Source organism: Physcomitrium patens, chromosome 25 (assembly GCF_059467195.1).
Source record: "Physcomitrium patens ecotype Gransden chromosome 25, ASM5946719v1, whole genome shotgun sequence".
Classification (NCBI taxonomy): Eukaryota; Viridiplantae; Streptophyta; class Bryopsida; order Funariales; family Funariaceae; genus Physcomitrium; species Physcomitrium patens.
Genome location: NC_143434.1, coordinates 8,609,038 through 8,680,976, shown reverse-complemented (window position 1 = coordinate 8,680,976; position 71,939 = coordinate 8,609,038). Strand labels below are relative to the sequence as shown.

The following is a 71,939-nucleotide window of genomic DNA, read 5'->3' as shown; positions in this document are numbered from 1 at the left end:
AGTGCAGCATTTTCAAGAAAGGAGCTCGGCATCTGCCTGCGACAGGTTGTTACTCGGGTGTGGTCCGAGCGGGAAAGATAGCCATGGTTTGCGATTTTCTCTTAGATCACAAAAGCATTTTGCTCTTCGTTTAGTTTTCCAGGCGTGGCACATGAGTGCCCGACCCACTTGCAGTAGTAGTTTGTTCCAACTAGACTCTGTTCGCCCGAATATCAGAAATTTTGTCAGGTCTTACAGCTCAACTTCCCTCATTGATTACAAGATTGCCTCCACAGTGTTGGTCATATCTGGTTCCACAGTCCTAGACCGGTTTCTTTGTCGCAGTTCTCTGGTCCGTCGTTTGTAGTTGAGCTCTCTATGTAGAGTTGGCAAGGTGCTGCTCTTTGCAGACCGTCTCATGGTCGCATGAAAATGAATTTGGGGTGTAAAGAATGACGATACTTGTTACGATGGACTGGGAATAGTCTGAGCGAAGTTTGTAGTTCGAATCTATCGTATGGTCCGCCCGGTGATGGGACATGGCATGCGTAGCAGGTCGAACATGTGTCTCATGTTCAGCATGCACCGTTTCGAGTCTTACTCTTTTCGCTTCTGCAACGGGACCTTCGTTCGTGACCTACATCGAAGTCCCGCTCACACTGGCCGGGTCTGGAGTTCTCGTTTGAATTTCAATCCGTGGGTTGCTTCGTGCTGAAAAGTGGTTCTCAACAAGTCGACTCTCGATTTCTTTGCATGCAGTCCGCAACGGTTCCTTGGAGTCGCAGAATTCGGTTTGCTGACCTCCGCGTGACATGTTTGTGTTTACAGTCGGTTCAATTATTTGGCGGAGTGGTGGTGTTTTGTATGCTGGAGCTATGAGTGGGTGAGGTAGTGCCTGTGAAGAAACCGATCTCGATTCCCTCTTTAATGCCAAGTAGATAGTCCGCTGCAATGGAGATTTTGGCGAACAATGGCCACGAGGTGGCTGATAGAGTGGGGGACGTTGGTCTGTCGGGTGCTTGCGAAGTTGAGAATGGGCTAATGACAGCAACTACCAGCGCTCTCGCTGGTGATAGGATCGGGGATCCCAACAGCTTGCACCTGGAGGATGAAAGCGAGATAGTAAGCACGAAAAAGAGGGCGTTTGATGAAGGATTGAAGGAGTTGCGTAGCCCGGCGAAAAAGCTTGCCGTTAGAGGATCTTCAGACGTGGAAGTGAATTCTGTACTATTGAATTCTTCTGTTGGAGATGCAATGCTGATCGACACGGCTTGGGGAGAACCGGGAGGGGGGTGAGTTGCTCACATACCCTTGGTAGTAGCTTCGTTCGGAGTAGCTTGCGCGTTGCGTCGTGTCTTGGCTGTGCTGCGTAGGTGGATGTGTTCTGTTAGGAATTAGTCGGTCGGTGACGCCGTGGCGAGTAGGGGTCACCTGTGGACGTTGGGAATCGGGAGCTTGCCACTTACTTCTGTGTGACTTTAGTGGGACTGAATTGTCGTCCTGTGTGTTTAAGAGGAGCGAGATGGTGTGAAATTGATGTCAACGTATCTTTGAATTTGGGAGTGGTATAGTTTGTTGGTACTGTGTAGTACGAGCACGAGGCTTGCGAGTGTCTGAAAGTGAATCGGTGGTTTTCAAGGTGCAAAGTGTCGGACGGCCAGGCAGTACCGGGTTCACCCAGGACAATTTCTGGTTCCATCAGTGCTTGCACTAGCGTTCCCGCTCTGTCTGCGGAAACGGGTATAATCGTGGATGGCGATGCGTCGAGGGTTTGCGAAGCTGCTGAAGGGAATTCGGATTTGCAGAATGTGGGGGTTATCTCGGCTTCTGCGGACTCCAGTGTGGATACGGTCAACTGTGACGGAGAGCTGGCTACGTCGAATTCTGCGGAGTTGGAGTTGAAAGGCATGGATGCAATGAACGGAATCCTTGATTCTCACTTGCCGACGCAAGTCGAAGACGACGTTGTGAAGGAGGAATGCATGGTGATTTTGCAGAATGGGCATGTGGACATGGGGATAGAGGAACATGTGATTTCAAACGTGGCCGCAGAAGAAGGAATAGATGTTGTAATGGATGCGGAGGAGTTTGTGCCAGATACGGCTGGGGATGGTGGTGTGCTGCAGTCGAGTCCGAGCGGGGATGGATCCGGAAAGACCAAGGGTGGAGGTCATGTTGTAGGTTGCTCATCGACTGTGGCGGATGAAGTGTGTGTATCGGAGGCACGAACGACACCCGTGTCAGTGGGTTCGCAGATTGCTCAAACGTGCAATGGCCTAGGGGAGTCGGTCGTTGCCGATGGTGCAGATCAACGCGAGACTGCGGATGATGAAGGTGCGAACAACAACAGTGGGATTAGTGAGGTGGATGAGTTGCAGATGGAGAAAGCAGACGCATCGAAAGCTCTAGAAATGAAGATGGTTGAGGTTATTATGGAAGGCCTTGCATTCGAAGTGGCAGGGAGTCGCAATGACGCGACATCGAACCCTTTGTCGGACGATGGCTTGGATGGGCGCGAACAGGACGGTAATGGGGGGAAGGGCCTAACGAATGGAACCGTTGAAGAGGATAAGTGCACGGAGCTGTTTGAGCCCGTGGTTCTGCTGCCGGAACACAGTGGAGGAACCAACGGCTTTGTTGAGAGTGCGGTGGACAGTGAGGATTTGAGCAGCGACCCAGCGAGAGAAGACAGTTTGGGTAACCAGGAACTTGGTGGCTCTGCTGGGGCGGCGGTGGCTTCCAGCAAGGATCTGGAGTTTCCTCAGCATTCAGGTAGTGAGAAACGGGGTGATAGCATGGATAGGCAAGATTCGGATGTCGCGACGCCATCGGCTGCGACATCGGCACAGTCGCGGTCACCTGGGTTGAAGGTTGGTGTGGTACCATTGAAGATATGGCTTTGGGCGGTTGGGTGGTTGGGTGGTTGGGCTTGGTTAGTGAGTTATGGTGCGGATGGAAATGTGAGATGTCGTTTGGAGAGCTGACATGCTGTTGTGGCATTGTGTGGGGTGTGTGCAGTCGCGATTGAAATTGAAAGGGCAAGGGGATGTGAGCATGAGACAATCTCCAACATTGAATGGCGCGAGGGGCTTCGTGGTGAAGGAGGTTTTGTTGAAAGAGGCTCCGGCGTCTGCGAAACTTCTGCTCCAGTCTGGGTTGCTGGATGGGCATCACGTGCGATATATGGGGCGTGGTGGGCATGTACGTTGTTTGCAGCAGCCCTAATGTGCCGACAGCTGGTATCATTGCATAATTGCGTATGTAAAGATATGGAGGTGGCGGTTGGATCCGGTTTGTGTGATGCTTTGTGTTCTGTACAATCATGGTTCACTGCATCGTTGCGAGGAAGGGGCTTAGTGTAGCTTGAGATGGTGGAGCTGTAGGGCATCGTAGGGTTGATGGTGCAGTCAACCTACAGGACGGTGTGTTAGTATGATGGGGTTGCGAATTTGTCCGGGAGCAACTTTGGTGTTGTGGTTTTGCTGATCCGCTGATATATGGCTGGATGCAGATCATGCTGACGGGTATCATACAAGAAGGGGGAGTACTTTGCGACTGCAGCAGCTGCAAAGGCGTGCAGGTAACACTCGACTGTCTTCCTGGCGTAGGCATGTGGGGTCTATTTGAAGGGTTTGTGCCAGGCGGAGCACTAGGGAGTGGATGGTAATGTGGTACGTGTAGCTTTCCTTTTAGTCACACGAGGGCTGACGCCGGTTGGGTTGGGTTGAGTTGAAGGTCGTGAACGTGTCTGCATTCGAGAAGCATGCTGGCAGTTCAGCACGGCACCCCAGCGACTTCATCTTTCTTGAGAACGGAAAATGTTTGAAGGACATACTGGAGATCGGGTGGAATGCAAACAAGCAGAAGATGAACATAATGGATGTGCTGAAGTCTGCCATTGGTGAAGTTGGAGGTGTGAAAGTGCAAATCAGTAGTCTGGAGCACCCTTTAATAGCGATCCAACCTGCGTTGAAGAAGCTCCCTCAGCCGAAGTCGTTACTCGACACGAAACCTAGGGTGCCGGTGGACGTGAAACCGAGGACGCCCCAAGGAGATACGAAACCAAAAATGCCGTCGGATACGAAAGCAAGGTTCACTCCTGAGGTGAAGGCAAGGGGAAGCGATGCCAGAGCTAGTATGCCGAGGTTTGTCCGCAAGAGCTGAGTGGATTCTGTGAGCCGGGGCGGGCGATACAACCTGATGCAGGATGTGGTTAGAGTAGACTTTAAGATGCCAGTTATAGATCGTTTGGATTCTACTTTATGTCAGGCAGCTAGTGTGTTCGATGTAGAAGTGGGCATGATGGTGGTGGTGGTTCTGAGGTATTGCATGATATGCATTGGATATTACAAGCGTGTATACGTCCAGGGCTGTTCGTTCTGTGGAAGGAATTCGGTGAGTTTAGTTATCGTCTTGAACTGGATGCCGTTATTGCAGATTGGACCGTACCCCGAGGGAAAAGGAAACGGCGAGTCCTCCAGTTCTGAGTAGAGAATCAAGTGGAGCAAATTTACACAAAGCTCTGTTTCTTCCAGGAGGTCTAGAAGATGATACGGAAGTCGGGTACTATGTGAAGGGCCAGGTTTGACACTTGTCCTTTTGGTTAGAAATAAGAATGTCTCAGAGGCATTGCCACTTGGAGTTTGTTCTGTGTGTATTGGGTGTTGAATTGAGTTTATTTTTTAATTAATTTATTTATTTTCTTCTTCGGCGGAGGTTCATGTCCACCGAGCGAGTTTATGTGTGGAGTGATTCATGGGCAGTCGTGATCGTCGCTCATGTTGATGCGGTGTTTTGCAGAAATCTTTAGCTGGAGTGAAGAAAGGTGCAGGAATATTGTGCAGCTGTTGTCAACAAGTGGTACGGTTTCTCCCTCTATGGCGGGTTTTTTTACGGCCTGGCTTGTAGGGATGGTACAGAAAATCGCTCATATTGATGGATAACATGGTGTGTGGAAGTATGTACGAGTGAGTTGGAGTCGGATGTATTGAGAAAATACTGTATCCCGGTCGTAGCTTAGTCGCTCATGGGTGGTTTGCTTTTTGGTTTTGTTTTGTTTTGTTTTTTTGACAAAGTTGGGAGTTGCAATGCAGATTAGTTGCTCCTTATTCGAGCAGCATGCCGGATGGGGATCTCGAAGAAACCCGTAAGTATCTGAATGCGAGTGTGTATGGATACGACCTACTCATACTTCTTGCTTGTCGGAGTCAAGTGTTCGACCTAAATATGTGGCTTCTTGCAGTGATGTTCGATGGTTATAAAGGGTGTCTTTCGTTGTCGTTTTCTTTAGGAGCATTGGAAGTTATCCCTGGAGGCTAGAGGCAGTTCAAATGGAACCGTTTTCATTTATTAGCTGTGGAGTTCAAGATTTCTTGATGCTGAACTATTTCGATGTCTATAGTTTGTCACATGATGATGTAGGCCTCCGCCAGCATTCGTGCAATTTATCATGTTTTGGTGCCAACCGCACTCCGTGATGAGGTGCGAAGTGTTGATAATCTTTGGTAGTCGTTCACTAAGCGTTGACTCGTCGTTGGGATTGGTGCGAACAGGTACACTAGCATATATCTGGCAGATGGTCGGTCTCTTCACGATGCTGCCCAGTCTCTGGTAGTGGAACAGAACGTGAAGCAGGAAGGCGTCACTCCTGCCAAGATTGAGCATTTGGATCAGTGTGTCGAGTGCGGGGACAGTGGGGATCTTCAGTTGTGCACGGGGTGTCCAAATGCATACCATCAAGGTACGGTTGTACCCGGCGTGAACCACGTGGCGGAAGTCGTGGTTGTTTTGTTGGGGAACGAGTTTGACGATGTAGGTGGAAGACGGATTTATTTATTGTTTTATTGTTTTTAAGGGATTTCTGGTGGATTTTATGTGACTGGGTTGGGGACGGTTTTTGGCAGATTGTTTGGGTTCAACGGATTCGTCTTCGTTCGGGGAGTTTTTCTGTCCCGACTGTCAAGAGCAACGATTCGGTGGGACAAAGGACCGGCGGCGGTCAATGACGAAACGCCGTTCTAAGGGAGCTGCCAAGACTCTACTTACAAAGGATCGCATGATTGGGCGGTGCTCACGGCTGTTGCAAGTTCCTGAAGCGATTGTTCTGGGTGGTTGTGTGTTTTGCAAGTAAGTATGGCGGTGTTAGTATGATGACTTGATGCAACTCTGTGGTTTAGTTTTGTAGGAACTGGGCGCATGCTCGGTTGTTCTCTTCAGTTTTGCAAAGGAGGCGAGTTTAGGGGTTGCATTTTGTGATTATGTGCGATGGTTTCTCACCTTAGCATTGTGAAGACTGAAATCATCCTTCTGACGCGGTTTGTTTTCAGTCGTGGGAGATAATTTGTTTTTGTCTTCTGTCTTATGGATTTGCTCTCTCTCTCTCTCTCTCTCTCTCTCTCTCTCTCTCTCTCTCTCTCTCTCTCTCTCTCTCTCTCTCTCTCTCTCTCTCTTCCAGAGCCTTTATTCGATGGCTTAGAATACGATGTAGGTCATGTGCAAGTGTGATGGATCATAATCTAATTTAGATGCTGTTTGTGTGGTGGCAGATCGGGGGACTTTGCGAAAACAGGATTTGGACCTAAAACAACTTTACTCTGTGATCAGGTGAGTGCTGGCGACATTAAGGGCGAAGCGTCAGGTTGTGCTGATTATTTCGTGATGATCTGTCTTCATGCTCATTAGAACGGTGTTGTTGGATGTTATTCAGTGCGAGCGGGAGTATCATGTCGGGTGCTTGAAGAAGCATGGTCTTGAAGATCTTAAGGTAAAAGTCTTGCTGAGCAAATGATTGGCGGGGAGACTAGTGGCAGAGTATGTGCGGGAACTTTAGAAATTGGTACGGCGCCTTAGGAAAAGGTGGCGTGGGGTGCATGTATATCGATTGTGTTTGTTCCTGTGGCTGCCTGAATCCATTGTTCACTTGTGTGTGTCAATTGAGGACGGGGCAGGATGCATGTGACAATGGAGTAAGGGTAGTACTTATAGTTAGCTGCACTGGTGCTTGAAGGGCTTGTAGAAGATTGGGGGAATTGGTAATTCATCGCAGCACAGGGACCACATGTTTCTTTGCGATTACAATGATTATGAGAGTCTATGTTGGTTACATTGGGAATGTAGTTTGGCCTGCCGTGGAGGTGCAGTCTTGCTCTGTTACGGGGTTTTTGGGTCTTCTCGGGTGGGGTGAGGTTGTGTTTCGATGCGTGGCTACTGTTCGGCTACGAGACTGTGATAGAGGTTGTGAGTCACAAGGAATAGTGGAGATGAGAACTTATATCCGAATGGTGATACGTGAGATTTTTCAGGAGCTGCCAGAGGGCGAGTGGTTCTGTGGACAAGACTGCAAGCATATTCACAGCATATTAAGCTTACTTGTGTCGAATGGACCCGAGCCGTTGGCTGATAGCATCATCAGCAAAGTGTTGAGAACTAACCAGGCTCGACTAGAGAGATCGGAGGATGCAACAGAGTCTAGCTGCTCAGGTTTCGAATGGCAACTGCTGCATGGTAGGGGTGGAGACCCGTCGAATGGTAAAGCACTGGCAGAAGCAGTACAAATATTTTCGGTACGTAACCTGTCTGACCCAGGCTTTCCTGTACGCACGGTATGGGATAGCCATCCTTGCGGAGAATCGATCTTTCTATTGTTGGTAAGCTTTGGACTGTCCGGCGTTCGTGTCGGCGTTACGGATAGTTACACAAGGACTGGAAGTTTATTGACGTGGAGCAAGAACGAAAGTAGAGCGATACCAGGAATAAGAGTTGATTGTAGTGGATTACATACATCCAGGACTAGCTACGTGTGGGGAAGTAATTTTTGTGGGTGTAGCCAGTAGTGGAGGTAAAGCAACGTGGATGAAGGGATAAAGATGAGTGAACTCTGGTTGCATGTGGTGCGGACAGTGAATGCGTGGTGTTCATGTGATAGGAATGCTTTGATCCCATTGCGGATGGTGTGTCAGGAGGGGATTTGATTCCTCTTATGGTGTACAGGTATGCTTTGTTTTTCATGTTGAGTGGAGTGGACGATTCAATTGGTTTTGGACGAAGCACTGGGATCTGTAGTTGACGGGCAGTTTTTATTGCTATGCACGATGGTGCAAGCAGTGTTCTCACATTTTTTTGGGACTGGTGGTTCAGGCGAAGCTTACGAGATCAGGATTTTGGAGGCATTTACTGCGTCGTCTTGAAGTACGAGTAAGTTGTACCGGTGTCGTCTTTCTAATTTGCAATGTGTTTGATTGTAAGGGAAAGCGTCGCGATGAATCATTTTCCGACATCGCTAATTGGATAACGGTGTTTGACTTGGTCGGGTTTGTTTAACTGTATATAAGTGTGTTGGGGACATGGAAGTCCATGCACGTGTGCTGATTGTTATGTGGGGTTTTAATACTGCAGCAATAGGGTGGTGTCGACGGCTCTCATCCGCGTGTTTGGGAGGCAGCTTGCAGAACTTCCACTGTTGGCAACCAACCCCTCACATCAAGGCCAGGTGGGTAGTTGGTATCGCGCGTTTCGGGGTTTGTGGAGGTGGACTTCGTATTAGTTCAGGACCCACTGATCACATGTGCTCTATCTTTTGGCGGGTCTGTGACGGTGTGAGGTGGAGGGTGGAGAGTTGTGCTGGTTGTGGCATGGCGCAAGTGGCGCAGCCGTCGTGTTGGTTGACCGGTGCTTGGTTTGTGATGGTGCAGGGCCACTGCAAAGCGCTGCTATTGTCGATCGAGAGATTGTTAGGTGTGCTTCGGGTGGAGCGGTTGGCACTTCCTGCAGCAGAGGGTGCGGAGGGTATCTGGCTTAACAAATTTGGGTTCAGGCGCATGGCGGAAGGGCAGGTGTGTATCTAGCTTGTCCCGAGTTTGAGTTGTGGATATGCATGTTGCGGTGACATGGATGATGTGCGATGTAAGCAGGCGGGTTAGGCGTCCGTGATGGCCGAGTTGACGGCTCAGTGAGATCGAGCACGAGGAAAATGTCAACGAGTTCATACCTCGGTGATGGTTTTGGTTCTTGGTTTTTGGGAACGAGTGACGTGGGGTTAAGTTGATGCGAGGTACTATGTGTCTGTGTAGTAAATGTGGGATGCGTGGTGGTTCAGGTGAAGCAGTTTCACTCAGACCTAAACATGATGGTTTTCACGGGGTCGTTCATGCTGGAGAAAGAGATACCCCCATTGGAGATTACAGGTAGTAGGAAGACGTAGGTGGTGGATTATGAAGGTAAGATTGCATTTATTTTTAGGTCAGGTTTGGACCGCAATGCCTTCGGCGGAAATGAATCTCAACGAGGAATTAACAAACTGAGTGCGTATGTTGTCCGTAATCGACGTCATGCCTGACTACTGTGATGGCTGCCATGATACCATTTACTGTACAGATCCTTTAATAGAATGGTACCGGCTCCAGGTTCGAAATGAGCTGGCTGGTCTTGGCGGTGTAAACCGACATTGTTGGTTGGTTACGCTATACGGAAGATGATCACACTGCTTGTCGCATGAGATCAGTGGTCTTGCAGTGTCAGGGTGCGCCGCTGGGCTGCTCTCTTATTCGTTTGGTTAAGACTAAGCGGGTTTCAGGGTGTCCACTCGCATCGAGCTGAAATCCAGTAAATGCACAAGGATCATCTCAAATGAGACCTTTGGAGTCAACACGGGTGCCACTCTGCCACTAAGGATGTCTTCGACTGACAGTCTGGACTCTTTTGTGGTTCCCTACCTTATTCTTGGGTTTCGATGTATTGATCAGCTGTCGCTATCTTGTACCTCTCTGCTGTAGAGAGTAAGTGTCTTGTTTATGCATAATTGATGAACAGACTGAAAAGAGAATGCTGCAAGTGATTAAATACTGGTCTTCTTGACCTTATCAGGTCACACTTAAGGCATACAAGTGTAAAATAGTGCTAAAAGCTCGTATTGAGTAGCCAAAGCTTTGCTTAGTAATGGCCCCATACCAGATGGATGAGCATCAGACTGTTCTGTATGAATGCCACCTCAGGAGACCTACTTAAGCGGGTCATAGGGGTCCGTTTGGAGTCTTGCACTTGGGCTGGGCTCTGAGGACCAATATGCCTATGATTATCAGCTGTTACCTGTTAACTTGTGGGACCTCATCCAAATCGTCTCCCAATGTCTTAAGTATGCTAGCAAAATATGCACACAAATGGTAAGTGCTTGTTAGTCTAAAACGGTTCGAGACAACCTGAAATAACTATTACAAACAGCACTACCCATTTTGGTTTCAGCCAGATATGTATGTTTGGTTGATTGACAAATCTGGTTGAGGTGATGAGTAAAATGGGGAAGAAACTGATAGGATTTGAACAAGAAACAGTCGGAATCGTTAGAATAATGTCAGATTAAACTAATTATATTATATCGCCTTATTTCTTGTACGAAATATGATAGAACCTCGGAGGATTATTTTGACGCTTCCTTAGTACATTAGGTGGTGGGAACATAGTTCGAGGTACAGTAAGGAATACCCTCTTCAGGAAACAAATAAAATGTAATACGAGATGAGACAATTTCCAATCAAGTATCATGCTGTAAAGATGTGTTGTGTGTAAAAAAAAATGATAGCATTAAGTGAATGCCAATTATGTGCTCTAGATGACCTTCAATTGACAAACCAATAACATCATTAGCTTCCTTGGGTGAATGGATTTTGTATGCTTCCAAAGCAAACAATTTTACATAAAAGTTCTGAATAGAAAATGTCATTTTTAAATTTATTTTTTGAAAACCTTTAGTAAAGAAGCTCACTTTGGTTAAATAAAAAATGATGAATGAAAAAAATAAAAATTAAAAAAATATCAATGTTTATTTATCCATTTATGGCTTAATGAATAGATGTTGAAGTTTTAAGTTTGTCTTTAGATTAGATAGGATTACTTAGATTTTGATTAGCATTTGTAGGATATCTTAAGAGTATCATTAAGATTTGTTAGAAACTTTTAAGAATTTTATTAAGATTTACTTAGATTTTCATTAGGATTTAATTAAGATTTACTTAGAATTTGTTATGATTTGTTTAGGATTTGGTTTGGATTGATTTAAGATTTAATTAGGGTATTTCTAGGATTTACATAGGAATTCATTTAGATTTCTTTATAACTTTAGGGAGTTGTTAAAGCCACATCCTCCAAATTATATGATGATTAATTTAAAAAAATATGGAACAAGGCATAGGGAATGGAAGACAAGGACTAGTGACAAAAAAATATGGGATATGGGACATGAAATAAGTGTCAAGGACATGAACTAAAAGATGATGCATAAACCAATGAAATATGTATCAAAGAAAGAGTGACAAAATAAGAATAAAGAAGTACGTATATTTAAAAGAAACTAGAATGGCTTATTGCCAAAAGACAAGGAAACTTGAGACTCTTGAAATTAGACTAAAAGCAAGAAAAGAGTTGACAAGAGTAAAGAGGACTTCACTCTTGTCTCTATATATACTATCTAACTAGTGGCTACGTGGCGGTGTTCTATAGGACCTCTAATATGTGTTGACTTTGTAGGACACATGCCTTGACTTACAAGGCAAGTTTTTCTATGTGTGGGCCACATAGTTAGCTTGGTCCTCAAGCTAACAACATGTGTGGTACATGACCAACTTGTTGACCACGTTTCTAAATCAAAAAGTCAATTAAAGACACATATAAAGTCAAAATAATATCTATAAAGCTTTTATAAAAGATATTATAGAATTAATTTATTTTTACTTACTTCTACTTACTTCTAGCTATTTATACAATTAATTACTAGCTTACATGCATATGTTCGTGACATTACCTCCCTTTTTATGGACGAGTTTCATGAAGAGCGATCATCATATGTTGAAAAAATCTATGATGCGATAAATTGTATTTGTTACATACTCAGATCTTTGTTCCCTTCGAAGATGATTGATAGGGCCTTTCAATCATCGATAGTGTCCTATACCACCGTAAGAAATCCATCCTGTTATCTGATCGTTGTTGAGGCCTTCATAACTTCTTTCAAATAAAATATTTTGAACACCGTCAGGAGTTGTTCTTATCTCTAATAAAATTACCAAACATTGAGAGTCTCTTCGAAGGTCATGATACCAAACGCGTTGTATCTCGCCATCTATTTGAGAAAAAATATGTCGTTCTTGAGGATCTTCATCTTGATTGCATCATCTTGAAGGTTGTGACAATCATAATTTCTCCTCTAATAGGTTAGCAAAGAAAGGCTCTTTAGTTGAATCCACTAGTTGTTGGTTTTCTATCTCCTCAGCTTCACAACTATATAGAAGCTACAAATAAGGATTGAAAGTAGAATGTTATCTTGCTTAGATTTTCTTTCTTTTATAAAGAAGATTTTCATCTTAATTTTGATGGATGTTGTCGATAAAAAGCCTCCACTGCCTTTGTTGGATTTGCAAGATTCTTTACTAGCTCCCATTTGCTTTCACTAATATAATATCCGTGCCAATGGACAAGATATTCTAATTTATTTTGGCATCTCCTTGAATCTAGAACTTCTTCCACTTCGAATTCTTGATTATTGTCCACTTCTATAGGAAGAGGTGGAATTTGTCTTCTTCTTGGTATGTCGACTATCTTATATAATTTAAGAAGAGACAAGTGGAATATTGGATGGATTTTCATTGACTCTAGTAGGTGTAAATGATATGCAACTGGATTAATTTATACAGAAATAAAAAAAAAATAGTCTAAGCCTATGATAGTCCAACTTGTTATAAGGACGAGTGGTCTTGATATTGCGACAAAGTAACCATACCTTGTCATCTATGTGGAATGGTAGTTGTTCCATTTGATAGACATCCATATTGATCTTTTGTTGTTCTTGAGCTTCTTTTAACAACGCCTTCATTATTGCATGTAGCTCTGACAAATGATTTCCCAAATCTTTTGCCATAAGATAATCAACTTTTAAAAAGTCAAAAGTATCAAGTCGTGGATGATAACCATAATTGGCAAAGAAAGCTGTTTGTTTTGTAGAAGAATGTATCGTATTATTATAAGTAAATTTTGCTAGTGGCAAAAGAGTTGTCCAATCATCTTGTTGGTAGTTGATGGTACATCTTAAATATTGCTACAAAACTTAATTAACACACTCCGTTTGTCCATCAGTTTGAAGAAAGAATGCTGAAAATAGTTTTATATCCTCTTTTAGAAACTTGAAAAGAATTTGTCCAAATCTTGATACAAACTGAGTTCTCCTATCTAATATAATATCCTTAGATAATCCATAATAGCAACAGATATTGTCAAAAAAGAACTTAGCTATTTCTTCACCTGTGATAGATTTTATACATGGTATAAAATGTGCCATCTTGGTAAAACGATCTACTATCACAAATATAGAGTCATAAGAACCTGAGATTGGAAGATCCGTGATGAAATCCATAGAAACAGATGACCTTGATTGTTCTGGAATGGATAATGGTTGAAGAAGTTTATAAGGTCGATGACAAGGAGTTTTTGATCTTGAACAAATGTCGCATGACTGAACAAAGTCTTTCATACCCTTCCACATTTGTGGCCACTAAAAATCTTTGGATATAAGCTCCAAAGTTTTGTAACCAAAATGTCCTGCTGCTGGAAAATTGTGACATGCTTGAAGAATACATAATCATGCTTCTCATTTTGGAACATACAATTGACCTTCAAAATAGAGTAGGTTGTTTTTGAACTCAAACTTAGAAGTATCTTAAGGCTTAGAAGAAGGATTCTTAATATTGTGAACAAGAGGATTAGAAGACATACTTGATTAGATTTTTTTCACAAGGGTTGAATTAATAGTCAATGTTGATTTCATTACTCGAAGACAAAAATGCTCTCGCTTCAAGAGAATTGTTCTTTGTTGATCAAAAGATGCATCTCCATCTTTTGGTGCAAGATAAGTACGTCTAGAAAGGGCATCTAACAAACCTTGTTGTTTTTCGAGTCGATATGTATTCTTGAAATCAAATCTTGATAAAGACATGTTCCAATAGACTTATAGACAATTCAAAACACATGCTAACATGAAGTACTTCAAATTCCTGTGGTCCATATATACGGTGACTGGATTGGAAGTGCCTTCTAAATAATGATGCCATTCTTGAAATGAATCCATGATTGCAAGAAGTTCTTTGTTGTAGATTTCATAGTTAATCTTAGTTGTTGAAAATCTTCTAAAATGAGAAGCTACTAGGTGAAGTTTATCATTTGTTTCCATTTATGATAATACAGCATCCAAAGCAAAATCTAATGTATCTGTTTCCATAAAAAATGCCTTATGAAAAGTTGACGTGATACAAGATTGGTGCAAAAATAAAGGCCGACTACAAAGTTTTAAAAGATGCTTCAACTTCTTTACTCCACTCAAGTTTATCTTTGTAATTCAAACATGTAAGTGAGGCTACAATTCGAGAGAAGTCTTTGATGAAGGTTTGATAATAGTTGGTAAAGCCCAAAAACTATTGAACATCTCTTACCGTTTTTGGGATTTTTCAATCCATAATAGTTTGAACTTTCTTAAGATCCATCATAAGTCCATCATTTGAAATGATGTATCTTAAAAATTTGACTCGAGTAGCATGGAATACACACTTTTTTATCTTGGCATAGAGTCTCGCATCACTTAATTTTTGTAACACACAACAGACATGAAGTTCATGTTCATCTTTGTTCTTAGAATAGATCAAAATATCATCAATATAACAAATAACAAAATCGTCCAAAAACTCTCAAAAAACATCATTCATTAGATATTGAAAAGCTGCTAATACATTTGTAAGTCTAAAAGGCATGACATTGTATTCAAAATATCCATACCTAGTTCAAAATGCAGTCTTCTATTCATCGCCTTTTTTAATATGTACTAGATTGTATGCTCCTCATAGATCTATTTTTGTATAGATCTTAGCTTCATTTAGTTGATCAAAAAGTCCGGATATTGAAGGTAGATGGTACCTATTCTTGATGGTGATCTTGTTGAATCCTCGATAATCAATACACATCTGTAATGATCTATCTTTCTTCTTTACAAATAAGATTGGAATTCCTACTGGCGATTTGGAATGGCGTATAAAATTCTTGGCCAAATTCTTTTCAATATATTCCTTGAGTTCATGTACTTCATTTTGTGATAAACTATATATCAATCCAAATGGCGGTTGTGCTCTTTCTTGTAGGTCAATTGAGCAATCATAGAAACAATTTTTTGAAAGAGAACCTGCATTCTTTTTCTCAAATACATCTTAAAACTCTTGATATTAGCTTGGAATGCCACTTGAAGTCTTTGCATCATTAGAAATAGGTGTGGCGTAAATAACACAAGTTGATCCTTTGTTTACAGCATGCATGAAAGTTCTTACACCTACAAACACAGGTTTTATTGTCCTAGACTTATGACTTTCTACTCGATTAATTTCACTCTTAGTTATACTTTTAGAGAAGTCAAGAGTACGAAAAATCCAATCTATGTAAGGATTATACTTTTTTAACCACGATAAATCTAAAATGACTAGATTAAAAGGAGATCTAATTATATTAAAGATTACACAACTACTATGACCATTTATTGCTACATCTATAGAAAGTATTTCATAAATAACATCTCTAAAAGATAATGGACAATTATCTTTCACTTCTACATGAACAAATTTAGTTTTTTGTACTAACGATATTTTATGACTTTTAACAAATTCTACATCTAAGAAATAATTTGATGCTCTTGAATCTATCAAAATAGAGGCTTTATAATTATTAGGTCCTAAATGCATAGCTATTATGAAACAAGGAGGAGGTTCTGAGGAGAGGATAGGACCTTCATTAGAAATTATATAAGATTCTAGCCGCACGGTTCCTATTGTAGCTAGACAAATTTTTTTTCTAACACATTGTCTTTTTTGATAGCTGTGCTCCTCATTTTGTGGTTTTGTCGCTTCTTTGGATAATTTTGAGCAATGTGTTTAGGTTCTCTACAATATAAACACAATCCTTGTTGATAGCAATGAGTCTTTTCTTGCTTGATAAGGGGTTTAAAATGTACCGCATCAATTTGTACATCGTCTACTTGTGAATGTATGTGTTGAAGAGATGTTGGTATTGCCATTGAATTGTAGTAACGTTGAGGCCCACTTGTACGATTCTGAAATAAAAATTCAAAAAATCAATTGTCATACTTTACAACAAAGTCAATTGCTTGACTCAATGTTTGAGGATTAGATAAGTTGAGCATCAATTTCTTTACTTCATATTATAATCTATAGAGACATTGGCTAATAAATGCAGCATCATCTTACTTGATATCAATTGCAAGTTGTTAAAACTAGGAAGCATATAATGTTACAAATTAATTGTCTTATCACAAAATACGGATCTTGTTGGTTGCAACACGAGTTACATCATGTTCTCTATACATGGACCAAAATTCCACCAAAAATGCCTTCAAATTATCCAATATTGGATCTCAATATTCAAAAAAATATAAAAACCACAATAATGCTGAATTTGAAAGAAGTATACCAATGGATCTAACTTAAGATCCTAGAGTCCAATAGCTTTGATGTTAAAGTTCAATCCTAACTTATACTTGATTGATAAATCCTCAAAATTTGGATCTTATACCATCAAACTTCTTGGATAAGATAACTCTTGGTTCTCTAACACTTGAAGGATGCTCTACCATGGGTGGAGGGACATGATTTGGTGTAGATGTTGAAGCAGCTCTAATCATCTCTATATCTTTACTTTGTGCCATTATTGTTGATCCTTGTAGTGGTAAGCTAAGTTGATGCATCGCAAGCATCAACTCCTTCAATTGTTCTTACATTTGTGCCATTGCACTCTTCATTTTAACCAGCTTTGCTATAATAACACTCAGAAAAATATGTAATTTTACTGAAGATAAGTAGAAGAAAGAACTTCAGGACAAAGAAAATACTAAGAACAATATCAGTTTAGAAGAAGGTAATCGGCAACTTCTAATATGCTTATGTCTTATCATGAGAAAGGGATAATCCACTCTTAATAAAGACAAGACAAAGCTATGATATTGTAAGTGTACTCTTATCAATCTATCAAGGATATGAATTAAAAGATTATGCATAAACCAATGAAATCTCTATCAAAGAAAGAGTGACAAAATAAGAATAAGGAAGTACATATATTTAAAAGAAACTAGAATGGCTTATTTCTAAAAGACAAGGAAACTTGAGACTCTTGAAACTAGACTAGAAGTAAGAAAAGAGTTGACAAGAGTGAAGAGGGCTTCATTCTTGTCTCTATATATACTATCTAACTAGGGGCTATGTGGCAATGTTCTATAGGACTTCCAATATGTGTTGACTTTATAAGACACATGCCTTGACTTACAAAGTAAGTTTTTCTATGTATATGCCACATAGTTAGCTTGGTCTTCAAGCTAACAACATGTGTGGTATATGACGAACTTGTTGACCACGTTTCTAAACCAAAAAGTCAATTAAAGTCATCTATAAAGTCAAAGCAATGTCTTTCAAGCTTCTAGGAAGCTTCTATAAAAGATATTATAGAATTAACTTATTTTTATCTACTTCTACTTACTTCTACCTATTTATATAAGTAATTACTGGCTTACATGCATATGTCCATGACAATAAGGCATGAAGATGGAGATGGATAGAATTAATCATAAGATAGTAATGTTAGATGTGACTTTAACAACTTCCAAACTTTATTATTATTGTGATTGTTTTTAATTTTATAATTTCATTAAGATAACTTAATAACTTTTCTAAAGATTATTTTTTAGGATTTCTTTGAAGTTTCTTTATGATTTTCTTAGAATTACTTTGTTATGATTTTTTAATAATTTCTTTATAAAAAATTAATTGTTTTTAAAATATTTATTTTAATATTATTTATAAATTTTTTATGATATTTATGAATTATCTAATGATTCTTTTAGGATTTTTTAAGGATTTAATTAATTTTTAACTAAAATTATTAAGTATTAATAAAATTCGTTTAAAATTATTTTAGTATTGTTAGTTTTTTTATTTTTTTATTTTTTATTACAAATATAATTTACCTTTTATAAATAGATATCTAATGTTTTCTCAACAAGATAATACATATTACAATAGTAGGCACGTCTTTAAGCTATTAAATAGTTACAAGTATTAAAGTAGTTTTTTTTTAAAGCACAAACTAAGAATAGATATTATAATTCATTTTTACCAAATTACTTACAAAATAACCATATCAAGGATTTTGAGCTAGTGGTAAATATCAACAAGGCATTTTAGCTTATTTCAGTACTAGATACTACTAAAAGATTTTGGATTTAGAATATTGGTATAATTTGTGAGATAGACAATGATCTTTATAGTATTCTAAGTGATTGTTTTAAAGACAAGTTAGAGGTATTTTCTTACCAAATTAAAAGCTCAAATTTAAAACTTGGACTAAAAAAAATCCTTACAATTATTTACTTTTAATAAGTGATATGCATTTGAATTATTGCAACAATATTTGAAGCATAAGGCCTTCTTAACATATAGGAGATAGAATAAGAACTACTTACTTCAATTGTGAGAAATAGAGTGCAATTTAGAAGCTAAAGATGGTGCTATTTTTAATTTAATTTTTACAGTGAAAGATAGAAATTTATCAAAATAAGAAAGTGAAACATTCCTTGAAGATACCAAAGAGAAGATTTTAGCATAGGAATTGCCTTTAGATAGCAACACTCTACTTATCTTATTACAAATGGCTCAAGCTGTGAAAATGACTTTGTTTTTAATATGAAAGCTACCAACTTTTGAGCCACTTTGAATGTTTATTAAACATTTAGAGAGTGAATTTAGAGGCTTTATGCATGATCAAATACAATATATTTGATACTTTATAGGTATAAAAAAAGACACAACATTTATTATGTATACCCATTTGTTATAGTTTACAATAGAATTAAGAGGCATATTTGTTAAGAATCAACTTGTTAAGATCTTTTTATCTGAGATTGACAAGTGATTTTTAGAATTTGCCACACCAAGAATTATTTTTAATAATAATAGCAAAGTAATGCTAGCACAAACATTTATTGAAATCAAGAAGTGTGAAAGGACTCTCTATCAACATGATGGTGCTTACATGGTTGCCTAAGTGACAAATATTCCTAAATTCAAGAAGGTTGTTATTTCTACAAGGTAACTAATTAAAACCCAAGTTAAAAAGACTATACATTATTAGTTGTGTGGTGAATCTAGTCACAATAAGAATGATCATAATTGTTCCAAAAAAAAGAAAACACATCATGTAAAAAAAATAAAAGCAAAAAAAAAAAAAAAAAAAAAAAAATGGCTAGACATGAAAGTAATCTAAAAAGAAGAAGCTGAAGTATATTCATTGTGGTAAATTTAATCATAATGAAGATAATTGCTTCAATTAATATCCAAATAAGAAACTTATCATTTAACCTTATAGATGTTGGTTTGGTAATTAGGTCTTATATTTTAACTTTAATACAAGATGAAGAAACTCTTGTTAGAAATACAACACACATTTTGGCTTACAAAATATTACATGTGTCCATTTTTTCTAGTATTGACCTCTTGGCTATAGGTTTTAAGTAACTAGAAATTTTCTATCTAGCTAATAAGGTGTTGGAAGGCAAGATAATTGTACCATATCAAATCCCAAAACAAAGTCTTAAAGTAAAATCTTAATTTAAAATATAAATCACTATCATAAATTGGAACTTAAACCTAGATTTAAATCTTAATCAAATTTCAGAAATTGATTGTAAAACAACTTAAAAAAAAAAAAAAATCAGTTATTCAGTTTATTTTTAGAAATGTAAAGAAACAAATTATGAATAAAAAAAGTACCTTAATAGGCACTACAAACGTCAAGATGTGAAAATAAGAAGAAATAGATAGATTGTCACCTGTAAACAACAAACACATAATTTATCCTCATCTGTAAGGAATCACAAGTTGGGTTGAATTTTTCCCATGAATCCGTATCCATCCTTGAAGCTCCTTGAAACTAAATTCTTGATTGCGAGGCCCACTTTGCGGAGTCACAGTCTGGTTCATCGCATCGATTGGGCTGCTTTTGCAACTGTAGGTGTGTCCTTCGCTGACCCGATAAGCAGTCTTCTTCTGATGATGATGAACAGGAACGTTCGAACGCAAGGCTTGTTGCAGATCAGTGTAGTCTGGGAACTGTTCCAGAATTCTGCATTAATCCTTTGAAAGTATCACCCACGCGGAACATCTGGTAAGGAAGACCTCTACACCAGTCTATCATCTCCACCAACTCCATAATTTTGACCAGAACTCCGGCATGGTTCGCAAACACGACTTATCATAAATTGGAGACATTGGATGTGACTTGGGGGATCCATCTGCTACCAGTGGTTTTGTCACTAATGGAGCTTACGGCCAACTTCGCAGACGGAAGCTGGGATCGACGTCGCATCAGCAGTGAGCACAAATTGATTTGGAACCCCACGTTTCCCCCAGCATTTCTCAACTCTAGCTTCGCATCATCCTGGAGCATGGTCTAGTTGTTTCGCAACTGCAGAATTGCATCGGGAGGGTCCAGGACCACGAAATCCGCCTGCAATCTCTTGTAGTCCTTAGTCCATGAACATCATCTTTGAACCAGAGCTATGCGGATGTTCCGACCTATCACCGACCACGAAATTGGTAAGAGACGAATACCACGGTTAACACAAAATCACAACCAGGGTGCAAACCATCTAGGTCACAATTCCACCACACAGAATGTAGCAATGACGGTCTGTCATTTCATAGGTAGAACTGATATCTCTTAAAGGGCACAACCCTCACAATCTATTCAACTTTAGTCCGCGTAGAATCCTAACATTCATTGATGAATTCTAAAGGATCGTCGACATTTGTTTCCAACAGCATGATTGTGCTGCTGTGGCTGCAAGTTACTCACATGCAGCACCAAGTACTGCAAGTGAATGAGCGATACTGAAACCTCGCTGTAAACCCCAACGCTGGCTGAGCAGAACCTGGAAAACCTTGAGTTCATATCCGAGGCTGAAAGTTGGAGGTGACAAGGTGAAAGTTTGGGCCAAGGTCATAATTGGCCATTAACAAACACTGAGAAACAATGGAGGGGATGACTTTTTGAAATGGGTGTTTATTCAATTTAACAATTTGGGCAGATTTACAACTTCTGAACATGTTAACATTTCCCGGATGTGTAGAACTTCTCCCAAACTATCAAGTTTGAAAATGAAAAAGGTAGAGTTTGTATAAGCAAGCACGTGCAAGTTAGGAAAAATATGCATTTTAGCATCAATTGTTTTGACTAGTTTACTTGAACTTGCAAAGTCAATGCACAATAGACAAGTGAGTCTCCAATCCAAACACATGTTGTTTGGGCCAATGGCTATTTATTTGTTTATTTGATTCATAGATGTCCATTAATTACCGTATGGATTATCCTAGATATGTCCTCAAAAGAGACCAATGTTGTGCTATTAAATCATTTTAAGAATCATAACATATTTTTGTTCAATATACTTGATTCCTCCTATTGCTCCAATACTTTGTTAAGTCTAATCAATCACAAAATGTTAAACAAAAGTTCAAGTTCATGTACTTCACTTGAAGCCATATAATGCTGTAATTAGAACCACTTTTTTTATATGTATGTGTAGATTTTATTGACTTTGGTAGTTTAGGTAGAGGGATCTTAATTTTTAGTTAATGTAGATAGATTTAAAGACTAAAGATATTTTAATTAATTGCATAGATTTTAGAATGTTAGTCAAAAAATTGATTCAAGACATAGATGTATTTATTGAATTTGATTCAATTTATAGATGCCAAATCAACCAATAAAAAAAGACATAAGAAGGCCTTTATTTTGGTTATTTACTTAAGTCAACAAATTAGCAATTTCTAGCCTCATTGTAATCCTTTGTTCTACTTTAATAGCCATTATAAGTTTCCTTGTAATTCTATCTAATATATATCATGTATATTTTATTTAAATATAAATTATATTTTATAAAAAATAATATAATATAATTACAACAACAAATCTTAAAATAATACAAAGATATTTTATTACTATAGGTATTAAGTACAATATAAATGATAAAAAATAAAATATTTTATTACAAAAAAATCTAAGTAATAAATTTATATATATGTATTATATTTTTAATTAAAAAATTATAAAAATATGTGATACATAATTTTTATTTCTATATACTATAAAATAAAATTTAAAATATATTTATTTTTTATTTTAAGAAATGGTTAAGATTCTTTAAATAAAAATTACAATATGTATTATATTATAAAAAATATACTATACATAATAATTTAGGTATGTAATATATAAATTAAAATAATATAACTATGTATTAAAGACAAATATCATAGTCAAATGAAACCTCAATATATTCTTGTGTCATTCAAAAAGAATAGATATTCATTCAAAAATAACACAATATTGAAACTAGAATGACTATTGCCAAAGACAAGAGGATTTGAGACTCTTGAAATAAGACTAAGAACATAAAAAGTAATTTTTCTTTGTTGCATACTTGTACTACAACTATTATTATTTATTTATTGATATAAGTATAATTCTTTGCATTTTACATATATTTCTTTATATTAATTTATCATATTTATTTTTTTATATTTTATTTAAAATAATATTATATGCAATTTGGATTATAACTAAAGATTTGTATAAGATTCTTTATACATAAAGTTAAGTCTTTAACCAATTGAATTTGTCATAAGTTAGTACAATTAAGTTGTATTATAGGTTGGAATTTGATAGAAAATAACACCATCCAAAAGTTTTTGGAATCAAATACTAAATCTTGACCAAATTTTTAATAGAATTTGATCACATTCTAAACTACTAGACCATTAACATATATGTGATATGGATACTAAAGTTTGCAATTGATGCTCTTTGATAGTTAAATTAATAATTGTTAAAACAAATCTCATGTTATATAATTTGAGAATATTAATTAAAAATTATAATCAAGCATATAAAATATAAATTTTAAAATAAATATTCTAAAATATTTTTATTCAAATTATAAAACTAAGATTTTAAAATAAAATTAAAAATTTAGAGTATATTAGTTTATTAAATTATTAAAATATTAATCTTTTAATTATATATTTATATTAAATTATTACTCATATATATATTAAATATTTTTAAGAATAAAATAAAAAGTCAAAAATTAAATAAAAAAATAATATTTGTATGAATCATTAAAAATAATTTAAAAAATATTATTTTGAGATCTAACTTATATATTTAAATATATGAAAGTATAAATAATATTATCTTAATATAATAAATAAAATGAGATAATTCAAAGCAGGATAATATAATATTTTTATATATTTTTTGTATAAATAAAGATTCTCATATATAACTGATTGAGTGACAAAAATCATTACCAAATATACAAATAAAAATCAATTAACAATAAATAACAAATACACTCTCATGTATCTTTTTTTATCTATTTAGAAGCCCTAGAAATTAAATAGAATAACAACATATACATCGTCAAAGATGAATCCCCCAATAATGTTGTTGCAAAATCTATGTATAATAAAATCAATGTTGTGGTAGTGAAATCATAAAAGCATGTTAAAAACCTGAAAGAAAGAGTTATAAATACTTGTCAATAGATGAGGCATAGTTAGAAGGCTGCTCAAAATAAGGACAAATCCAATCTTGTAAAGAAAGAATCAAACGAGGTGAAGTGAAGCATACTACATGCTACCTATGTTGGCACTTGTCACACAATAATATAGTAGTAGCTCCTTTCTTTTCACTGCACACAAAATAAAAGAGGCCATTTTGTACAACTATGAATCTATGATGTAAAAAATCATCAATATGAAGATGATAAGGTAAACAATTCTTCAAATACTCTTAATTCTCTTGTCCTCTTCAAGTAATAAAATACCACTAGACAATACATCCTTGATACAAAGAATTATGAGCTTTGGCTTAATAATAAGTGTTGTAAGTATCTCATGTTCCAAATAAATAAATATATATATATATATATATATATATAGATATATATATCTTTTTTAGAAAATCTCCTTAATTGAAGTTGATAATCTCTACTCAAAATACAAGCATATTTCAAAGTAACATGATGTTGAATAATATGTATATTCTCTATATCTATGGACATAATTTTCTTAAAGTTTTTTTTTTTTTTTTTTTTTTTTTTTAATATTGAGTCTAAATGTCAAGGTCATCTGATTACACACTTTATAATAAGAAATATATTTACCAATCTCTTGATATCAATTAGTCTACCAATATTGGTTGCATAACATAGAAATTTCTATGTGTATATCAAAATGTCCAAGCTCTTTATGAACTTGCTCTACTAACAAAATTCTTTGATCTTGCATTTAAACTATTGCCACAAACATACATATTTACTCCAATAATTACCTATATGATTAAATAAAAGTAAGTAAAAATAGATTAATTTCATAATACCTTTTAAAGAAGCTTTCTAAAAGCTTTATAGATATGATTTTGACCTTACACATATTTAAAGATTAGAAACTTTGTTAACAAGTTAGCCAAGTGTTACATATGTTGGTAGCTTGTGTAATACAGTCTTATAAATATTACATTCTAAAATCAATATATATATATATATATTGATTTTAAAATTTTAATGTATACATTATAAAATAATGCATTAAAAAAATTTAAAAATCTAAATCTAAAATTTAACTTTTTTATAAAATCAATATTAATAATTAAATATATATATATAATTTAATTTTTATATAGAAATTTAATTATTTAAAATTAATTTTTAAAAATTAATACATTAGATACTAATTAATTCAAGATTCTAAATGTTTTTCCATTAACAAGATTATAAAATTCTATTTTTATAGCAAAAAAATATTTTATCTTTTCTTATAGTAAGTAGTTTTTACAAAATTTAAATGTTTGATATATTTGATACATCAAAAATTTATTTAATTCTTAAATTTATTGATTAAGTGATTGAAGTTTTTAAATTTATTTTACAATACATGCTAACTATTAGGTATTATTCATAAAATACATCTAAGCTAAAAATAATAAAATTAAAAAAATTACTATAATATTATTAAAATTAGTTTTATTTAATATATATATATATATATATATATATATATATCAATAAAATTCATAATTTTTCTTGTCTTTAAATTCATATTTCAGATTTTAATATATTCTTTTTTAGGCTTATTAGTATTGTGATAGAAAATTAATATTTATGTTAAGAAAAATAAAATAGATTTATCCAATATGAGAAGAAAAAAATATACATTCATTAGGTAAAAACTTAAAATATATAAATATATATATTTATTATTTTTTTTAAAAAAAATATCAAAGACATGAGTTTTAAAGAACCAAAGGTTAATAAACTCTTGTATCACTCAAAAGGAATATATAGTCACTTGAAGATGGTATATATTAAACTAGAATGACTATTGTCAAAGATAAAAAAAATCAAAGTCTCTGAAAAAAAAATTAAAGATAAAAAAGGCATTAATAAGACTGCAAAAGGCTTTATTCTTATCTCCATATATACTATGTAATTAGAAGCTACATGGTGACATTTTATAGATCCTTCAATATATGTCTAACTTACAAGACACGTATCTAAATTGCAAGGCAAGTTTCTTCCATGTGTACCACATGACCAACTTGAATCACAAGTTACAAACATGTGCAATATGTGTTCAATTTGTTAATCAAGTTTCTAACCTTATAATCAACTACAAATTTGTTTAAAGTCAAATTTACATTTATGAAGCTTTTAAAAATATTTTCTATAAGATATTATTTAATCTACCTTTATTTATTTTCTACTTAAGATTTCTTATCTTGATAATTATGTATGTCTCTGGCATTATTTTCTTCTCTTTTCTAAGAACAAGTTCTACAATAAAAAATAATTACATGTTGAGAAAGCCTAAGATGTGAAAAAAATTATTTGCTACATACTTTAATCTTTGTTCCTTTTGAAGGAAATTAATAGGTTGTTTCAACTATCAATAGTATTTCATATTAGGATGTAAAGACTACCTTGATATTTGACTATTATTGAGGCATGTGTAACTTCTATCTTATAAAATATTTGAAATACCATTAAGAGTGGTTTCTACTTCCAATAATATGACCAAACATCAAGAGTCTCTTATGACATCGATATACCAAATACATTGAATCTTTCTATCTATTTAAAAAAAATACATATTGTTCTTGAGATTCTTCATTTCTATTACATCATTATAAAGGTTGTGATAATTTTAATGTTTTTTTTCATAACTCAATATACAATAGTTTTTAACTTAAATCAATTGGTTGTTAATTTTTCATCTTCTTAAAAAGAAAAACCATTTTTCTTCTTTTAGTATGTCCAATGTCTTATATGGCTTATGAAGAGACACATAATATAAGATGGATCTTCATAAATTTTTATAGATATAATTAATATACAATTAGATTGATTTATTTATAAATAAAAAATATTCCAAGTCTACAATAATAAAACTTATCACAAAATCAACTAATCTTAATATTACAATAAAATAATCAAATCTTATTGCCTTCATGGAATTCAAGTTGTTCCTAGCAATAAGCATCTACATTAATCTTTTGTCACTTTTGAGCTTCTTTAAATTGTACCTTCATTGTTATATGTGGCTTTGATAAACAAATTATCAAATCTCTATTGAATGATTATCAACTTTTGAAAAGTTAAAAGTATCAAATCATAGATAATAACTATAATTAGTATAAAAAAGTTTTTATTGAATAAAAGAATATATTGTATTGTTATTAACAAACTTTGCAAATAACAAAAGAGTTGTCTAATCATCTTAATGGTAATTAATGGTATATCTTAAATATTATTGTAAAACTTAATTCATCCATTTTATTTATCTATCAATTTGAAGATTAAAAGCCAAATATAATTTTGTATCTACTTTTAAAATCTTGAAGAGGGTTCTCCAAAACCTTGATTTAAATTAATTCCTTTTATTCAAAATAAAATCCTTTGGTAATTCATGATAATAATAAATATTATCAAGAAAAAGCTTAGTTGTTTTTTTACCTTATAAATAAAAAATTCCATTTATATATTAATTCTTCTAATATAATTATTATATATATATATAATTTTAAATATATATTTATATATATATATATAATTAAAAATATATATTTATATATATATATATATAAATGAATCTAAAATTGTAAAAAAAAAATATTATGAATCTTATAGTTGATCTTGGTTACTAAAATTCTTCTTGAATAAAAATCATTAAAATGAAGTTTGTCATCTACTTTCATTTGTGACAATATAGCACTCAAAGAAAATTCAAATGTGTTAATTTTTATAAAAAATATTTAAAAAAAGTCAACGCAATACAAGATTAATATACAAATAATATTTATCTTTGAAGCTTCAAATACTGCTTTAGCTTTTTTATTCTACTTAAGTTTATCTTGATAAGTCAAATATAAAAATAGAGCTACAATTTTAAAAAAATTCTTCTCAAAGATTCAATAATAAATCTTAAAAAATATGATATGTTTTTTATTATTTTTAAAATGTCCTAATCTATAATAGTTTGAAATTTCTTTAGATCCATTATTAAGCTATCATTTGAAATGATATCTCTTATGAAATCAACTTTATTTGTGTGAAATACATACTTTTCTATCTTGCCATATAGTCCTATATTTTTAAGTTTTTGTAATATACTACAAATATGAAATTCATATTTTTTTGTATACTTGGAGTAGATTAAAATTTCATCTAGATAATAGATAATAAAATCATTTAAATACATCATTCGTAAGATGTTGAAAAATAGCTTGTGTATTTATGAGTCCAAAAAGCATGACATTATATTTGAAATGCTCATACTTGATTCAAAAAATAGTCTTTTATTTCTTTCTTTCTTTGATGCATACTATATAGTATGCTCTTTGTAGATCTATTTTGATATAAATCTTTACTTAATTCAATTAATTAAAATGACTTGAAATCAAAAATAAAAGTTATCTATTTTTTATAGTAATTTTGTTTAGTTCTTAATAATCCACATATATCCATAGTGATTTAACTTTTATCTTTACAAACAAAATAGGAGTTTTTATTTGAGATTTAAAATGGCATGTAAAATTCTTAGATAGGTTCTTATAAATGTATTCTTTGAATGCAACCAATTTATTTTAAAATAAGCTATAGATTAGCCTAAATGGTAGTTGAGCTCCTTCTTCAAGATTAATTGAGCAATCATAAGGATAATACTCTAAAAGAATATTTATATTCTTCTTTTCAAAAAAATCTTATTAATCTTGATACTCTCTTAGAAAATCACTTGAAGTCTTTTCACCATCAAAAATGGATGTAGCATAAATAGCATAAAATACACCTACTTTTGTAGCATGCATGAATGTTCTTATATCAATCTATCAAATAAAGATTTAGATGTATTAAATTTTTAATTTTTAATATAGGTCTATATTAGGCTATGGAAGAAATCAAGATTATAAGAAATCTAATCAATTTAAGAATTTAATTTCTTTAGCTATAATAATCTTAAAATAATTAGATTAATAAAAGATCTAATAATATTAAATATTACTAAGATATTATAATCAATAATTATTACATATAAAAGAATAGTTTCATAGATAATATCTTAAAAAGACCACTAACAACCAATATGATTTTTACATGCATAAGCTTAGTTTTTTTCACTAAATATATTTTATATATTTTTAAAAAATTTATATCTATAAAAATAAGTTGAAGCTTTTAAATCTAACAAGGTATGAACTTTGCAATTTTTTGGTCCTAAAAAACATCTATTGTATAGCAAAGTAAAATATTTGAAAAAAAAAAAAATGATCTTTGCTAGATGTTATACAAGATCTCAGCCGCACAATCCTTATTATAGTTAGAGAAACTTGTTTTCTAATACAAAGTCTTCTTTGGCAACTATATTTTTCATTTTATGATTTTGTTATTTTTTTGGACTATATTGAGTACTGTGCTTAGATTTTTCACAATATAGAAATAAATCTTTTTGACATTATTAAATTTTTTCTTACTATGTGAGAGGTTTAAAATATACTATCAATTTGAATAGATTTTGGCTTTGATGAATGAGTTTTTGAAAACTTAGAAATTTTTGCTATAACTTAAATTCTACTTCTTCAATAAAAACTTTCTTCTTGACATCTTTTAAAAATTTAATTATTGCATGCAATGGCTTAAGTAATAAATTATTTGAATGAATATAATTTTTGCATTATTAACAATAAGTCTTGGACATTATTTTTCAACTCATATCAAAATTGATTGATAAAGATTATGTCATTTTAATCCACATCACAAACAATGTTTTAGAATTCAGTAATATATATAGTAGCTAAACATAATTTTTATTTTTAAAATAGGAGTTTGATCATTATTATCTTTTTTAGATCATTTTTTCTAAATATAGCCAAAAATACTTTCAAGAATTATAAATCTTTTTTCATCAAGGATACAAACCAAGAGAAAGAAATTTTAAATAAAAATACTTTTATGAATCTAACTTGAGTAAATCCATCAAGATATTAGGAGGAATGAAGCTATTAAGGAAAAATATTCAATGAATATAAATAAACAAGTGAAATATTTTCCAAAAAAAGATGATAGAAAAAAAATAACTAAAGATATATATTTAAAAGAAATTAGAATGGCTATTACTAAAAGTCAAAAAAACTAAAGATTCTTGAAATTAGACTAAAAATAAAAAAGAATTGACAAAAATGAAGAAGGTCTCATTATTATTTTTATATATATTCTCTAACTAAAAGCTACGTGGCAATATTCTATAAGACCTCCAATATGTGTCCAACTCATAGAACATGTATCCAACTTATAAGCCAAGTTTTCTATATGTATACCACATGTCTACTTTATACCACAAGTCACCAACATATGTAACATGTAGCCAGCTTGTTGGTCAAGTTTTTACCCTATCAATTACCTATAGACATACAAAAAGTCAAAGTTGTATCTATAAAGCTTCTAAAAAGTTTTTGTATAAGTTATTATCAAATTTCATTACTTTTATCTACTTCTACTTACTCATATTATCACAATAATTGTAAATAAATCTTAACTTATGGAAATCCTTGAAATTTTGATCTTGTTCTATCAAACTTCTTTGGTATACTTATCATTTCTTTTCTTATATTTTTGGTAGTAAGACTTCTTGGATTCAATTATAAACTTAATTTATTTACTTTTTTCAATAATATAATCTTTTAGCATAGACTTTAAATTTTATTATTAATTTTTTTAAAGATGTAAAAATAATATATTTATAGTTGATATTTTTAATACATAAAATTTCTACCTTATGAATATTGAAAAGCTTATGAAGATCTACAATAGTTATAAATCTATTCTTACTTTTGCTAAGTATAATATCTATAATTTTTCTTTCTATATCTATATAAACATCTTTAATAAATCTATAAGTCAAATTAATGGAAGATAATTTATAAACTTTGATATAAACTAATTTTTTTAACAAAAAAAAGTATTTTATTTTTTTTAAGAAAAGAATCAAGATTAGAAAATAAAAAAAAATATTAGTTTAAAAAGTGGATAGTCCGCAATCTTTAAAACACAACAAAAGAAATGGGGGTAATCCACTCACTTCTAGAACAAAATAAGAACAATAAATTAGTATTCTTATCGAACTCTCAAGGACATAAATTTCAAAAAATCAAAGGTCAATACATTCTTATATCACTTATAAAAAGTAGATAATCACTCAATGATGATATAATATTGAACTAGAATAGTTATTGCCAAAGTCAAGAAAACTAGAGTCTTTTAAAATAAGTTTAGAAATAAGAAAGGCATTGACAAGAATAAAGAAGACTTCATTTTTGCCTCTATATGTACTATCTAACTAAGAACTATGTGGTGATATTCTATAGAACTTCTAAAATATGTCTAACTTATAAGATAAGTTTTTTCTATGTGCACCACATAGCCAACTTGTATGACAAGTCGTCAATATGTGCAATACATGTCCAATTGTTTGGCTAAGTTTCTAACCTACCAATCAACTACAAACACATCTAAATATAAACTTGTACCTATAAAGCTTCTAAAAAGCTTTTCAACAAGATATTATTAAATCTACATATATGTATCTTTTATCTAACACTTCTTATCTAGGTATATATATATATATATATATATATATATATATATATATGACAAAAACTAATAGAAGTAAAGCTAATAAAATCTTCTAATAAAAATAATAAATTAATTTTGCAACAATCATATCAATAAAAATGATAATTTGATAAGCTTTGAATTTTTTTAAAAGATAAACTTCAAAAGCTCAAAAATGAAGTAAATAAAAATCATTAAAAATATATATATATATATATATATATATATATATGTTATAAAATTTTAAAATTTCATGAATCGAAATTATTTTTAGATGTACTTCAATAATATAAAGATAAAATATAATATTTAATATAAATAAAATAATATGTTTATATATATTAAAAATATTTGATGGATACTTTACAAAATATATGTATATAATTCTATTTATGCTTAAAATCATATTACATAAAATTTACTTTATTTTTTTACTACATATAAAAAATTAATTTATATTTTTAAAATTAAAATATACAAATCAAAATTAATCAATAAAATCTTATGATATATATATTTTTAAAATATAATAATTTTATATTTTTAAAATTAAAATATACAAATCAAAATTAATCAATAAAATCTTATGATATATATTTTTTTAAAATATAGTAATTTTATATTTTAAGATATTATAATAAAATCATAATTTTATGTAGAATGAAAAAAATTAGAGTTTTGAAAATTATCTCAAAGATAATGCATACATTACTTTTAGCCACAAACTTTTTAAAGTTTAATCACATCAAACAAGATCAGCCCAGAATAACTTTGAAGGTAAGTTTTTTTTTCTTATGTTTCATAAAGACTTAAAGAAGAGAAACTTAAAAAAGCAAACTAAAATATAAAAAATATAAAATTAGATTTACTATTAGATATGAGAGTAATAAAAAGAGAATAGTTGAGTTGCTTTAAACTTCTATTGGAAAGACTAAGCGCATCTTGTCTCAAAATTTGGAAATGAATCCAATATCTTAGAAGTCTGAAAACATTTTAAGAAACTTTTGGATACTAAAACATTTAATAGAAAATTTTAGAAAAATGGATAAGATTTGAAAAAGCTACAAAGGACTATAGAAGATTTTAAAGGATTGTAGAAAGTTCTTAGAATTTTAAAATAAATAAATAAATAAATAAATAAAATCATAAATTTTAAAATTCTACAATTTTTTTTGTAAGGCTACATAATTTTTTTAAAATTTATAAAAACTGGTTTTACACTCTAAAGATTTTAAAAGATGTTAATTTTTTTATTTTATTATAGAAGATAATTAATATACATTTTTAACAATATCTACATTTGAGTGTGAGAAGCAATATATAATTAATGTATCTAAATTTAAATCTTAAAATTCTATTTTATACTAATAAGTTACATTGATAGTAAATATTAAAATCAGCTAGAGACATCATTTAACAAGTATTACTTAATATATTTATCAAAAAATTTAAAAACAAAATAGTGCTCAATCACAACTTAATTATAATAGTGGAATTAACACATAAGTTTTTTTTTTTTTTTAATATCATTTTTTGAGAATATATACTATTTTTTAAAACTATTTTTTTAAATATATATATATATATATATATATATATATATATAGATATATATATATATAATTTATATGAAATTTATTTACCTTCATAAATTACACATACATCTTCAATAAATCTATTGAATGATACCAAATTAAATAATTTTTTAACAATCAGTTGATTCATAAAATAATTAATTTGTGAATTTATGTAAATATATATATATATATATATATATATATATATATATATTACAAAGAAACATAAATTTGTGAAGAATCATATTAAAATATATTTAGGCTTAGGTGCTTTGATCAAAGGTGTTAATATTAGAAGGAAAATATTTAGTGTTAATATTACAGTAAAAGTTGATTTAACATACAAAGATAAGAATTTATAATACCAAGTAATCACAGTAGTGTAAATAAAGTGTGTTTTGTTTCATTAGACAAACCTTTGTCAACCAGATTATTGATTTACAATTATTTCTACAAAAGCCCATATTGGTCATAGTTTTTACATACTAAAAGTTTTAAATCATAATATTAGGTTTTTAAAGAATAGCACCAACAAAAAATTTAAAATATTTTTTATATGTTTTAGTTTTTCTTTAAGATTGATGGTGTTTTCAATCCTATAGATGAAAATGTTTTATAAAAATTATCTGATGTGTATTTTATTTAAATATAGAATGAAACTTTCTGTCAGTCATTGTTTGATAAAAATTATGAAACTTTCTTTTTAATTATTATTAGATCATTTTAAAAGTAAAATACGTCACCAAGATTTAATATAAATCTTGATACAAAAGATCTATAAAAACTAAAAATATTAAAAAGGATAAAAATTCTTTTAGGAAGATTTTTTTTTCTTAGTTCTTGTTACTTGTAAATTTGTATACAAATATTATTAAAATATCAACCTCAAAGAGTATTATTTCTATTTACTACTAATAAAATTATTATTATTTTGGTAAAATCTATATTATGATTATAAAAAATGAATATTAATTAAAAATAATCCAATTTCCATCTTTTATATATATGTTTTTATTGATCTGTAGTTTTTCACATATTTTTGTATCATTTTGATTCAATTTTTATTTGCATTTTTTGTCAAATTATTTCATTTAAAACACTGAATATATACATATATATATATATATATATATATGTGTGTGTGTGTGTGTGTGTGTGTAATTCAAGTATGTATGTGTGTGTATATATATATATATATATATGGTTGTAAAAGATCTTGGTAGTTACTGGTGCATTATTTTATTCAAAAATTGGTACCTATTATCTTTTCTTTTGAGGAAATAGTGGAAATTAATATTATCTGGTTTTTGTTTTTTGGCTTATTTTGAAGAGTGGTTAAAAAATATATTTTAATTGTAAGAAGATATAATAGAAAATAATACTTTTTGATAATATTTTGTTAATCTTTTGAAAAATACGAAATAAATTAATAAAATATTCTAACTATTTTTTTAATGTGTATTATAATTTTAATATTTTTGCAATCACCTAGTATTTAAATTCTTTGAAGTTGTAATATCTCACAAGAAGTAGTCACTTGTGTTTTGTTTTAGTGTACATTCTCCATGCTTCCTTTTGTGTTACATTTACATAGAGAGATTTCAAAATATTCTAAGGAGTCTTAAAAACATAATTTCTATTCAGGGTTCGTTATTTTTATTTTTATTTTATTGGTACTAATTTATTATTTTATTCTTAAGTATATCTTTGATAAAATTCTAATTTCTATGCAACTTTGTGGTAATAAATTGCAATTATATATCATTTCGAAAATTCTGATATTGGTTTTTTGTCTAAAATATCCAAAAAATAAATGTACAACTTACTATAAATAGATCCATCAAACTATGGTACAGTTGAAGTGAATAGAACATTTTAAAGCCACGCTTTACAGTAGAGAATAGTCATTGTACAATTCAATTACAATTTTTAAGCCTTTTTTAATAAGTGTTTTAGCAATATGTGGTTGGTTTTTTTTAAACAGAGTTTTTTAAATTTAATAAACTTTAATATATTTATTTTTAAATCTATAAAATTAATTTTTTAAAATTTTCTAAATTCTTAATTTTAAGAATAAAGTGATGTACACTATTGGTATTGTTCTGTTATTTTTTTTTTTTTTTTTTCTATCTAAAATCATCCACCACGTCTAAGAAATAAAATTCTAGTTTCTAAAGATTTTGAAATATAAAATAAAATACAATTTTTTTATATCTAATTTGTGACTTTGTAAATGCAAACCTAATAAATCAAAAAAAATCACGAATCTATTGTAGGGTGTGTTTTTTTAATGTATCTATGTATTTCTATAAATTATTATATTAGATAAAATTAAAATCAAAACAGTCTGTATAATTTAAGCTACAAATATTAATTTGGTATTTCTAATGAATATTTTTAAAATGCAAACTTTATATATATATATATATATATATATATGTAATATCTTTTTTATATATGTTGTAGTATGGACCGTATATATATACGTACATTTCATGTTCCATTCACTGTAAATTATTATTTAAGAAATTTGGTATGTTTGCGAATTTCAATCAATGGACTCTTTATTTGGTTAAATTTTTGTGTAATATTTAACGAAATTATCACAACCATCAAATTTGTCCAGAACATTTTGCTATTTTTACTTCATATAATTATGTTCTATTTTAAGTCAATTCCCTATGCACCTTTGCATGTTATTTGTAATCAGTTGATACTAGGTTTTGACAAAACCAATACATCTACAATTGTATTTTTTGCTTCTTTGATCATTTTTACAATTTCAATGTTGGTCCTTGCTCTTCAACATTATAACATAGTTAGATCCTCTCTTTAACTTTATAATTAAAAAAAACAGGTAATGTCTTGCTTAATTATTTTAAATTCTCTTTAAATCTAAATTCAATCATGATTCTATGCCAAAACAATTCCTGCTTACACTGGTCCCCCATTCACTGCAGAAGATCTTGCTAGATGCTACATGCATCAATAAATTAAGTTTTGGAGACCTATTGGAAAATAAAGAATAAAAAAATAAAAAAATAAAAAAAACGCTCAATTCTTTGCCATAATACAACATCCACACATCTAATTTTAATGTCCTTTATGCACCCTTTGTATGCCTTGTATGTCCTATTTGCCTCCCCCAAGAACTCTTTCTTGCCTCTTTTAAATTTTCCAATCTAAAAGCCCTAAACTGTCTTTCTATCCTAATTTCAAAATTGAGCATACGGTGTATAAAATACAATACATAAGGTTATGAGCATTCGCATCCTTCATCCATCACATCTGTCCACGTCAACCTTGCCACATCACCACTATGCCGCGTGAGCCGTTGGTGACCTGCTAAACCAGTCACCCTGTTACAGTGACTTGTGATCAAAGAGTCATAAAGACCTCACTGGAATTTTGGAACTTCCCTTCAGGCCCTGATTTGGGATGTCACCCAAATCACAAGTCTTTTGAGCAGAGCCCTCACAGGTGCTCGTAAACGCACCTCCACCAAGTCCCTGAGCCTGCAAATTCAAGCACCACCTGCTGACTCCAGCGTCCTTTCACTCCTGAGACTACCGTTGCTATCCTTGCATAGGTTTTTGGACTTGATCGCAATACGATTTCAGTGCACCTGTGTTAATTGTGCAATTCCCCATAGTGGCCACTGTCAGACCCAGAAACATCGGAAACCTCTTCCCCAAAGGAACTTACTCTCCTACAGTGTTCTGACCTTGCGAATCGATCGCAAGGCACCAAACCCCTGCTAAATCACCTGAAGCTTTCTGCAACGAAGCTTCTGGCTCCTGCTTCTTGCAACGCATGCACAACCTCTTGTCACATGCTGATGTAAATCTGGCCCCCGACAACCACCGACAATTCCCTTTCTGACTACTGCTTGTGTTGTGTGACGGTGGTGATGCTTCCTGAATCTTGTCAACACGCTCAGGGTTACTAGGAAGGAGAATGTACGATAAACAGATTCGTCCCGTCAGAGGAGTGTTACAACCTCCAAGGAATTATGCAATTTTGACAATTTGGTCCACTTCTCCAGCTCCAAAATCGATTGCCCTACGCAACGACAATGCGCAAACGAATTCCGACTACTCAAACCTCAACGGAGTGCGGGGATGATCATGAGACCTTGCTTTGTAGCTTTCATGCACCCAAATCATCAAATTCCGCGCGTACACACCGTGTCGCTCAGGTTCGACTCTCGTAGCAGCGATATAGTCCCAAATTTCACAATGCTTAGGTACGAGTTAGCAGATGAGTAAATATCGCGGTGGAGTCTACACGAACATAGACCTTTTACTGCAAACACTCATACATATAATTTTTCTTAAATATTAATTATAGGTTCTTTGTTAATTACCAGTGGCTCCATAATCACCAACGTAAGGCCCTACACGCAACCACGATGACAGATGGGGGCACTACGAATGAAAAGTTGCTCACCGTGGACATTGAATTAGTTGTTCAAGTACTTCCGCACAATTTTGCAATGACTTTACAACTGCAAAATCCTTTAAAAGCTGATGATGGATGTATTCACTCAGCGTCTTATTTACTGCACAAGCAAAATTGTAAGTGTGTTTGTGAACAGTGAGTTTCTTCATGTTTTGTTGAAAAATTCTATTTTCAAGATATTAACCACAACCCTGAGTTATTATTAAAAAAAAATGCGCTTCACCGCATGGCAACATGTTGACAGGTGTGCATGCCCCCAATATTGAACTCAAACTCCATGGTCCTGTGATGAGCCAACGACCCAATTTTAGAACTCACTGCCCTTTGCATCAACAGTCCACTGAAATAACAAGCTGCCCGGGGCCGGGGATTGGGATGATAAATCGCCTGTATTTCTCTCTGTTCGTTCATCGGATAGTTCTTCCGGTCCAGGTCCCAATCATCAGCGATGGCCGCATCTGACGTTGGATGTAAATAAACGGGGAAGGGGGAGAACGGGAAGTACCGACTGCCAGCTCGGACCAGAAGGGGACCAGCTCCATTGGCCCAGCGTGTCCCAGCGGGGCCAGCTGGGCAAATCAATTGCTGGGCTCTGAGGAGCCGAGGGCCGGGGCAGATATTTCGCCTCCTCAAGGGCGGAGTTAGGCGACTGGGGGTAAATCTGTATCTGCTCCTCCCTATGGATGCGGCTATAGGTTCACAATCAAATTTGCGCACTCCAGCGTGCCACGTGATCACATCCTATAACCACTTCCGTCCGCCCTCGCTCGTTTCTGAGGTCTGCCTGCTCTGCCCTCCTGCTCCCCGCGTTGCCGCCATAGCCGAGCTCTCCTGCACAATTTTCCGTTTGTCGTCCGTGATTAGGTTTTCCCTTCGTTGCAGTGTGATGCTCTCTCGAGTGCTTGTGCTTAGCTGACTTTAGCATCGTCGAAACCAGGGTCGAATCGGTTGAGATTTGAGTGTGCCGCGCGGCATCCGTTGTTGTGCCGAGGTTCTCCGTTTCAGATTCTGTCCGACGCAGCGAAAGTGGTGTTGGGCAGGGCATAATTCGACGCTGTCTGTGCGGCTCGGGGTGTTGCCGCACTTTGGGACAGCGGTTTTAGTGATCAGCGCGAGTAGGGTGTATGCGTGTGTGGTGGAGAGCCCGCTCGTGTTCGCTGACGTCTATCTAATTTTTCATATGTCCATGTTGTTTGATTAACTGTGAACTGCATTCGTCGGTGCTTCTGTGAGGTATGCTGTTTTGGGCCTTAGATTCCCAAAGCCAAATATGATAGCATTTCCGTAGCACGATGGTGTGATTCACGATTTCCGAGTGGGTATCTTTGTAATTTCGAAGAAGTGGGAGCGGTGAGCGAGTGTTTTGCTGGCGGGGCACAGGTCAGAACGACCATCTGATGTTTCAAGGCGAGCTTTTCGTGCATCTATGTGTATCCTGGGATGTGATCTTCAAAGTTGAGGCCCGAGATTGCGTCGCTTGTGTAACTTATGTATCTGGAACTTGTGGACGCTGGGGCAGTAGACCAAATGAAGCATGCGTGAACCATTTGACATGTCTGGAGCATCTTATAGAGTTGTACGACCTGTGTTGAGGCGCCGTTGTATGATAATGAGTATATGCACGATGGTATATGTGTAGAGCAAGTGTGGCATGAAGTGTTAACATGGAGGTGCCGTGTGGACTTGGTTGTGTGGACAGTTGAGAGTGCCCAAGAGGTCATACGATTTCGTCACGAGTGGTAGCGAATGTCTTGCGAACTGCGACGGAGACCCCCCGGAGTTCCGAGATATAGATTGAGCGTTGGGCAGGGATCTGAAGGGTAGAGCTTGTGGAGGAGCAGGTGGAGGGCCGTGTAACCAAACAGCAGGTGTAGGAGGAGTGGAGTTCACTTTATGACTGGGGATTCGTGTAAGGCTGAGCCGGAGTCGAGGCCTCTACGGCCGCTGTTGGCTGGGGGGACCGCATGCGCTGAGCTCAATGTGGAAGCTCCGGTGGGTGCAGAATGGAGGATTAAGGGTGGGTACAAGGCGCACAAGGAAGTAGATAGGGGTAGAGAGCAGGTTGGTAGTAAAGTCGCAGAGGACAGTGAGAACGGCGCGAGGCTGGAGAAGGGGCGCAACGTGGCCGGCCGTTCAGCAGTTTCTGTTCTGAAGACACGGGAAGATCTTAAGGACATTGCAGAGCAGATAAGGAGAGAGTTGGATCACCAGTTCCCAGGGAACGACGTGCTGCGAACATCGGAGTCGGACGACGATGGACGCAGAGACGGTAGCGCCGAAGATCACTATGAAGAAGGAGACGCTGTGGCTGCTGTTGCGCGCGACAAGGCGAGGTCACAGGGAATAGCTCGGACGAAAGAGCAGCAGCAGCATGGGGGTGATGTGGCTGCAAAAACCCAGGGTGGGGTTGGCTGGGAAAGCTTCCTACTGAAACGGAGTCTGAGAATTTTACTGGTGGAGTATGACGACGCAACAAGGCACGTGGTGGGAGCTCTACTTCGTAACTGTGACTATGAAGGTCGTTATTCTTCCTGATTCCAGTAGACGTGTGTGATGCGTATGCGCGCTAGTTATACAAAACACAAAACATTGATCAAATAAAAAAAACATGAATAAATGAAAAAACTAAATTGTGTAATTGAAATAGTCTTATAACAACTATGCCTCACTCTAGTGGATCTAGAACTTGACACTGTGTTTGTTTGTACAATCATATTGGAACAGATGCATGGCAATTATAGGAGAAGGTCACAGGGAGGTGCTCTTACTCGTCGCAGTCATTATACGGTTGCCAATTTTATGAAAATTACCTGTGAGTGTGAAATTTTAAGAGAGGAACGGTGTAGAGGTACATGGAGTTGCACTCCGCTGGCTCAACTAGGATGGTCGAAACTGTCCTAATGGTAGCATGTCGTCGTTGGTTTTTTGATGTGGAGTCTAGACCTGAACTGGAAGGTTTGTGCCTGTCCCAGTCACTGCGGTTGCGAATGGGTCGATTGCCTGGGGGCTGCTGGAAGACGCGAACAGCAATTTCGACTTGGTTTTGACTGACGTGGTGATGCCACGTCTGTCCGGAGTTGGGCTTCTGTCGAAGATGATGAAACGGGAGGCTTGCAGAAGAGTGCCTATTGTCAGTAAGTCTCAATCCCCTCTCACCTCGGCATTATGCTGCCCAGCGCGTCAGCGGAGGTTAAGTCACCTCATGTCAACAAGTGTCTCATGGTTTCGCATGCCAGCCCGGGCGCGCTGTATCTCGGGCACGTGAGTGGGTTTCATGTTCAACTCAAGATGTTCTCATGCGTTCAGGTGAACTGAGCTATGTGTTGTCTGCAGTCATGTCGTCCTACGACAGCCTGGACATTGTGTTCCGCTGCCTTTCGAAAGGAGCGTGCGACTATCTCGTAAAACCTGTGAGGAAGAACGAGTTGAGGAATCTATGGCAACACGTGTGGAGGAAGTGCCACAGCGTAAGTGATGGTTCCGATTGCTTACATTTGCTCAACTAGTGTGGTTGTATGTCTCGAAAGAATGTGGGTTCAGTGAAGGGTCCTTATGGGCTGCTGAGATTGTACGGACGGTGCGTGACCTGTCACATGTGGATTTGAACAGTCGAGTGGAAGCAAAAGCGGGAGTGGCAGCCAGACTGGCGAAGTAGCCAGGCCGCAGAGTCGTGGAGTTGAGGCGGATGACAATCCCAGTGGAAGCAATGATGGGAACGGCAGCAGCGACGGTAGTGACAATGGGAGCAGCCGGTTGAATGCTCAGGGTGGGAGTGACAATGGCAGTGGTAATCAAGTAAGTGACGCCGTTATGTGAACGCACGCATGCCGTTGTCGTCGCGGAGGATACTGATTGTCTTTTAGGCTCGGTCGGTTTGCGGAAAGCGAGTTTCCACAGCCGGTTGTGTGCAAGAGGATTATCTGACTTCGAGAGCAATGGGTGCAGGCTCGCACACTACCCGTACTGGTGCCAATGAACAACGCAGTAACGGCAGCTGCAGATGGAGACGAGGAGGGGCAAGCGACTTCTCAAGAGACGGGTGCCAACCTGGGTGAGTTGCGGGGTTTGGAATGATTAGTGTCAAGGGTCAGTTGTTGCATACCTGGCGAGGGACGGGATATGGGGATGAAATATTTGGGATAACCTGGCGCGGTGGTAATGGATGTCCAGGCGTGTTTCAGGAAGTGTGAGGTGATCTGAGAATGGTTTTGTCTGGTGTAACATGTAGTGCATGATTTGGGCGCTGAAGTTGGGGCAGATGGATTGCTGGTTTTTCATGCTTGAGCTTGTCGGTAGTTTGGAAGTGTTTGTCTCACAAATTAGAGTGGGCGCGCAATTTGAAGTGGGTAGAGTTCCCGTCGTAGTCAATTACTTGAAACTGAGGTTGTGTGAATGTTCTCATGATCTAGTGGCTGTGCCTTGTGCTGTGAGTAGAGGTGTGAGGATCTTGGGATGCTTACATGTGGTAGGTTTGGCAGATGAAGAGATGGGGCATGACTTGGAGATGGCAACTCGTCGGTCTACTTGTAATACCGCAAAGCTGGATCAGCAGCCGGATGTTGGGCGGCAACAAGACGACGATGATGCGTGTGTGATGCAAGATGTAGGGCCATCACCCGGAGAAGACAACGTCGAGAGTCCATCAACCAGCGGAAAAGATGGTACTACCGAGGAGTCTTCTCTGAAGGCCGTGGACCTGATAAATGGTATAGCTTGTCAGCCACAGACGCAGGGTGCAGAGCAAGCTGAAGGGAGTGAGAACGATGACGGAGAACTGGATCAGCGGGGGAGGAGCAGTCCGAAAGACCACTCCGGGTCAGACTTCGGTTCCATGCTGGAGTTGAGTTTGAAACGGCCTCGATCGGCCGTGGACAACGATGGAGATACAGAAGAGCGTCAACCCCTGCGGCACTCGGGAGGGTCGGCCTTCTCTAGGTGCAGTTCAGACAAATTACGGTTGCACTGATGAGAGCTGTAGTTTTGGGCATTGCTGGGCGTGCAGTTAGTGAAGTGCGATGTTGAGCTTGGCCGATGGTGAGAGCTTGGTGGATTGCATGAGCGGGAGGTGTTTGTGTTTGTTTGTTCTGGACGCTTTGAAGTGACGGGTATTGCACAGTGTTGTGGCAACCCGTTTCAGGTATGGCAGCGGAGGAACCATCATACAACAATGTCACCAGCCCGGGAATTCACTTCCTGTGGGCGGGTATCCGATGTCTGGTGGATACGGAGTGTACGGCATGTCTGGCGGCACGTCCGGAGGATCTCTTCGTCTGGGGATGGGAATGGAGCGTTGTGGGTCGTCGAAAGGGAGCGCGGAGGGAACGACGCCCCCTCCTCTGCATCCCCAGAGCGCGGAAGCAGCTGGAGGGCAGGACGGCGGCGGAGCGGATGGGTACGGCAGTGCAAGGCAGAGCGCGGAGGAGGCAATGATAGCACCTGGAGTGCCGATGGCGATTCCAATCCCACCGCCTGGGATGCTGGCTTACGATGGCATGGGTGGAGCGTATGGTCCGGCCATGCACCCGATGTATTATGCGCACGCGAGCGCGTGGATGGCAGCATCGGCCCGACACATGGGAGAGAGGGTGGACGTATACAGTCAAACACCCGCATTTCAAGAACAGAATCCCGGTTCTGGGCATCACTCCCAAGCTGGACCGAGCCACCAGCACACGCACCACCACCACGGGGACGGCGGGCAACCATCTGGAAATGCAGGAGTGCAACACGAGCAGCAACAGTCGGTGATCACTCCCATGTCGGGGGCTCCACGGTGTGGGTCGACCGGGGTGGATGGTCAAAGCGGGAGCAGCAACGGGTACGGAAGCACGGGGAACGGGAACGGGTCCATGAACGGAAGCGCTTCGGGAAGCAATACGGGCGTGAACAATGGACAGAACGGACTTGTCGTGACCCCGATGGCGAACGCCAACAGCGGGAATAATGGAGTGGGTGGGACGCATCCAGCAATGGATGGGGTGAGCGGGGGCAACGGGTTGTGCACGGAACAGATACGTTTTGCCAGACGAGAGGCTGCCTTGAACAAGTTCAGGCAGAAGAGAAAGGAGCGGTGCTTTGAGAAGAAGGTACGGCTTTGCATGCCTTTTCTTGAGATTCCGTGTGGTGATGAGTTGGATGGACGTTGGCACATGGAATATACCGGAGTATCGGCAGCTTGGTTGTTTGGCGGTTCAGGTTCAGGCGAGTTGCATTTGGGCCGCGGTCGCATCTGACGGGCACCATGGAGCGAGTGTATGTGGTGAGAAAAGAGGATGTGTGGTAGGTAGGAGAGGTATTGCGGTGGGATGGTGCACTGACGATAAAGCTGTGGTGATGTGTTGTATTCAGGTGCGCTATCAAAGCAGGAAAAAGCTTGCGGAACAAAGACCGCGAGTACGTGGACTGTTTGTGCGACAAGCGGCACATGATCCGTCTGCCGGCGATGCAGAGTAGAATATGTTTCATTTCATTGGTTTTGGTTGTGTCTGTTTATTTTCTCACCTTTCCAGTGGACTCCCATCACAGCTTAGGGTGGGGACCGTCACTTGGGGTCGAGTGGCTGGGATCTGTGTTTGCCATTCATGCTGTTGGATTCTGACGTTGTACGCGCGAGGCTTCTAGTTCCTCTGTTTAGTAGGATGGTGTTCATTTTGGAAGATGAATGGAGGGAATTCTTGAACAATCCCAGTGCATCGCAATCCTTGATGAGGGGAGTGATGGTGGCTCTATTTTTTTGGAATCCGCATTGTATGGCGAAGAGAATGGAATGAAGGGTTGCGGTTTGCAGCCGAGCTGCAAGTCACCGTTTTGGTTATGTGAGAGAAGAGTACAACTCATGTGATGTGAAGTGAGTTGTGAGCTTCAATAGGAGGCTAGTTTTTCGAGATGGTCGGGCAACAGGGACTGCGCTCAAAGCGTAGGTGGGTGCGAAGTGTTGCATCGCAGCGTTGAGAATGTGGAGAGAAAGAAGCAAGGGGGGTGTGGAGCCAGCGCAGACGGATAGATTGCCCTCAGGAAGGAATCGACGCTCAGTGGCCTCTGAGATCATTTGGCACGGAGATGTGAAACGTGCGGAGGTACTGGATACTCTGCGCGACCTGGAGTTTAGTCATCGAGTTTTTAACCAAGAAGGGAAGAAGTCGAGTTGATTTTCGCAGGACTTCCATGCCGTGAAATCGGCGCGATTTACACAGTATGCGTATTCAGCTTGTGGAAGCTTTTGGAGTTGTATTGCAACAGGACGAGAGTGCAGTTGCAGCACCTTCATCTCGGGTGAGAGAGTTTAGCAATTAAGGTATTTGTGTATTGTATGTTATCGGAAGCCGTGGACTTGTTGAAGTTGTACGGGACGGAAATGATGAAGGTGATGTTGCAGAGAAGAGCTGTGTACCTGCGCATCGAAGTTTTGAAATTGAAATTGAATTGTGTGGTACCCAATTGAGGCAGATGAAGGCAGAGATGGAGAAAACCGTGAGAGAAATGCATTCGGGGCCTCTGCATTAAGAGAAATGTGTTCATATCACTACATTACTAATTGTGAGTGGTGATGCTGCACATGGAACGTGTGCGGTTTTTTCACATGATGCGACAAAATTTGAGTACGTCATTCTGATGTCAGGGATGAACATTCCCCTCAGTTGGCTGAGCATTCTCGTAAACGAGAAAATACCAACAAATAACATTTATGCTAAGAAGAAATTTTTACGTCTGTTTTGGCGCTTCAGAAGGATCAATGTTGACTTACAACATCAAATATTCTTGAACCCCATCAATCGCGTTTTTCGCTTTAATTCCTCGTATACAGAATAGTACATCTTTCATACAACTTGGTCCTACCTTCCACCACTAAAGCTTGAATCCTGGACACTTGTGAATTGAATAAATGGTGTAGTAATCTTTACATCATTTACCGTCATCGAGTTTCTAGACTGGAACAAAACTCTCCGACATAGACCTTCCTACCGAGTTTAACTCTGCGATGTAAGCCTCATCTCCGATGGTTTGCATGTGCCCATGGATGATACAGATACTACCTGGAGATGGAGTGTTTCAACAAATTTAATGGTCCCAACACAAATGTATCTCTCAAGTGCATGTCCTTGGAACACGTGTGAAGTGCAGGACTTTGGGATCAACCGCTCAATAAACATGGTAGTAATTGGTGTCACAGAAGTTTTTATTTTGGCAGGGAATGGTAGTCCTCTGGGACCCTACCCCTCCATTCCCCGTCCTGATCCATCATCTCCATGTACTCGAGTTACCCAGCACAGCAGTAAAGCTCCTTCTAACACGTATGAAACTTTTTCTTGTAACAGCTACCGATCCAAACTTCTTCTTTTCCATTAAACAATGGGTAGAAAACCCAACAATCAAACAAATACACATGCACAGGTACAATAGTCCAGCGGATTTAGAAATTCACCGACTATCCTGAACGCATTGCGCGGTGTTAGAAATTGATGTTGAAATCTGTGGCGATGGGTTTCAAGACTTGGAAATCAAAGAATGCAGATCTATTTGTCCATACTTATTCTTCGTGCTCCAGCCCTGCTCTGTTTTTTCAGATACTGGGCTAGGTATGATCCACGCTGAGGCGCAGGATCCACCATTCCTCCAGTTTTTACTGCGTTTGTGTTGTCACAAATCGTAGCAGGTCCAGGACGATGGTTTTGCATTTCTCGTAGTAGCTGCAGCAGCGTGTTGCTTTGAACATCAACATCTAGCTCTGAATATGGCTCTTGTGTCTGAACCACCTCCTGCGAGTAGCATTCTACACGTGATTCAGCGCTCGGGTATTGGAGCAAGGAGGTTTTCTCTTCACCCTGTGGAGGTGGTGGGTAGCTGCTCATCTCAAGCCTTTGGTCTTCGCTAATTGCCATCATGTACTCAATACTTTCTTTTTCTTCGAGTTCTAAGACCTCGCTTTGAGCATTATTTTCTTTCTCTGGAAAACAGCTGCTGATTTCGTCGTCTATTTTAGGATTACAATGCTTTCGAGTTGTTCTCGAGTTCTCTAAATGGATTGTATCGGTAGTGAGAATTTTTGTGCATGTAGTGCCCTTAAGATCTCCAGCTCTCCGACTGCCTTCTGGCAAATTCAAAGTCGTGGTTACGGCCCTTGCATCACTGCGTGGAGTGTTATGATCCACAACTTTCAGCGTTTGGAGTTGCCTCCTACGCAGATGCTTAGAGCGAGGACTTGCTGCCTCTTTTCTACCAATATCAATGACATTACTTCCTGCGGAATCATCTGATCGCTGATAGCCAATTTCTCGAACTCCTCTACTCTGGTTTATTTTTGTGAGGATCTTTGCTTTGTTTCTTGTGTAAGCAGGAACTCCTAGCTTGACCATCCCTCTGGCTTCTGCATTTTCTCGATGTTTTGGAGCTGTAATTACCTCTGGTGACGATGATAATGTGTTCGTGCTGAGGTTATCCATGAGACCAAGAACTACTTCTATTTGAGAGGTTTCTCGACTTTCTCCAGATGATTGCCAAGTCGAAAATTCCTTCCTCTCGCCAGCATTGTGAGGGGCCATTTCTGTTGTTGCCACTATTGAAACATCCTTTTTATCTTTTTGAATTCTCGTGCATGGAGGTGACGATGGCACTTGCTCGCATTCAATCCCTATCCCTCCTGTTTCATGATCAGTTTCCGCAAAAGGACGATCCGTATGCGAGAAATTATCCATGTGCATGAGGACTTTCATCATCGGCGTAATTCTGACACGCGTTTGTTGTATTCTTTGCTTCTCCCCTTCCGAGGTCACCAAATCACCGTCTGTGTAACGAAATGATTTCTCTCGAGTTCGAAGACAATGTTCTTCTCTGCTCAAGCAGTCGCTCTCAAAAGTCTTCACTAGCTCTAGGCTTTTGAGTATAGGACCACAATCATCAGTTGAATACTTTTTCTTCATGGCAGGTATACCCCTTTCTTGTGACCGCTTTCGTGACACCAATTCCTTCTGCAATTGTGACCTAGTATAATCTCTCTTATATGCCGCAACATTCGTTTTTGAATGTGCAGCTTTACCTTTGCGTTCTTTTAGCGGAGGTCTAACGGTAGAGTTAGTGTTGGAAGGATACAGTTCTGCTGCCTCGCTGTTATTTTCCAAGTCAACAATGAAGAGGTCGGAAGTATTCTTGTAATGAGAGTTTTGAACCTCCCCCAGCAGCCGTTTAACTTCGGGTTGCGAAAAACTTTGAGGATGACTGTAATAAAGCTCCGAATCTATGGGGTCATGGTACAGGTAGTCATCGCAGTTGCCGCTCACCCTGCCGTCGCTTGCCTTGCCGAGACTCACAATCCAATTTCTGGCAGCATCGGAGATTTCTTCGAGATGATCCACTTGTGCTACTTGTTTATTAGTTGGAAGCTCCCTCATAACTGCGCAGGCGAGAATTTCTCGACTGGGTTGAATAAATTGAAGAGATTGAGATCTTGTATCGCATCCTTTTGAACGCTTCTTGGCGCTAACCTGCACTGACCCTTTCTTCGCTAATTCATCTGATTCCATGTCAGTGTAGGTGCTTCTTGCCATGAGCTCTAGACTTCGTTGAAGGGAATAATTCGACGCTTCGCTGCACGCTTTGGACTTTCGGAGCTGTACCGAGGACAAATACACACTCATGCTTTGAAAGTTAACACAATCTTGGCAAGCTTCGGTGCTTGGTACATGGTTGGAAATTTTCCGATCGGGATTTGGATAACATTTGAACCTCACACAACCTGCCTTACCGAGTGCGGGGTATGCAATGCTTTGATTCCAGCCGCTTCTTTCGATCTGCGGCAAGTTTTTGTCGTCACAAACCTCGTCCGCAGCCCCTTGCAAACTTCGCTCCTTGTCACCTCTCCAGTACTTTTCGTAGCTGTAGTACTCGTGACTGCGGTCGAAGTTGTCCTCCTCATCGCTCGACGTCGACACAAAATAACCGTGACTTCCCAAGTATGGAATCCTCCCTCTATCGCCCGCCATCTCTCAAGCCCTAATCCGTCACGTCCCTCAACAGCTGCTCTTTCTTTCAGCAAGCTCATAAATAATCCCGACCCTCACAACGTTTTCTACGACATTCTTCCACCTGTAAGAACAACGGAAATGTTGTTGGTCATTCACCAACATCAATCCAGCATCATCAGCCGCTCCATCGCAACTAAGCTTCTTGTGTAACAATGTGAATTTCCGCCCAAATATTCAAATCTCCCGAGTTTTACCGCATCACCTGCTGTTGGTTCCAGTCTGCCAACAAAACTTCCCGGAGTCCCCCCGCCCCAAGCGATCAGCTGAAGCAGTGCTCCAAGAAACAGACTCCCGATCCATTCCAACACCCAGTTCACATAACGAACTGAAAATTTTGTATTAAAGATTATCACAAAAAATAGTGTAAAAGTAGACCCAAGTTTTTTGTAAATCAACCAACCCATCCTAACCATCATGAAAAAGAAAAAGAAAAATGATTTTTACATTTATTTTTCCATTATTGGATCTGCAACCAATAAAAACCAACCACATTCTTCATGATTATCATATTCTTCATTGAGGGTGGATCTATTTAGTAAAAGCATGAGTTTTTTTCCTTCCCCTAAAATATTAGAGCATTTTAAAGAATATTAAAAGAGTGCAATTGGAGGTCGAAATTTGAACACTAATAATGTAGGATTAAAGCAGTAAAGGGTGGAATGTATTAATAACTAGTATGTTTCTGAGCAACAAATAAACAATTGTTTTGGCATGACATTTGGATTAGCATGGAGGTTGGTAGTTAATACTTATTCTTGTTGTTCTAAGAATTAGTATAAGATAGGTTGGGATTTTCATCCACCCATCTTATTGGGTTTTAGAAGTTTTTTATTATATGCCCACTATGGAGTGTACAATTTAATACAATTTTGAAGCATTACTATATGATAGGAAATCCTTTGTGTTTATTTTTCATATTTGTCTTTAATTTGTGCAAATAATGTGGCTCATTGGGCCAACACAATATAATTGAAATTTAAAATGAGAAATATAAAATTTATATATTTTATATTTATTTATTGTATACTTGCCTACATTTGGTACTAAACATGTTTAATAGATTGTATTTTTGCATTGATGTGACTTATTAACAGATTAAATATAATTATGTGTTTACTTTGTTTATTTTATAGTAAATACAAAAAAAACTCATTCTTTTGTTTTGTCAATCTGATTGTTGCTTATAAGATAAATTATAATAAAATATCTATAAAGATTGAATTTTTTAAAACTGATTCTAATATGCTAAATATTAAAGGGAATATACATATATATATATTAAACTTTCTTTTTAAATAAATATATGTTTTTTTATTGTAAACTCATTTGGAGATTTTTCAAGACATCATTCAAAATACTATAAAATACTTTAAAGAAATCTATTGGATGGAGAAAAATTGTGAATATCAAAATACAAAAATTGGAATAAGGTATTTTAGGATTAGGTCTTTATACATTATGTATCTCAATTTACCTCTTTTGAAGAATTTAATGCAATCTATTATTTTCTTCAGACCAGTGGTTCCAACTTGATATGATGCTGCATTAAGTTATTAATCCCCCAAAATCGTTTACTATTTGTCTAATGAGTAGGATCGTAGGTGCATTACATTTTGCAAATCTTATTAAAAGTTCGAAAATCATTGGACGCATAATGACACAAAATCAGGTAATAGACAAGAGAAACCTCTAGTTTTGAGAAATGGAAGGGGTGTGGGGGAAGGTACTTACTGGAGTCTTACAGAGTCACGCGTCGTGCAATGGGTCTGTGTAGTGAGCGTTAAGGGAGATGCGCGCCTCTTGGTATATATGTCTGGAATACTCCAGTATGGCAAGAGGCAGGACTAACGCGGTGCAAGACGTTACCTTAAAATTGGTTGACAACAATCGCGATACAATAACTCATATCAACTATACTAAATCGCAACTCGAGACGCTTGCTACGCGCAGCTTATGAACTCGTCGCTACCCGCTAGCTACTTACTATTCATGCCCTGGGAGATCTTGAAGTAGTTCTTTACACATTCCTAAATTGTAATCCAGAACTGCAGGCCCTGTTTACATGGTAACGAGCAATGGAAAGTTTGAACGTCCCATCCCCCAGGTCCCGCACGTCTCCAACTGTCACATGTTGGTAAGAGTTGCCACATGAGAAGCAACAAGTAGAGACGAGTTCAGAATCTGAATTACTGGTGCTAAATATACAAAAAATAAAAATATAGATTTTTTTTTGAAATACATAAAAGCTTGCATTTGCAACTCTTTCTAGCGCGATTTCTGATGCTGTTCATGAAATACGATCGAAAAGGATGAAAGTCATTAACGTTGAATAAGACTACAACCTGTTCAAAGACATGAATTAAATCACAAGTTGCAACATACAAGTGATCATATAGTACGACAAAATTCCTCCAGAACAGAACAGATCAAAAAAAAAAAAGAAAAAAAAAAAACTCGTCTCTGATAACGAACATTTCATGTTTAGCTAAACTGATCTGCACGTTACAAAGAAGTTGCAAGGACTAGTTGCTGAGTTCAAATGCTCAGAAAAAAATAAGGTTCCCATCAAAAGGGACTAGGGCCGTCTCATCCATTTCATAGCGCACAGTGCAACAAAGTTGTTTGAGCGTATCTGCAGTACGGGACCCTTGGAATCGATGGCTCATTACGACGTGTTGAAACCATCCACAAGTCCTGGCTACAATAACTACTCCTGCTCCCTGCACACCTTTGCAATAAGGTATTCTCAAGCTTCGTAGCATCTCACACTTGCTTATATTGTCCAAACCAACGTCTGTGACTCTGGTAAAAGCCAAGCTGAGATGCATGAGCCGGGTGCATTTCCGAGACAAGATATCAAGTCCTTCGTCAGTAACGAAGGAGCAATGATCAAGTGTAAGAGATTCTAATGCAGTGAATCGAGCAACAGCACTCATGTTAGTAATGCCCTCACATTTCACAATAGTCAGTTGTTTAAGATTTTGCACCCCACTGGCTATGCTGATGAGACTCAAGTCATCCACCGTACTGAAACTTAAATCAAGATGCCGCAAATTAGAGCACAAAGCAATGCCAGAGTAGCCGATTGCAGTAGGGCCAACACAGCCTCGAAGGTTCAACTGCTCCAGTTGCACGTTACCATGAATCAGAATTTCCAATTCCACATCTCGGACTCCCCGGGCATGTGAAAGAGAAAACTTCTTAAAATCTAGTCCACACAGCCCGATTTCCGCAAGCCCTTGCCCAGTGCTCTGAAAATTATCAAGAGAAAGATCTGAAAGAAATTTGCACTGCTGGATATAGGGTAAAACACCCTCCGTAACATTCATTGCGTCCAGGTGCAGAGCTTGTAGCCTTGGACACTTCAGAATCACTGTAGTTACCGCGAAGTCGCTGAGCCGATTGACACTCGTAAGCTCAATTAGATTACTGTTGGAGGTTGCGATAGCAACCACAGCCTCATCCAACCTATCCTCTTCATCACTTTCAAAAGCCAGTGAACGAAGAGATGTGCACAGCGAAAGCTCCCGCAGCTTTGCAGTCTTAAACTTGAGTGATACATCTCGAAGCCTGTGGCAGCCATGAGCGACAGACTTCAAAACCGGGTCAATATTCACGGCGCCGAGCTCTAGCACCAATTTCACCAATTCTCCGCACTTGGCACCAATCACCGCTAAACCCGACGACGTAAACCTAAATTCTCCTCTTAAGCTGAGCTCCTGCAACTCACGACACCCCGCAATAGCCTCCAAGGACTCGTCTCCTAGGCTTCTACAACTCTCTAGGTGCAACATACGCAACTTAGCACACCTCTGAATAAGCATACTCAATCCGCCATCGCGTAATACTGGAAACGAAGACAATCGCACATGCTCCAAATCCACACAACTCTCGGCAAAGGCCATCACGCCCGCCTCCGTCACCTTACACTTCATCTGATCAACATGCCCAATTCGCAATGACTTCAGCCGCAAAAATGCCGCCGCGGCAACCTTAAGGTCCCGATCCTCCAGCTGATTTGTGCATTTGGACAAATCCAAATCTGTAATGTGCCAGAATCGCAGCGCCAGCTTCGCCAGCGACTTCCGACACCTCACCACAAGCTTGTGCGCGCCCCAAGCCACGGCCTCATTCCACACTCTGCACACTAACGCCGCGGAATGCCGGTCCACATCGCTCTCCAAAGCCTGCACAATATGCCCTACCAAACCCGCGTCCCGCAATGCCACATCCATCGAATTCTCATTTGCTTCCTCGCTCTCCCTCCCGCTCTCGCCATCGCCATGACCAATTTCCTTCATCCTGGTGCCCTGACTCACCTTCCCTTTTACTTCTTGCTCCACACCTGCGATCATCTCCTGCTGCGAATCCCTGTGTGAAGAAGGGCTACGAAAGGCCGCGGTGGCCATGATCGCGGACATGAGCCAAATTTGGTGAAACTTGGAGCAATTGCAGCGGGGAAGAATTGAACGAAGAGGCGGAGGCGGTGCTTCAAGAGATGAGAAGCGACGTGAGCTTGGAGCATGGGGTGAAGGGTAAGCGGCAGTGGTCTGTGTCCGGTTCTCACTTGATTCTGTTCTCATCCACAACTTTCATCCAGTACTTCAAATTTCACTGTTCTTCTTGGATTGGGTAATTAGCACATTCATGTTTCATTCATCCGTATATCCCCTACACCCATTCTTCACACTATCCTCATAATACATTATGTTGTATTTTTCCTGTCATATGTCCAAGGCCTTCAAGCAGAGGCATCACAGACATCAATTTTTTTGTCGGTTTTTATGCTGATGAAACGATTTTTGTGACTGTGGAATCATAATTTTGGGTTTGGTACAGAGTGTTCATTTTAAAGCACAGTGATGCAAAAAATTTTAAATAAAAATAAATTTGTTACAAGTTCGAAAAATAAATAAGTGCTATGATTTTGTGTAATAGTTTATACAATTTTTGAACACTTAGTGAAATGATCATCTATTCTGTAAAAAGGAGGTAATTGTTACATTAGATTTTTTTTTGCATGAAAACACGGAATAAATTATTAATGATACATATAAACTCATTCAAATCCTCCAAATGTTAAGTTACAAGAACTGGAAATGATATGATTTTGAAACAAGTAAAAAACCAAAATGCAAAAGAACCTATTTGTTGAAAGAATAATTTTATGTACAGAGTACAAAATGTGTAAAACCAAAGTAAAATATTCATGAAATAGAATATTTATTAGTTTTCTACGTTTAAATTTTTTTTAAATAAATATAATCACACGCATATACTTTAATCCTATAAAAAATGTTTTTGACTTGAACAAAAAAAAATTATATTTAAAAAAAACGAAAAAATACAACAATTCAGACAATAATACAATTTTTTTAAAGAAAGATTTACTAAATAATTGTAATATATGTTATTCTAAGATGAAATCACAATAATTAAAAAAAAATTAATGTTTATAAATATATACACACATATGTACATAAATATCATTTTTAATTTAATTTTTTTAAAATAGAGGTATAGCCAAAAAAAAAATGTATTTTGTTGCCAAAAAAGACAAAAACTACAATTGAGATATAGCATGTAGCCTATTGCCTCTTTAATTTGAAAGAACCACTTCTAGATCTATATATTTTGCCTACTTAAACATTAACAAATTCTTATATTGAGTATTAAAAAAAAGGGGGAATCTTAATAGACCCTAACTTTTACTAAATTGATCCACCCATCCTAACCATCATGAGAAAAAAAATGGCCTCTACATTCATTTCTCCACTACTAGATCCAAAACCAATGAAATCCAACCACATTCATCATGATTACCATATTCTTCATCACAGATAGGCCAATTTATTAAAAACATGGATCTAGTTAACATTCTCTTAAAAAAAATACAAAATAAATGAAGGTTAGTAGTACTAATGAATTCCAAAGAAAAATTATAAGACAGAGGCCCTAGCTAAGTTGGCTTAAGGGAAAAATGATGGGTTTGGAAAAAATATTTATATCTATAGTTGAGATTTATTTGGAATTCAAGGCTTGTAGGATAGGCTTAAGTCTTACTTGTTAGTCGTTAGTCGATGGTGTACTTGGCACGCTCAGGCTCCTTTTCTTATAACCGTGTCTAACTGCCTTTTGGCGCAAGAGAGCAAGTTAATTCCTAAAAGCAAAGTCCCGTGCAGTACTATTATTGGAATGCACGCACTAGAGCCGACCTACATTCATCCTATACCAATAACATTCATCTGTTGCAGTGGTCAGCCTCACCATCAATATCGTCGTCATCCACATGGCCGGTGGCTCCTGAATCCCCGCCGGAAGTTACTATTCCCATTCAAACTGTGCAGATTGAATGGAAATTGCGTTTTCTTTGAGGTTTTTTAAGCGTCGGTGGGAGTTACACGAAAAAGTGAAATTACAAATTGGGTAAGTCGTTTGGTCAAGAACACGGTTCCCGCTGCAACGGGTTTTTGCTGATCTGCAGAACATCACACGCCTTGAGAGTTGATCGATCCCGGTTACGGTGCCTGCCAATCCTACCTGTCAGCGATGGTTGCTTCACTTCTCCGTTTGGGTCATGTGTTCGGATCGCGGAGTTGAGAGAGGTGGGAGAGAGATCTAGTCCAGCTACCCGAATGCGAGCGAGCAAAGTTTCTCAGTGTCTGAAAGGGTATGCCTTGGTGTAGTTGCAAGCTTCGTGTGAGCCTCATGTTAGGGTTTTTTTAATTTTTTGCGGCGATGTGGAGATTGTTTTTGTGATACTGGATTGGATCTGGTAGCGTGGATTTCGAGTAACATTTGGGAAGTGCGTCTCCGGGATCTCTTGGTTTGGTGGTGGATTGAGCTGGAGTGAGTGTTCGCATTATCTTTGTTGGCGTCGAGTCTCCGTTGAATTGAATTTCTCCTTTATTTGCGGATTTTGCAGGAAGATGAATTGAAGTTCCGTATTGGTGAATGTCTATGAAGATTTGAACATTTTCGGATTTGTATATTATGATATATGGCCTTCGTAGAGATTTTTCATCAGAAATCGTGAATGCAAAGTGGGTCACATTTTGAAAATTGCCTGCGGAGGGATTAGGTCGAAGAGGCCGGTGGTACATTGAATTCTAACAAGATTGGAGAGACCAGAGTTTTACATAGTGCGGCTCAAGCCATGCAGAGTTTTTCAACTCTTGAGCAGTCCCATCGCCGGCTTTCCGATGGATTCTACTGTTGACGGGGTTTACAATTAGGTTGTAGCGGATCAAGATGCTTCTCTGATTATGTTATCAAGGCAACCATTGGAATGGAGGGGCGGGTTTCTATCGGAGTTTTGGTTTTATTTAACCAGAGTTTGTATAGTTCGATTTTACATGAGAAGTGAATAGAAGTTATGCTTACTATCGTATAATAGGAAAATCCGTATAGAAACAAAAGATTATTTACAGTTGGATACAAGGCTCTCTTTGTGAAGCAAGGAAGTTCTGAAATTGCCACTAGGAAAGAAAGTTTTATGTGTCGATGCGGAAGGTGTAGACAGATTGCATAATGTAGTGTTGATTCTGGCGAATTCCGCTCACTTGTGGGTTCAGCTAGCTGGAAAACGCACGCCACTAGCGCTGGACAGTAAAAATGGCTACAAACTTGTGGCGATCGGTTGTATGTGTCCTTGCAGTGCTACTTACCCTTCTCGCCATCGCACAGTTGCCACATGTTTCTCATTTTGTTGAAAAGGTACTGTTCACATGCGCTTTTAGCATCAAAAATATTATGGAAAGCTTCTTTCGCTTGTCAGTATGCTATCTCGCTTCTGGTAACTTTGTTCGGCAGACGACTTAGAGGCTTTAAATGATCATGGGATTCATAAGTGTTTCTACTTTTGCTGCTTTGGATTTTGACCTGGCAATTTAGAGAATGATTCTTTTACACGTGGATGCAGATTTTGAACAAATTCTTGATTTGGGTGTCGAAGGATGTTGGACCTTGGGGCCCGATCATCTTGTAAGTCACTATCACCTCACTCTTCTCCTTTTCTTATTCTCACTTGCCCTTATTCCTTGCATACAGAGGCAATGGTATTGAATTTCTAATGAGCAGCAGGTGCTTTTTCTAGAGCATTGGCGTACATTCCATGCACAGTTTTGGCTATTCCGGCATCAATCCTTACGGTACCACTACATTTCCGCAACTCATCGTAATCACCTCGTAGATATTGAACCCCACCAATTACTCTGCTTTTTTGTTCTATTTTTTTTAGGTGCGGACAAGTGTACAGTCAAGTCGTTTTGAATTGTATTTAGTATTGGTTTTCTTTTTCTTTTTCTGAGGTCACTTCTTACTGCTAATGCCGTTCATAGATTATGAGTTAGAAATTGTAAAGTCATTTGTAGTGAACTCTTCCACACTCTTTGACCACTGCATAGAGAATTATCTTTCTAGAAAATATTAGCAAGGCCATTCAGAGGGGAGCATCGTAAGTGTGAGCACTTTGACTTAGTGGCTTGTTCTTCCTGTTGCCAAGGAAAGCATCATGTAATACTTTATTGAAGCTTGCCTCTGATTGTGACAGCTAGGTGGAGGTTACCTGTTTGGCTTGATGCTAGGTTTTTTGACGGATTCTGTTGGATCTACTATGGGTGCTACTGCTGCCTTTTGGGTTGGAAGAACGGTGAGCCTAAACTTCTCAGTGATACTATATTTGTCAAGTCATCATGCTTGGTGCCGTATTTGTCTCGTACATTTTGTTTGCAAGTTCTGTGTAATTGTGTACAGTGGTATATGTGCTTTAGGAACTTCATCTTGAAGTTTGTGTAATTTGGAACAATTTGGTCATCTGCAGTATTAAGGTTAGACACTAAATTAGTGCCTAAAATTCTCCCTATTGGAAGTCACACACTGCGCTGCTGTTGACTGCCTGTTCAGTCTGACTTGTCCCGTGACAGGATCTTGTGCTGGAACACTATCATTTTCGCCCTTCATAATTCGCTAATCAGCTCACAAATCTTGTGCACTTGTGATGGACAGACACTAATTTGTAAATGTTACAGATTGGAAGATCGTATGTGACATCCAAACTTAAGGACTACCCACAATTTCAAGCCATTGCGGTTGCTGTTCGCAAATCCGGTTTTAAGGTTTGAATGTTTTCCTTTCATAAATATTTGATAGTGCCTTATATTTATCAACTATTCTTTTGTTCATTTATGTGTAGCATTGAAGAAACCAATATTGGAAAAAAGTGTTAACGAGTCGTGCTTGTTTGTGCAGATCGTGTTATTGTTGCGGCTTGTGCCGCTGCTACCCTTCAATGTCTTGAATTACCTCCTGTCGGTCACACCCATTGGCATTACCACCTACATCATAGCTTCGTGGATTGGCATGATGGTACAATGCTTTGTCCTTGCATCATAGTCCACTTGCCTACAGTATTGCGTTCCAATGCCTAAATTTCAGGCTTTCCTGTGGTCATATGGTTTTATCCTGTTCCATATCTTCTGTTCTTCAGCAGACCATGCATCTCGTTAAATGGAGAAGAATGTTGTATCCTAGCCGTTACATATACATTTATCTGGTCCTGCCATCGCTATTGCAGCCTAGCACATTGGCATTCGTGTACGTGGGTACAACAATCAAAGACATTGCTGACATAACTCATGGTGAATCACATTTCACCAAAACTCGCATTGTAAGTATCTTTATTAAGTGTGGACTTTCAATTAAGTCTTTTCTCTGTTGCCGTAATTGTTCTGATGGTTAATGAGCTTTTACGAGTGACCAATGTACGTCGACAATTTGCAGAATTAGATTGTATGCTGAATTTGTTTTTGATGAAACTTGTATTATGTTGTGACCGTATCTGCAGATAATGCTAGCAGTTGGCCTCGCAACCACAGGTGACTTTCAAATATGGAACGTGATTTTGCAAGTTCAATTATTCTAGCATCAATCGAATACACTGCTCCCCGATTGCCATTATTATCTAGCATTGAAGTACACAATTCAAGTTGCTTTTTATAGTTGCATCTAACACAAAAATGGTCACATTGTGCAGTTGTGGTTGGGATTTTGATCACCCGCATTGCAAAGGATGCACTGCGTAATGCAATTGATGAAAATGGAGGTGACGATGAATCATTGACCGCAGCTGCAGAAGCTGTTGGTGTCACTGACAATCTGTCGGATGTTCGACAGCCATTGATCATCAAAGTTGACTCTCTGAGCAATGGCATAGATGTTCAGCCTGCTGCTATGCGCAAGTCAATTGACACTGCTCTGTAGCTTTTTTCTTTCCAAATTTATCTAGAATTTTACATGTATTTTTGACTTAATCGTGCATATATTTTATATGTAGAGGTGTAACATGTTTACAGTTATTAGTGACAGTGATAGAGGTAAAATTGCCGTGGCCCTTCCTACTTCGGTTAGCATTACAGGTTCATATTTGATTCGAATTCGAGACATTTGTTTAAAAAGTTGCTGATGTCTTGGTGAAACATAAGCTGTACCTTTGATTATAGTACAGCTACTATACCACGTCGTTCAAACCTAGATATTTTCTGCAGACCTATTGAATTTCCCTCTGTTTAGATACCCTGTTACCTGAGAGGTGCATCCACTAATGAGGTGTTTTTGTGAGATAGGCTGTCTGTGAAGAGCACAAGAAATACGCTTTTCCTTCTTAAGTTTTTTTTTTCAACTACTAAACCAGTTCAAAGTTTTAGTTTGAGGTGGATGAGCTTGGAACAACTCAATTGGAATTCGGAGACGTGGTTGCCACATTTATGCTGTGCCATCTCAATTAAGCTTTCATGGAGTGGGGACTCACGCTTTCACTTGTGAAGGAACTAGTTTTGTTTGATTGTCGTGGTTGGGAGTGTCATTTCTGTCTCAAGTTCATGTTGAATCAGAACCCGTGATTGAAGCAAAAATGGGCAGAACTAGAACATTACTTTTGTGCTTATGAAGCAAAACATTTCCCAAGGTCAACACTCGACATACCATCAAAATTCTTGAGAAATTGTATTCATATAAGTGAACAGTTTGTATATGTTGTCTCCATAACATGAAGACACTATTTCTTCAACGCAGTGTGTTCTTTAATTTTACAAACTGTAGTGTGTACTCCAATGAATATTAATAACAATAACAAATAACAACGGAAACATCCTTGTATTAGGTCAAATAGACATTGTAATTCTTTGTATGAATATAATTTGATTGCAATCACTAGCTTGCAATCAATTATTTATTTATTTATTTTTATTGGATTTTAGAATAGGTAACCATCAGTTTTTAGATATTAAAAACAATAGGTTTGAAAACTCAATAGTAGCTAAAAGAATCCCATGTGAATTGTCTTTAAGTATTTTGGCTATTGTTTATGTATCATAATTAGATAATTTTTATTTTCTATTGTTAATGGACACTTATACATTAATTTTAATACTGTGTTTTTCAAAATCATAGAAAATCTCAATGAATTTTTGTTCTTATTAATGTATTGAGGTAATATAAAATTAATAACAATCTCCTTAATCTTAATACCTAAGCAAAGATTTCTTAGTAGTGCTTCATAGGATAATTGGTTTATAATTGCCTATAAGATCTTTGTAATTCTATGCTTGGTTTTTATAAATGTGCTTGTATTAGCAAAAGACTTTACAAAATTCATATTGAAGAGAATTATTCTTAGATGAATTTATAATATTTATGAAGTGAGTTGGATCTTTTCATGGTCTAAAAATATTTATTTAATTAATAACATTTGTGAGGTCTGTAGGGTGTGGTTGATTGTTCTACAAGGTTATTAAAAAATAATATGAAAAACCACCACTTCTAATTCTATATTCTAAGATGTGAATAGGATAAATATTTTAATTGATTTATTTTAGTCATACAAGGGATCTAATTCCATCTTAGCAATTGTTCTAAAAGAATTTAATTGTATTATTAAAAGACAAGAAATCTACAAAATTTGGGTGCTCTTCTAAATCTTTTTAAGAAAATTGCTTTGTAATAGTGATGTCTTTTTTGCACAAGAATAATTTATTCTTTTTCCATTCCATTATATTTTAATTTTCAATCAAGTTCTATCAATGATTGGCAAGAAAGAAGTCTTGGATTAATTTTTATTTTATTTTTTCTTTTTTATCAAATTTATTTGTAAAACTTAAATTAGTTATTCTAAAAAATATTAATGGATGTGTTGTTAAATATTATACTTAATAATCTATTATTACAAATATAATCAATAAATAAGATCAATCATTTTAGAATAGAGCCAATAATATTATCTTTGGTTTTTGTAGCAATTTTTTCAATTATAGTACTAAAGTCTATTGAGTCTATATAGCTTGAATTGATTCTTAAATTATTAATTATTTTTAGATTTGTTTTTCTATATATATATATATATATATATATATATATTACTTAAATTTAAATATTAAACTATTAAGTTTATTATTCTAATGAAAAGATCTTACTTTCTTGATGATTATTAAAATAAAAGAAATAAAATCTTAAATAATCAAATTATGATTATCTTTTTTAATAGGTCTTCTATGTTTTTGGCTGATTGTATGTTTATAATTCTAAATTCTTTTAATAATATTTATACCTTTGGTTTATTTTCTTATTAAATAAAATAGTTTAAAAATTAGAATTTATTTTTAGAATATATATATTTTATATATTTTTTTAAAAATAGAAGTTGTAATTTCTTGGCTATATTAGTACAATTTGATTTGACACAAAATAACTACTTTTAAGACATTTTCTGAAGATTAGGATAAAATCTATCTTGTATTAAAAATTTATAGTCTAGTTATTAGTATAAAATTAGAAGATTTATTTCCATAAAATTTGTAGTTTTTATAAATAAAATAATTTTATTTATTTGTTTATTTATTTTTCTTGTCAATGTTTGTAGTTGTGTCAATTAAATGATTTAAGTTTGAAATAAATAAATTTCTAATACTTTAAACATTAGAAAGGATACAATTTTGTTATAAAACTCTTTAAGAGTCAATGCAATTAAATTACTATTACTCATTTTTCTACAATATGACTAGATTGTCAAAGTATTTTCTATTACTTCTTTCAAGTTAACTTTAGTATTCTCATTTCACCAACATATTTTTTCATTTTAACATGTTGAGATTTATAACAAAAGAAGTGATATGCAAGATTAAGGTCTTGCTTTTTCTAGTAATAAATCTACATACATATAAAATTCCATCTCTAGATCTTAAAAGAGACTAAGTTTAGTATATATTAATCTAATACTAGAATCTATAGAAATTTAATTTTAGATTGAATTAATTGATATAAAGCCTTGACATATGGAATTTCTAAGTAAATATTAAATAATATAAATTTGATTAATTGAGTTGTAATTAAAAAGATTTTAGATCAAACAAAGAGACATAAGAATAAGCCACAAATCCTATGAGAGGCTTGTCTACCATCAATTGGAACTTTTTATATGTAATTATTTTACTATATATATATATATATATATATATATATATTTGAATCCTTATGCTTAAAAGAACTAATTAGCTTATATTTTTTAAATTTTCAACTAATTTCTTTACTTTGATAAAACTCCTATTTTACTTAAGTATCTTATTATTAATTTTTTTTTTATAATACCAAAAAGGAAATATGGAAAAACACCTTAGAAAAGAACAACTCAATACATGGAGATAGAATATGAAACTTCAGTTTGTAATGGTATCTAAATAAAAAGACCAATAGACCAATGTACAATTTTGAGAGATTTTTATTGTTATGCATAAAGATTATGAAGCAAAAAATTATTCAATATATATTTCTATTATATTTATCAAATATAGATTAAAAAAATATACTAATTTTAGTTCTATTAATAAGTTCTTATTTGGATTAAGTTAAACATTTAAGATTTAAAGTTTTTTTTTTTTTTTTTTTTTTTTTTTTTGAACGCATCATAGTACTTTAAAGACTGTAAATTATATTTCTTTTAACTATTAATGTTCTTGCAATACTATTTTAGTTTTTTTTTTTCTTTCTTGTATAGAAATTTTTAAGTCCTTCATTTGATAAAATATTTAATAGAAATAAAGAATACCATAGTAAAGATATAAAAAAAATTGTGATATATAATATTTAATATGCATTAATTTTATCTATTATATCAATCAATATTAAGAATGATTTATCAAAAAGACATAGAGATAATTAGAATTTCTTTACTAAGTTTATTACATGAAGTAAATTACACAATTGAATTTATAAGAGACTTAAAATTTATTCTTGTGGAAAAATTTGATGCTTTTAGATCCAAATATTGAAGATTTATCAAATATATATATATATATATATATATATATATATATATATATAGTTTAAACTCCAATCTCTTAGTTATCCTGTATAAGCATCTTGAATTATAATTATTAGAATTTTATTCAATAAATCTATTTATTATTATTTATTATTATTTTTTAATATTTTAAAAAATAAAAAATTATATTGGAAAATTTAGATACATTTTAGATGAAATTTTAATCTACATATGGAGAAAATAATGTAATTTATATAATAACTAGTTATATCCAAATTTTATGTTAAGAAAGTTAATTTGTATTGATATGTATAGTACAATTTTGACTATTTGTAATTGTCAAATGGAATAATGCTGCACTTATCAAATAATTTCTTCATAGGATATAATTCAATGTGAAGAAATTGTTGTTTAATTTTTTTGATTCTCAATCTTTGAATCAAGCGAATTGTTTTATTTTCAATTATAATAACTATTTTTTTGAATTTTGATCAATAAGCTATATATTATCATTTTGATACTTCTTTTCTAAGTATATATGTGGAAGACATGTAAATTGATGCAACATATTTTAAATTTCTTAAAATACTAGTAAAAATTTAATATCAATAAGGAATAATTTTCTATTGTAGAAATTTAAAATATTTTTCTAGATATTATCTTAAAAAGAAAAAAAATCAAAATATTAGAAATAAAATTTGATTAAAAAATAGTATTGGAGTAAAATTTTATTCAATAACATTTGAAATGGTGAAATTTGATTCTTGTTTTGTATCATTTTATAAAGGCTTTGTATTATTTTTTTAATGTTTTAATTATTAATATAATTTTATATAAGTATTTTAAAGATCTAAACACCTCTAATTTTTACTTATGTCTTGTTAGCTTCTACTAATTTTTTTCATTTTCTTAATTAAAAATTTGTTAAATTCAAGCAACTATTTGTAAGAGCTAAGGTATTTATATAAGCTAGAAAATATATATATATATATATATATATATATATAATCATTTATGCAACATCAAGTACTAATTTAATTAGAAGCTGGAGTGAAATCCCAAAGTAATATAAATAATATAAAGATGTATTTAAGAAGAATAATATTGATGAATCATATCCATACCAATCTTATGACGGTGCAATTGACCATTAAAAAATAGGTTAACAACCATTTGGATCAGTTTACAACTTATTGCAAAACAAACTTACTACTTCTAAAGAATATATTGACAAAAAATCCTATAAAGAATCTTATTTGATATTTGAAATTTCTTGCATGTGTACCAATATTTTTTTCAAAAAAAAAAATCGACCATTGCAAATATTTTCATTTATTATTATAGATATAATAAATTGACTAATAAAAAATATTATTGTAATAAAGCATGGATAGGATATTTGTATTATTTACATACAAAGATATATAATTAAAATTATTTTTGGGAAGCTTCTAAAATTGAGGTTGAAATGGTGGTTCGTGTAGGATCTACCATAGAACCTTCTAGCAAGGCTTAAGGCGGTTATCTTGGTAGGGCCTATCATTAAGAACATTCTAGAAAGTACTAGGATAGTTGAACAAAGTATAAATAGGATTGATTGAGGCCATTTGGGCATTTGGTGAGGTATGGCTTTAGGCTCTTTTTTTTTTTAGTAAAGTTTGGTTTTCTTGTTCCATTCTTTTTGGTTTTGTTTGATTCTATTTGGTTCTATTTTCTTTTATTTGGTCCTTACTTTCAAGTTCTATTCTGTTTATTTACTTTCAGTTTTGTTCTAGTGTACTTGATCTTATGTTGTATTGATATCTTTCTTATTATGGATTTGGTAAGGTTTTAGACCTTAAAAAATCTGGTCTTATTTTATTGATATCATAGAAAGTGTTAGTTTATTTTTTGGTAGTATATTGATAGCTACCGTTTAGTTGGAAGTCAATTGTAGAGATTACATTGAGTACTATTTTGAGGCTACAACAAGATATTTTAAGAAGTCAGCTGGAAGAAGAGAAGGCATTACAATAGCAAAGTTCAGTAAGGAAATTACAACATGGGAGATATTGCAGAATAATTCTAAATGAAAACTCAGATACAACATTTCTTAAGCGAGATAGCTACTTTGTAAGGGCAAATAGAAGCTTCTAAGACAAAGGAATTGACATCTGCTAGGCTGAAATTAAGGAAGCTCAATACATACTCAAGGACCTCAAGATAAGAAGATGTATGCCAATGGCTCTTTAGCATGCAACAATACCTCTAATTATCTAGGGCAAATACTAGTGAAAGAATCATATATGCTTCTAGTTATTTGAAAGGTGTAGCAACCATTTGGTGGCAATATTAAGCTCAAAGCTATGGTGCTTAAAGCAGATTTGGTGACTAGGAAGAGTTTGAGACTAAGCTTAGGAATCAATTTCAATCTATTAATGTGAGGAAGTTAGCACGTGGTCACTTGACTAACCTTACACAATCTAAGTCAATGCAAGATTATGTTTATCGATTTAAGTTCTTATGTCTCCAAATTAGCAACATTTTAGAGACAAAAATAGTGGATTGGTTTGTCCAAGAATTAAAACCTGTGGTCTAGCGAGAAGTGGAATTAAGGAATCCACAAATATTTGAAGAGGTAGTTAGAATTGCAAAGAGAGTTGATATTATAGATTTCAAAAACTATGGAGTATGACCTATAATATAGAGTCCTATGTCACTAGTCAATATTGTGATACAACAATCAATGTTGAGCAAGATTGATGCTCTATAAGGACCATTGATACCACAGAGATGACAAATATTGGTACAAAAGGGATAGTGCTTTTACTATCGAAAGCTTGACTATCAAATCAAAGACTGTCCAAAACATCAAAGTTCAAGCACCAACAAATCACAACGTGTTCATAATCTTGACGGCCACTAAGTTGATGAAGAAGTAAAGTAAGAAAATGGAGCTTTTTAGTAAAGCCATGAAGGACCATTGCTGAAAAAAATTATTGTTTTTCATAGACAAATGGCATAGCCTTAGACAACTATGAGAAGAATCAACTAGTATGTTTAAAGGATTGACTAAGTAGATAGCTATATTAAGTGCTTGTGAATTGTGGCTCTACAAAAAATTACATCTCGATTGCAATTGCCAATTGACTTAGGATTAAAACAAAGGTGATTAAAAGAGAAAGTGTATACCTAGCAAATGACCAAGAGAATGCATTTATTGAGATACGTAAAAAAAAAAGTCCTAAAACAAAGTGATACCTATATCTTGAGAGAGAAGTTCTGAGTAAGAAAGCTTAGATATGATATTATCTTTGGTATGTCATGACTAAAGGTGGAGAACAAATAGGTCGATTTGCTAGCAAGGATAATTTCTTTCAAAGATGGAGGAGGCACAATGGCTCTTTATATCCTTGTATTGAGTGGAATAGGAAAACGATTTGAGGCTAAAAACTTACTTATAGGAATAATCTTTCTGAAGAAATAAATACAACATAAGTAATTGATATATATATATGGTAGTTTTGAATCTTATCTTAGTGGTAGAAAAGACAATCAAAGAAGTAGAAGAGGTAGAACAACTCATACGTGAATATTGAGATGTCTTTCCAATTGATTTATCTAATAGCATGTTATGTGATCAAGGTGCCCCCTTCCAAATAGAACTAATGTCTAAGGCTAAATTCACAACTTAGCTAATTTATTGTCTAGTACCAAATAAACGTGAAGAGTTATAAAAGTCATTAAATGAATTCTTAAAAAAAGGCCTCATTTGAAAAAGCACGTTGCTATGGAGAGCACATGTATCCTTTGCATCAAAAAAAAATGGTAGACTTTGATTTTGCATCAATTATTGGAGCTTCAATAAGTAGATTGTCAAAAATGCATATCCACTTGCACATGTGGATGATCTTTTTGATCAACTTTGAGGTACAATCATTTTTAGCAAATTAGACTTTTGAAGTGGTTATTAATAGATATCTATTGGCAAAGAAAATATAAAAAAGATGGCATTTTATACACGCTATGAACATTTTGAATAGCTTGTATTATCTTTTGGCGTCACTAATGCTCCAACTTCTTTTATGTATTACATAAACAAATTATTTTGAGACCTTTTGAATAAGTATGTAGTTGTCTTTATTGATGATATCCTAGTCTATAATAAAATCCCTAAGGAGCATGAGCAACATCTATAAGAAGTATTGTACTAGCTACGTGACAATCGCTTTTATTGCAAGCAATCAAAGTATAAACTTTGGAAGTTGGAGGTTACATTTTCAGAGCATATAGTATCGTTTGAAGGTATGTGCATAGAACAAGATGAAGTGAAAGCAGTGGAAGATTGGCCAACTTCCAAAGATGCTTTTGAAGTCTGCTCATTTTTGAATTTTTCTTGATAATATTGTCATTTTTTTCAACAATTTGCATACATTGCTCCCTCATTGACAAGCTTATTGGAGAAAGGTACTCTATTTGAGTAGAAATTAGAATAGAAAAGGACCTTTGAGGAGTTGAAGGAGGTATTGATTATTGCTCTAATATTGCAACCATATGATCTCAATCTTCCATGTACACTTCACATTGATGAATTTGACTTTGCTATTGGCACGATTCTTTAACAAGACTTTGGTAGGGGCCTTCAATTTATGTCATATAAATTATATAAGCACAAAAGGACACAATACAATTATTTTGCATGTGATCAAGAGCAACTAGCAATTGTACATACTATAAAGATGTAGCGATACTATTTGTTGGAGAAGCCAATGACTATTTGGACTAACTATCAATCCTTGCTATATGATTTACATCTAAAAAATATAAAATCATGACATCATCATTGCAAAGAGTAATTGTAGCTCTTTGATATTTAGCTTAAATACAAAACAAAGGCAACAATATGCCACGTTAGACATCTTATTATGCAAACTCAACTTAAAATCCAAATTAGATAATAAGATAAAATTTACTACTATTAATAGTATCATTTCATCTTTAATAAGAAGAGTAATATGAAAAAAAACTATGTATTTTAATGCTTATTTCAAGATGGTTATTGATCAATTGAAGGTGGATCATGTATAATATCGAGATTATCATTTCAATAATGACTTGCTCTATTTCAAGAAAAAAATTTATATACTTGATAATACTATACTTTAAATACACATAATTTAAGAGAGATATGACATTCCAATTTCTAGACACCTAAGGCATGAGAAGACTCTAGAACAGATCTCAAGGATATGATTTTGGATAGGTTTGGATTATGATATTTGAGCTTTTATGCATTCTTATGAATCATACCAATATAAAAAAGTAAGCAATGTAGCATCTCTTAGGCTATTATAGCCAATTCTATTACTTATGGCACGTTGGAAATAAGTGACTATAAATCTCATTATGTGTTTACTACAAACACCTCACAATCACATTGCGATTATTGTCTTTGTGGACTGGCTTTCAAAAAAACTTCACTCGGTAGTAGTGTGCTCTGATATTGATGTCCTAGCACTTGCATGAGTCTTCTTTAACATTGACTTTCATCACCATGGATTACCTCATATCATTTTTTTAGATCATAATGTGCACTTTACAGGGAGTTTTTGGTAGGTCTTATTCAAGCTATTAGGGATACAACCTGCTATGTCTATGGCCTTCTATCTTCAAATGGATGGACAAATAGAGCTTGTAAATCAGATCCTAGAAGATATCCTATGGGCATTTGTAGTGATTCACTATAATGATTGGAATGAATGTTTGACGCCCTTGGAGTTTGCCTACAATGATAGTATTCAAGCAAATATCAGTCATTCACCATTCTTCTTTAATATTGGTTAGCAGCCAATTATGCCAACAACTCTCTATTGTCCCATTGGCACCAATAATCTAATAACAAAGGAGTTTATGCAATGGCTTATAATGTCCTTGCAAAAAGTACAACACCATCTATTTATTGTACAAAATTGAGAGAAGTAGTATGCAAATAAATATCAAGAATACAAGATCTTCCGAAAAGGTTACCAAATATTACTCTCCACTGCTAACCTTCTTTTTGCTATATTAATCCAATTTCATAAGCTAGCACATTGATGGCTTAGATTATTTTACATTTTGTAATAATTTCTGATGTTGGATACCCTCTCAAGCTTCTACCACATATTTGGGTCTATTTGGTCATCCATATTTTATAGTTCAAGGAATTTTATATTGAACCAAGGTACTTTCCAAATCAATATCAACCACCACCAGTGATTGTGATTGATGACCAATAGGAATATAAAGTAGAAAATATTTTGAAGCATTGCTACCTTTGCTATAACAATGGACATTCGTAACTTTGGTACAAAGTTCTTTGAAAAGATTATCTCATCTAAAATGCAACATAGAAATCTATATAGCGCCTCATTCATTGTCAAGAAGCCATTTGGAAATACCATCGGGAGCAAAACGAGGACGTTCTGTATTAATGGAAGGAGATTAGCTATAATAGGGCATGGATATGATATTTGTATTATTTGCACATAGAGATATATAGTTGGAGTTGTTTTTGAGAAATTTCTAGAATTAAGATTAGGGTGGTGGTTCATGTGGACTCCACCATAGAACCTTCTAAAAAGTCTTAGGGTAGTTATCATGGTGGAACCCATTTCTAGAATTTTCTAAAAAGGCAATTATTTTAGTAGGGCCTATCTCTAAAATTTTCTAAAAGGGTGATTATCTTGATAGAGCCCACCATTAGGGATATTTTAGAAAGTTTCAATATTGTTGAACAAAATATAAATAGGACTAACTAAGGCCATTTGGACATTTGGTTAAGCTTTAGACTCTTTTTTATAGTAAAGTTTGTTTTTCTTGTTTTGTTATATTTAATTTTGTTTGGTTCTATTTTCTTTTACTCGATCTTATCTTTCAAGTTTTATTCCATTTAATTACTTTCAGTTTTATTCTACTATGCTTAATCTTATGTTGTATCAAGATCTTAGTTGTTATGGATTTAATAAGGTTTTAGACCTTAGAAAATCCGGTCTTATTTTAGTTATCCTTTATTTTTAATACTTAGATAATTTAATTAACTAAGTAGAATTAAAATATATTATTTATAATAGATTTATAAAAAGCCTATAATTAAATATATACTAAAGAAGTAGATGTATTAAATATTATATTCCAAATTAAATATGATCATTTTAAATATAAATTCATGCTTTCTAAATTAAGTAATGATTTAATTATTTTTAGTATTTGATAAATGATGTATTTTGTGAATTCTTAGATAATTTTATTTCATGTTATTTGAAGGGGAGGTTTTAATTATTCAAAAATTAAAAAAAAGATAAATAATACATTTTTTTGAATTTATTGCAAAAACAAAGAGACATATGATTATATTTTGAGATAGAAAATATGTACTTTATATAATTTAAATAAATTTTATTTGATATATCATTTCGAATTGTGATTTGCAAATAGATGTTAAAAAAAATACATACTATCATAGGTTTAAAAAATCTAAAATTTATATATAATATCTAATATTTTAAAGATATCCAAACTACTATTGAAGATCTTTCAAAATTCTTCTTAAGTTACTAAAGTATTTATATATCTAACTTAGAAAATAGAATTAGAATAGAATAAAGATGTAAAAGTAGCATTACAAGGTTAAAAAATAACTTATATAATGATTCTAAAAATTTAGTTTTAAAGATAAATTTCTCTATTATAAAGAAATTTTTTATATTCTAGAAAGAAAAGCATGATTATATATACTTCAAATAAGACATTAAAAAATTAAAAAAAATAATTAAAGATGATAATAAAGAATGGTAGAATTTATTGTAAGATGAAGATAAATTAACTTTGAAATAAATTTTAAAAAATAAAGGTTTTTCTATTTATTATTTTAAAATATATTAGTTTAATTAAATATCAATTGTAATAATACTCAACCTTGGTTATAGTTAATCTCTTAAGATCAAAGAAATTATTGACTATATAATGTAATTAACAATATAATATAGTATAGTTAGTGCAGATTGAGACTAGTAAAATGAGTTGTCCATATCCTAAAATCGACTTTAAAAAATTGACTATAATGAGGGCTAATTGTAATTCAATTGATATTGATTCATCTTTTGATTCATGTATATTTTTTTGAGTCTTACATTACAATTAACATATCAAGAAGAAAATAATTACTATTATCTTCTATTTAAATAAAAAAATAATAAAAAATTTGATGTAAAAGATGTCTTAGATTCAAGGTAATGTCAAAATATATTAGAATGACTTATAGAATGGTGTGGATATAATATTAATGAATATAATAGAGATATATTTAAAAATCTTATGAATTCATTAGAATTTATTTTAATTTTTAATAAAAATATCTATTCAAATCAAAGACCAACCATTAACAATAAGATATATAAAATAAGTAAGAATAAATCAATTTATAGAACTTCTTTGTAATATAAAAAATTTAATAACTCGTAGATTCATTTCAAGAATTTTGATTTGCAAAATTACTTAAAAAAGTACTTAGGTTTTTTTAACCTTTTGAAGTTGGAATTGAGATGAGATCTTCAAAACAGACAAATTATTTTTTAGATAGGTGGCAAGATATAATGTATAGAATACTACAATCTTAGAAGAGACTCTTGATGATTAGTAACATTATTAGAAATTAATATTATATCAAAAGATATTTAAAATGTATTATTTGAAAATACTTATGAAGGCCTCAATATTAATGAAATAATTAGGTGGTTATCTTATTCAAATATAGGACATTACTATAGGCTCAAATGACCTCTTCACTACTTTTGTATATAACATAGATCTAAATTTGTTGCTAACACTCTTTGATCAATCTTAGATTTTATCAATTTATGATTTAATTTGATTTTTTTTTATAGAACTTATTTTTTAAAAAAAATGTAATGTAGAAAATACCAATATAACTTAAGTAAATAGAAATAAACAGAAGTATGTAGAAACATGTTAAATAAATTATACCTTCATTGAAAAATTTTAATGAGATTTCTTAGAAGACAATGTCACGGACATAGAATACAAACTTGAGATCTAACAAGAAGTTCAAGAAGAACTGGCAAGAACTAGATTAATCAGATGAATACAAGAACAATACTAGAGAGGTGAGCTAGAGCTCCAAGAGATGTGTTGTCGAGACTAAAGAACTCTTCAGCCTCGATTCCAATATATACTCCTATTTAGGAAGCTTCTCAAGCAACTTCTACCAACTAGGAAGCTTCTAGAAGGTTCTAGAAACTTATCTCTAG

At 34.9% G+C, this 71,939-nt stretch overlaps 4 protein-coding genes and 1 long non-coding RNA gene across 22 annotated transcripts in view; 3 read left to right on the top strand and 2 right to left on the bottom strand.

Annotated features, from left to right (window-relative positions):
- Nucleotides 1-10,087, top strand: part of LOC112277366 (uncharacterized) — a 10,873-nt gene extending 786 nt beyond the window's left edge. For 4 of the 7 annotated variants that reach the window (XM_024509565.3, XM_024509566.3, XM_024509564.3 and 1 more), the window contains exons 2-19: nt 808-1,271; nt 1,619-2,849; nt 2,998-3,180; nt 3,491-3,559; nt 3,715-4,124; nt 4,417-4,561; nt 4,780-4,839; nt 5,073-5,125; nt 5,532-5,719; nt 5,883-6,105; nt 6,525-6,582; nt 6,686-6,742; nt 7,281-7,541; nt 7,904-7,968; nt 8,116-8,172; nt 8,374-8,467; nt 8,670-8,810; nt 9,074-10,087. In XM_024509565.3, coding sequence (XP_024365333.1) covers nt 931-1,271; nt 1,619-2,849; nt 2,998-3,180; nt 3,491-3,559; nt 3,715-4,124; nt 4,417-4,561; nt 4,780-4,839; nt 5,073-5,125; nt 5,532-5,719; nt 5,883-6,105; nt 6,525-6,582; nt 6,686-6,742; nt 7,281-7,541; nt 7,904-7,968; nt 8,116-8,172; nt 8,374-8,467; nt 8,670-8,810; nt 9,074-9,178 — 3,741 coding nt within the window. In that variant the 5' untranslated portion in view covers nt 808-930 and the 3' untranslated portion in view covers nt 9,179-10,087. The remainder of the gene's footprint in view (nt 1-807; nt 1,272-1,618; nt 2,850-2,997; nt 3,181-3,490; nt 3,560-3,714; nt 4,125-4,416; nt 4,562-4,779; nt 4,840-5,072; nt 5,126-5,531; nt 5,720-5,882; nt 6,106-6,524; nt 6,583-6,685; nt 6,743-7,280; nt 7,542-7,903; nt 7,969-8,115; nt 8,173-8,373; nt 8,468-8,669; nt 8,811-9,073) is intronic. The other 3 variants (XM_024509567.3, XR_016500832.1, XR_016500831.1) reach the window with 3 other exon arrangements.
- A 28,024-nt stretch (nt 10,088-38,111) lies between these two features.
- LOC112277617 (two-component response regulator-like PRR37) lies at nt 38,112-44,755 on the top strand. Of its 6 annotated transcripts, none has more exons than XM_024510163.3 (9): nt 38,112-38,703; nt 39,023-39,841; nt 40,296-40,457; nt 40,657-40,790; nt 40,933-41,118; nt 41,269-41,374; nt 41,802-42,258; nt 42,461-43,409; nt 43,672-44,755. In XM_024510163.3, exons 2-9 carry the CDS (start codon nt 39,217-39,219, stop codon nt 43,774-43,776), a joined length of 2,724 nt encoding a protein of 907 aa, XP_024365931.1. In that variant the 5' UTR covers nt 38,112-38,703; nt 39,023-39,216; the 3' UTR covers nt 43,777-44,755. The 6 variants fall into 6 exon arrangements, with proteins under 6 accessions (XP_024365931.1, XP_024365930.1, XP_090103907.1 ...); XM_024510162.3 differs by having other exon boundaries at nt 38,117-38,703; nt 42,440-43,409; XM_090247781.1 differs by having other exon boundaries at nt 38,120-38,730.
- Nucleotides 44,756-49,742: 4,987 nt separating this feature from the next.
- LOC141044931 (uncharacterized) lies at nt 49,743-50,395 on the bottom strand. The gene is made up of 3 exons (XR_016501075.1): nt 50,259-50,395; nt 50,073-50,107; nt 49,743-49,881 (listed from the first exon to the last, which is right to left on the bottom strand). It is a non-coding gene; the product is annotated as an uncharacterized LOC141044931 (long non-coding RNA).
- Nucleotides 50,396-50,800: 405 nt separating this feature from the next.
- LOC112277247 (F-box protein At1g47056) lies at nt 50,801-52,975 on the bottom strand. Its single transcript, XM_024509367.3, has one exon. The coding sequence runs from the start codon at nt 52,922-52,924 to the stop codon at nt 50,885-50,887; it is 2,040 nt and encodes a 679-aa protein (XP_024365135.2). The 5' UTR covers nt 52,925-52,975; the 3' UTR covers nt 50,801-50,884.
- Nucleotides 52,976-54,781: 1,806 nt separating this feature from the next.
- On the top strand, nt 54,782-59,121 carry LOC112277115 (uncharacterized). 7 transcript variants are annotated; one of them, XM_073531174.2, is made up of 10 exons: nt 54,782-54,864; nt 55,267-56,057; nt 56,263-56,324; nt 56,437-56,491; nt 56,893-56,991; nt 57,371-57,457; nt 57,591-57,707; nt 57,916-58,008; nt 58,186-58,216; nt 58,375-59,121. In XM_073531174.2, exons 2-10 carry the CDS (start codon nt 55,956-55,958, stop codon nt 58,599-58,601), a joined length of 873 nt encoding a protein of 290 aa, XP_073387275.1. In that variant the 5' UTR covers nt 54,782-54,864; nt 55,267-55,955; the 3' UTR covers nt 58,602-59,121. The 7 variants fall into 7 exon arrangements, with proteins under 7 accessions (XP_073387275.1, XP_024364864.1, XP_024364867.1 ...); XM_024509096.3 differs by having other exon boundaries at nt 54,794-55,011; XM_024509099.3 differs by having other exon boundaries at nt 54,813-54,946.
- The last annotated feature ends 12,818 nt before the right edge of the window (nt 59,122-71,939 follow it).

What these genes read in the sequence shown, in the direction of transcription:
- LOC112277617 (XM_024510162.3), top strand. Translation starts at nt 39,217, where the DNA reads ATGACTGGGGATTCGTGTAAGGCTGAGCCGGAGTCGAGGCCTCTACGG. An exon ending in TGTGGAGGAAGTGCCACAGC is followed by an intron (nt 40,791 to 40,932) that starts GTAAGTGATGGT and finishes GGATTTGAACAG; the next exon opens with TCGAGTGGAAGCAAAAGCGG. An exon ending in AGCGGTGCTTTGAGAAGAAG is followed by an intron (nt 43,410 to 43,671) that starts GTACGGCTTTGC and finishes TGTTGTATTCAG; the next exon opens with GTGCGCTATCAAAGCAGGAA.
- LOC112277247 (XM_024509367.3), bottom strand. Translation starts at nt 52,924, where the DNA reads ATGAGAACAGAATCAAGTGAGAACCGGACACAGACCACTGCCGCTTAC.
- LOC112277115 (XM_073531174.2), top strand. Translation starts at nt 55,956, where the DNA reads ATGGCTACAAACTTGTGGCGATCGGTTGTATGTGTCCTTGCAGTGCTA. An exon ending in TTTCTCATTTTGTTGAAAAG is followed by an intron (nt 56,058 to 56,262) that starts GTACTGTTCACA and finishes ACGTGGATGCAG; the next exon opens with ATTTTGAACAAATTCTTGAT. An exon ending in TTCCGGCATCAATCCTTACG is followed by an intron (nt 56,492 to 56,892) that starts GTACCACTACAT and finishes TGATTGTGACAG; the next exon opens with CTAGGTGGAGGTTACCTGTT.